Here is a 71,934-nt window from a genome sequence, read left to right on the forward strand (position 1 = left end):
TGCTACATTATCATTATTACTAATAATATTTTTCTCGCCATTTTCTTCATCATCATCATCAAAATCCCAACTCAAATCCTCTTCTTCGCCATGGGAAATCACTCGCTTCACGAGCTTAGCTCTCGCCTCCTCGGCTTGCTTCAGCTTATGTACTCTATAAAAATACCTAATCCAAAAACTCTCCTTGTCAACCCTAGTCGAAACAATGTTCCCATAAATCTCTTCAATCACAGGATTCTCTCTGATCAAATCCTCAATCTCTTTCCCCTTTTCCTCTAACACAAACCCTAATTTCCAATCCTCCAAATCCTCCTCCTTCGGTTCCTCCAAATACGTGTTCAAATCGCACTGAACCGCACGAACCTGCGCGTCGAACCTACTGTACGGTTTCAAATCCGAAACCTGGCTACTGCTACTCAATTGCCTACCGTTATTGGAATCGGAATCGGAATCAGAGCCGGCGGCCGCGGCTACTAAGAGCTTGTCCGCGCCGTGAGTGATGATCTCCGCCGTCGATTTCCAGACGGAAGATCCGATATCGTCGATGGCTTGACCTACCGACTCGAGCGATTCCTGAGCGACGGAAGCTCCGGCGTCGAGCGAAGCCGGGAAATCCATGACGGCTCGCGACGCGACTTCCCGGATCACTGACGTCTCTTTCTTCAACCCGGACCCGAATTCCTCTATATCGCGCCGGTAGGTTTGGATCACCGACTCCGATTTCGACGCGATCGTTTTGATCAATCCGCCGAAACTCCAAATCGCGGTGGAGTCCGAGTCCGAGTCCGGATCCGGGTACGGTTCCGGAGCGTCGACGTTTTGGGGTGGGTCCGGGTCTTCGGAGAAGACGGATTTGAAAAAATCCATTGGAAAATGTGAGAGAGAGAGAGGGGAGAGGGAATAGAGATTTTAAGAGAAAGTGTGGTCTGATATTATGAGAGGGATTTATAGTTAGATAATTCAGGAAGAGTTGTATTCATCCAGTTCATATTTGAAGTTGACTCAATACAATGAATTAATAATTAAATAGATTTATCTCAAAAAAAAAATTAAATAGATAATTTGATAAACTCTTATTCTAATTAATTTTTTTTTTTTAATTCTTTCTATCCTATCGGCATGAAAATTATTTATTTTTTTTAAATTTAAGATGTAAATAAATAATTTTTTAATTTGCTTCCAAATCCTTCTGATAAAATATATATAAAAGTGAAGTAAAAGTATATATTTAGTTATATTTTTAATAAATGTGGGTTATAAAAATTTAATTTAGTTAACCTCAAGTGTTTAAAGTATCAAATTTCAAATTAGGCAATTTTAATTACGGCCAAATCATGTATGGGTAAATCGTAATTTGCCTTAAATAAATATATGTATATATATAATATAATATAATATAATATAATATAATCTTACATTTATCAAAGACCATATCATCAAACCTACCTTCATTGAAGATAGGATAGGATATAACGTTGTGTGGTCAAGTTTATGAATGAAATTGACTCAATTATAGCAAATTTAATTATTGTCTCTTTCCTTCTTTTTTATCTTTTTTTTGAGAAGATGAAGATGATCCATTATTCAATTTTACATCTTTTGTACACACCTTTGATCTAGCGAAGTACACAAAAAAAGTAGACACATATTTGATGATTGATGTTTAAAATTTTTTTAACTGCTCAATTTGTTTCTGGGTTGAAGAAGATAATGTGTGTGCTGGCTTGGGAAGCATCTTATTTTTATTATCAGATATGGAAGAATACACAATTGGAAAGTGTAGTTATTATAAATGGGGATCTTGAATTGCATAATGTTTAATGTCAGACGCAGAGTAGCAGCAAGATCAAAAGTATATAACTCCATCCAAAATTGTGCATTATCTAGCTAATTAATGGAGAATTCCCTTCTCTGATCTTGGTGGTCAATTAATTTTTGATGTCTTTGTTGCTGTATGTATGTTTAAGTTGCCTAGTAGTTTTGTTCTATTATGCGCCCCTTGGCTGCTTGTATCTGTGTCTTGCTTGGCTGGTTTTCTCTTACCCCCAAACTGACCCAAAAAAGGAAGAAGCATTATTTAAGAATTTTTCTATTGAGTCTGAGAATGACAAGGCTTCCACTCGTATGGAATGAGTCTGAGAATGACAAGGCTTCCACTCGTATGGAATCATTCCTCCCTTATGACCCACTGACTCTAATGATTCCATTTATACAACCTTTTAGAGTTGACTCTATGGTCACCTAATAAGAGTGGTATGAATGCAAGCAATTTGTTATTGCATAAAATGTGTTAAGATTTGGCTTTCAGGAGAAGTGCATTTTTATATCATCACTATGATATATTATAACATATCTTGTGACTGCCCCGCATCTTGTAAAGAAGACGAGTTTATATACTTTATTCACTGCCATTATCATTAGTTTTATCTTCCTTGTGTGCCCATGCCTTCAAATTATATATAAAATAAATAAATATATATATATATATATAATATAATATAATCTTACATTTGTCAAAGACCATATAATCCAACCTTACCTTCATTGAAGATAGGATAGGATATAACGTTGTGTGGTCAAGTTTATGAATGAAATTGACTCAATTGTAGCAAATTTAATTATTGTCTCTTTCTTTCTTTTTTATCTTTTTTTTTTTGAGAAGATGAAGATGATTCAATTTTACATCTTTTGTACACACCTTTGATCTAGCGAAGTACACAAAGAAAGTAGACAAATATTTGATGATTGATGATTAAAATTTTTTTAACTGCTCAATTTGTTTCTGGGTGGAAGAAGATAATGTGTGTGCTGGCTTGGGAAGCATCTTTTTTTTATTATAAGATATGGAAGAAGACACAATTGGAAAGTGTAGTTATTTAAATGGGGATCTTGAATTGCATAATGTTTAATGTCAGTCGCAGATTAGTAGCAAGATCAAAAGTATATAACTCCATCCAAAATTGTGCATTATCTAGCTAATTAACGGAGAATTCCCTTCTCTGATCTTGGGGGTCAATTAATTGTTGATGTCTTTGTTGCTGTATGTATGTTTAAGTTGCCTAGTAGTTTTGTTCTATTATGCGCCCCTTGGCTGCTTGTATCTGTGTCTTGCTTGGCTGGTTTTCTCTTACCCCCAAACTGACCCAAGAAAGGAAGAAGCATTATTTAAGAATTTTTCTATTGAGTCTGAGAATGACAAGGCTTCCACTTGTATGGAATCATTCCTCCCTTATGACCCACTGACTCTAATGATTCCATTTATACAACCTTTTAGAGTTGACTCTATGGTCACCTAATAAGAGTGGTATGAATGCAAGCAATTTGTTATTGCATAAAATGTGTTAAGATTTGGCTTTCAGGAGAAGTGCATTTTTATATCATCACTATGATATATTATAACATATCTTGTGACTGCCCCGCATCTTGTAAAGAAGACGAGTTTATATACTTTATTCACTGCCATTATCATTAGTTTTATCTTCCTTGTGTGCCCATGCCTTCAAATTATATATGTTATATTATGTTAGGTATTTGTTTTTAAATTAGAAACAATAGAATTTACTTACTTATAATCAATGGTCTCTCTCTTTTTCACAATAATAGCTCTTTAATATTATTGAATTTATCTATTTATTGGTAGGATTTGAACCAAAATCTCTGATTCAAAAACAAAAAACTTTACTAGTTGAACATCTTTAAATATGCATAAAAAAAAATAATAATAATTCATAGTAATTAAGTTGGTATAATGTAAAGGATTTTATCTGTTCGTTGTCTATTTGATTTGATACTTGTTTTTACAATTTGTTCATCCTCACATTTGTTAGCTTTGGACCATCATGAGAACAGATTGACCTCTGACAAAATCATTAACTTCTGAAAAATTAAACAGACAAACATTCTCCCAATTCACCTTAAAATAAACTCATTTAACTTTTGAAAAATTACACAAAAAATTTCACAAAACATACACTCACAGTTCTCTCTTCCGGCCCCTCACTAGGACCTACCGCAATACAAAAGCAATGAGAGAGCTAGAAGTGACAGATCGAATAATCATAGGATGAACCTCTCAATTTTTCTGAGCTCTTTTGTAACATCAACCATATCTGGCCTGATCTCCGGATCCTTTTTTCTGCATATGAGGGCAAGCCGTAATACAGCTTCTAATTGTTGCCACACAACAGATCCTTCTTCCCCTACAGGGATTGCAGGATCCACAACCTCATTTATGGTAAATCTTTTTCTGTCATATTCAAAATCCTCAACATTAAAAATGTCTGTGGTAGTTAATAGATCATACAATTTCTTTCCAGTTGAAAGCTCTAATAGAAACGATCCGAAGCCGTAGACGTCAACTTTCTCCGTTATGTATTCTGTTGCCAAATAGTGGGGGCATAAAAACCCGGGAGTTCCACAAACAATATCCTTTACGTGAGTTTCACCTTCAGGGATCGATATGGACAATGAAAAATCAGTTAGTTTGGCAACATCGTTTTGGTCTAGGAAGACATTTCCTCGTTTTATGTCCCTGTGGACAATAGGTCTTGAGAACGCAGTGTGGAGATACGAAATTGCATGAGCAATTTCCCTTGCAATCTTTAGCCTGCTCTGCCATGACAAGGGCTCACGTTGATGTTGTTGTGCACCATCATGGTCACTAGTAACATTAAATAATCGACTCGAAAGTGATCCATTTGGAGCAGATTCATACACTAAAATGGGGACTTGAGTCTCGAGACAGCACCCTATGAGCTTTAGAACATTATTGTGAATGCTCATCTTTGCAGAAACAGCTATATCAGTGAAAATAACGTCACCGCGGTGTCGTAAGTACCTCTTAATGGAAATCATTCGGCCTTCAAAGGAACCATTGTACCATTCATATAACTCATCTATATGAAAAATACGGCTAGGATCGTAGTTATTTGTTGCCCGCTGGAGTTCTTCACAAGAGTAGCTACGGATAGGAATTGGCCTACCATTACAAGAGGCAATCAGCTTCTCATGTAGTTTGCTTCCATTTTCATAAAACGCTCTCTCTCTTTCTTTCTCTCGTTTCTTTCCTGCCATTCTTAACAAATTTTCTTTCTCTCACAGTTTAGCTTGAACATATATGGCTCAACCTTTAATCCCCTTCACCTCTGCCGTCCACGAAGCTACAAGGAAAGTTCGTCCAAAATACGTGAAGCTTTCCTCTTGCAATTTTTTAGCTTCTATATTATTGACTTTCTGAAAAATTTTGCTTCGCTGGGTCATCATGATGTTGATATTTTACGCGGAAAGTTTGTCGCTTCTAGAGAATATTGTAATTGTAATTATGTATTAATTTCCAGACATGTTCTCCATAACACTTGTGGCCTGAGAGAAGGCGGCCTCTATCATGAAACATGGCCCAATTTTTCTTCACTCAAAAGTTAAAACACTACTTATGGTTTCAAAATATTTATAAAATAAAATAAACTTTCAGTAATTTGCATACAACACTGTTATGCAAATTAAAAATGCTTTGCAGCGAAAAGGCAGGTTTATTTATCCAGGTGTTAGCTTTCAGACAACCGTGAGATAATGGGGAGAAACTGCAATACATGTCATATGAGCAATATAATTCGAGTTCACTTGGTAACTCCAAATCAACAATAGAGGTTTTTCTTTCGCGCCTTATACAACAAAAAGCAATACATTTTGAACCGACAAGATTACAAATACATACAGTTTTTGTACATAATCCTCTACTGCTGCTTTGTGGAATACAAAGGCATTCAGTTCTTGATACATACTCTTCTACTAGGTGATTTGAAATTCTACAACTCTTCTTTTGATAATTAATATTCTACAACTCAGCGCATGATCTTTTTTGGGTCTTGGCAGAAAGTGTTTGCAGAGAGCAAATACATAGAATCAGAGTTAAACCTCAAAAAGCATATCAGAACAGAATGAAAAGCAACAACTAGGAGAAATGACCTAGCTTTCAAGTATTGGCAAGCGAGATACTCTTTCAATTTCCTTAATGATCAGTTCCTCTTCCTCCTCAAATTGCTCATCTTCAGCACCTGCAAAGATGAATAAATTAGCAGAGATAACTACAAAGGATAGAACAGTTTCATATACAATGTTTTAAAACACAATCTTTAGCCCATTCTAATCTGGAGCCAATGTGCTGCTAGCTAGGAGATACGCTGCCAAAAATATACAACCTTTTCCAGGAGAGAGATTGTGAAGCAATTCCAGCAATTTCTCATTGTTTTTTGCCAGAATAACCTTTACTTCTCGTGGCTTGTTAGGATTAGCAACAAAAACCTATAAAAAAATAAAATAAAATAAAATAAACAAACGAGAAACATGTATGGCAAGCAAAGCATCAAAACCTAATGCTTTAACAAGTTAATAAATGATAATTATGTTGTGAAAGAAATAGATATTTTGCAGGATACACGTGGTACTTTCTAAATGCAACAGAAGGAATGTGAAAATAAGCAAATTTGCAACTACAGACGAACAATGAGAAGAAAGAGCACAGTTTTGATGATAGAGGAGCTTGCACAGAAACAACAAACAAACAAAAAAGTTATTGCACAGAGAAGGAAGAATTGCAAATATGTTGCGGTCAATGTTTTGATGAAAGAGGAGCTTGGAAAGCTAGTCTATTACAGCTTTGGGCTGCCCATTAGTTAATCAAGAATTAACATCAGCAATACACAGTTTGAGCCAACCAACCTAGGAGGCAGAATAAGACAATCTAGTCAGACAGGTAAATTAAATTATTGATTAAAGAAAACCACAAAGCTTTGATGGGTCCAGCAGATGCCATATATCTGAAGTTCACATCTAAGAGATTAATAACAGATTTGGTTTCCTATAAAACAGAAATCCCGCCTAGCACTCAACAGACAATAACCCTTCCACACATAAGTAGTTAAGACCTTAATTTGTATCACAAGTACAAATCTAGGATGACATTGGATCATTTGATCAGATCTTAAAACCTTGCATAAACCGCAGAAAAATGTGTCTACACAATGACCAGAATATCAAATTAACAGCAAGAAAAAAAAAATGTGCACAAGTAAAATAGAAGTACAAGACAAGCCAAGCTGAACAAAAAGAGTGTAAGAAACAAGAAAGTGATTCAAAACATAGAGAAATATCTTCAGTTACACAAGAATAAATTCCATTCTCAGCAAGCCAACTCTTAAGCATCCATGCAAGAACCATAAATGACAATGGAAAACCCAAAAAAAAAAAATCCTATACCTTTAGCAATGTCATCATGACTTTCAAGTACCGAACTTCTAAAATGTAGCGCTTCATTATATGGGAATTTGGAGGCTCCAAAAGAAAATCCGAGAGAAGCTAAAATTCATGAGCATTCTATTGTTAGCATATCCCGTCGGTCAAAAAAACAACAGAGCACTTACTGGAAAATTATAACGAGAACTAACCTTTAAGGATTGCCTTCTTGTTAGCCGAAGTCAAGAGATTCTCATATAAATTAAAGAACTACAAAAAGAAATACCTATCAGATAATTTGAAAGTTAACATGGGATATAATTATACCAAAATAATGTTGAACAAGCTATCTTCACTGCCCGCATATGCAGTGTACAATATCAGGGTACATGCACATGCTGGTTTCCAAAACAACATGAATTAATATAGTTAGTATTATTCTTCAAAAAGCTTCGTGAACAAGAAAATTTCCTAAGCCTAAAATATTTATCAAGCATCCATCAGAGGTTCTAAAGAAACATTAGTTGCTGCCTAGATTTGTTCAGATTTATATAGGAAGAAAGACAAGGGAAGACAAACCTCATCATAATGAGCAGTCAAATATTCAGAGACTATCGTATCGTGTTTAGTAAGCAGATCTTGCCAAACATTTTTTTTAGGGACATATAATGAAATATCACAGAAAGGGGCTTAAATATTAAACAGATAAACACAAAATATTATAGAAACTCATAGATCTGACCTTAAAGGTAGAAAACGCATCGGAAGCAACATCAAAAGTAGGCAACTCCACGAATTTAAAGAACAACTCAAAGTTTGCAGACTCCAAATATGTATCTGAAAAATCACTACAAAATTTAAACATGTGAAAAAATGAAACTTGCTTGCCACAAAGTAAGAGTGCATGACAACCAAAATTCTCCAACAGAAGCAAATACCACAAGAACTACTTTTACTTTTAGCAACACCAAAGCAGTACAATCAGTTTAGAATTTCTAATGTTTAACAACTGTATAACAAGGATTTTAAAGAGAGTGATAAATCCTAAATTTCTGAAGCAATGCTACTTCCATCATCACACTCCATATAAAAACAACCAAATCCTTTTTTCTTTCTTCCACAACGCAATAGAAGCACCTTACCCCCTAAGTCCCATAAATAACAGGGTGAACACCAGACACCCTCCTCAAAATAGAGAAAGGTACCATTGAATACAAAGGTCAGTGATCAGTCTACCAAATAATTGGATGCTGGTCCAATTACGTATTTATGTAGCCCCAGGATCCATGTTTATATTATTCGTTTAATATAAACAATCCACCTTCAAAAGGTAATCAAATTAATATTTGTCTACGAAAGCTTATACACAACCAGGTGAAAATAAGCTAGAGGTTCTACAATAAGTGAGTGCTTAGAAAAAGGGGAAAAATTGATAAGTTACACACGCATAAGACATAAGCCTCATGCTTTGAACCAAAGAAATATTATAAATATACTGTGATGAGTAACACAAATACACATGGTATCAATTCATGCATCAATATATTCCATTATTCCACATGTACAAATTATATGTGAGTAGAATTTTGTCTATCCAAACTATGATGCACAGCTCATAAATCCTAGGTAGAGATAATAGAACTCATCATCACTTACACACAAAGTTAAAAATTCAAACGATCCTAAGTAATCAGAGATCTGTCACAATAACTGGTGATTGAGCCTCATTCTTCTCAAACCTACCTAACAAAAAATTCTCAATATATATGCCTCAAAAGCCTCCAAAGACCATAATCAAAATAGATCATAAAAAGTGATGTGGTGATAGTGATGATGATATGATGGTGATATTGATAATGGAAAGATCACATTTGGAAGTTTTCATGAACTGGAGGCATCACAAATATGCAGAACACACAGTCACACAATTTAATTCTTTCTGTAATTCAATTAAATAACTGCTTTTTCTACAATCCTGTACAATCAAATTGCTAATGAAGGAATAAATATGGAGCTACCTTCACAAATTTGAATCAACTTAACAGGATCATTAAGGGCACAACAGTTTGGGAAAAAAGAAAGAAAAAAGACAGAAATAACAAGGAAAAAGAGGTTGAATGTCTTACTTTGCAAGTGACGGAAATTTGATGCAGTCCCTCAACATATTTCCACAATTCAAAGCAATTTCCTTGCTATCATAGCTGCTCGAAAAAGAACTATCAGTCACATGCAACATTATCCTATCAATTCCACTAATAACACAACACTGAATGGCAAGTACACGGCACTAAATGGTAAGTTTATTGCAATGGATGGTAAGTACATAACACTTTAACAGAAGCTATAACTACCACAAAAAATAGGTACAGACTACAACATTAAACTAGGGTATATAAAAATAATCGTTACACCAGTAGTGTATCACTACTCCTAAAGTATTACAGTATAAAATTTAAAATATCTATAAATTCTGAAAGAGACATGGAAAGGACACTGCCTAGACCAGACATCCAATCATACCAACTTCTCAAAAACCGCTTTATTACACATGCCGGGTGTTCAATACCTTCAAAACATCCTGATTTCCTCTCTCTCCACTATCAAAGAACATTAGTTTACAATTGAGTTTTCTACATATACAATTGTAGTTGACCATAATTTGTAGGACTTCAATAACCAAAATAACATACTGTGAAAACCCTTCTAACATTAATAACAACACAATGCTGAATTTCAATGGCATCAATTTCTCCACACCCTTTAACATTAATAACCAGTTATATATACCCACAAAGATCGATTGACCTTAACTTACCACACGGCAAGAAAATCTAGCAACTCCAAATGATTTTCAATGTATTGCACGCAGCAATACGTCGAGCCAACCTTCTGCTTCAACAATATGGGCCAGCAATGCACCAAATCCTTCCTTGTCTGCGTCAAAAACACTACATCACTGTTAAAAAAATGAGTTTAAAATGCGTGTTTCAACAATGTTGCTTTGAAAATTACTCCCGAAAACAAGAACTTACTTCCCATCCCAATATAGGTAACTTGTGGACTAAGAGAGAAATCACATCCTCTTTACATATCTCTTGAGCCAGCTGCGTGACTTGATCAGCATTCGGCTCTTCTCCCCATCTCCGCTTAGCATACACCTCATTGTCGTAAAATTCTTCCCCACTTCTTCCCGAGTCTTTAACACAAACAATTCAACAATCCATCATGCTAATAAAAATTTGTTCAATTTGTTCAATCTTCCTCCTTAGACAGCGTTTGGTTTTCACATAAACTAAAATTTTTACAATTTGCAAGCTAATCGATTAATTGATGGCAGTATAAGCAAAACCAAAAGTTGTGTGGTCAAGTTTCTTTTTTCTGTTCTTTTTTTGAGAAGATGAAGATGATCCATTATTCAATTTTACATCTTTTGTACACACCTTTGATCTAGCGAAGTACACAAAGAAAGTAGACACATATTTGATGATTGATGTTTAAAATTTTATAACTGCTCAATTTGTTTCTGTGTTGAAGAAGATAATGCGTGTGCTGGCTTGGGAAGCATCTTGTTTTTAGTCAGATATTGAAGAATACACAATTGGAAAGTGGAGGTATTATAAATGGGGATCTTGAATTGCATAATGTTTAATGTCAGACGCAGAGTAGTAGCAAGATCAAAAGTATAGAACTCCATCCAAAACTGTGCTTTATGTAGCTAATTAATGGAGAATTCCCTTCTCTGTTCTTGGTGGTTAATTAATTGTTGATGTCTTTGTTGCTGTATGTATGTTTAAGGAGCTTTAATATAGTAGGATAGCTGCCTTGTAGTTTTGTTCTATTATGTACCCTTCGCTGCTTGTATCTGTGTCTTGCTTGGCTGGTTTTCTCTTACCCCCAAACTGACAAAAAAAGAAGAAAAAAGGAAGCATTATTTCATTGTGCTCCGAGAGTGTTTAAGAATTTTTTCATTGAGTCTGAGAATGACAAGGCTTCCACATTTATGGAATCATTCCTCCCTTATGACCCATTGACTCTAATGATTCCATTTATACAACCTTTTAGAGTTGACTCTATGGTCACCTAATAAGAGTTGTATGAATGCAATCAATTTGTTATTGCATAAAATGTGTTAAGATTTGGCTTTCAGGAGAAGTGCGTTTTTATATCACCACTGTGATATACTATAACATATTTTGTGATTGCCCTGCATCCTGTAAAGAAGATGAGTTTATATACTTTATTCACTGCCACTATCATTAGTTTTATCTTCATTGTGTGCCCATGCCTTCAAATTATATATGTTATGTTACGTATTTGTTTTTAAATTAGAAACAATAGAATTTACTTATAACCAATGGTCTCTCTCTTTTTCACAATAATAACTCTTTAACATTATTGAATTTATAAAAAAAAAAAAAAAAAAAAAAAAAAAAACTTTACTAGTTGAACATCTTTAAATATACATATATAAAAAATGTAATTCATAGTAATTAAGTTGGTATAATGTAAAGGATTTTATCTGTTCGTTGTCTATTTGATTTGATACTTGTTTTTACAATTAGTTCATCCTCACATTTGTTAGCTTTGAACCATCAGAACATATTGACCTCAGACAAAATCATTAACTTCTGAAAAATTAAACAAACAAACGTGCTCATAGTTCACCTGAAAATAAACTCATTTAACTTCTGAAAAATTACACAGAAAATTTCACAAAACAAACACTCATAGTTCTCTCTTCTCCTCACTTGGACCTACCGCAATACAAAAGCAATGAAAGAGCTAGAAGTGGCAGATCGAATAATCATAGGATGAACCTCTCAATTTTTCTGAGCTCTTTTGTAACATCAACCATATTAGGCCTGATCTCCGGATCCTTTTTTCTGCATATGAGGGCTAGCCGTAATACAGCTTGTAATTGTTGCCACGCAACAGATCCTTCTTCCCCTACAAGGATTGCAGGATCCACAACCTCATTTATGGTAAATATTTTTCTGCCAATTTCAAAATACTCAACATCATTTTCAAAATCCTCAACATCATTTTCAGAATCCTCAACATCAGAAGAGTCGGGGGTGTAAAATAGATCCCGCCATTTCGACTGTCTAGATAAAAGGTCTAATAGAAACGATCCGAAGCTGTAGACATCAACTTTCTCTGTTATGTGCCCTGTACTCGCATAGTAGGGGCATAAACGAAATAAAGTTCCAAAAACACCATCCTCTACGTGAGTTTCACCTTCAGGGATCAATATGGACAATGAAAAATCAGTTAGTTTGGCAACATCGTTTTGGTCTAGGAAGACATTTCCTGGTTTTATGTCCCTGTGGACAATAGGTCTTGAGAACGCAGTGTGGAGATACGAAATTGCATGAGCAATTTCCCTTGCAATCTTTAGCCTGCTCTGCCATGACAAGGGCTCACGTTGATGTTGTTGTGCACCATCATGATCACTAGTAACATCATATAATCGACCCCTAAGTGATCCATTTGCAGCAGATTCATACACTGAAATGGGAATTTGAGTCTCGAGACAGCACCCTATGAGCTTTAGAACATTATTGTGAGTGCTCATCTTTGCAGAAACAGCTATATCAGTGAAAAGATTCTCATCGTGGCCGTGTCGAAAGTACTCCTCAATGAACTTCTTAATGGTTATCATTCGGCCTTCGAAAGAACCATTGTACCATTTATATGAGCTATCTATATGAAAAATACGGCTAGGATCGTAGTTATTTGTTGCCCGCTGGAGTTCTTCACAAGAGTAGCTACGGATAGGAATTGGCCTACCATTACAAGAGGCAATCAGCTTCTCATGTAGTTTGCTTCCATTTTCATAAAACGCTCTCTCTCTTTTTTTGTCTCGTTTCTTTCCTGCCATTCTTAACAAATTTTCTTTCTCTCACTGTTTGGCTTGAACATTGCTCAACCTTTAATCCCTTCACCTCTGCCGTCCACGACGAAGCTACAAGGAAAGTTCGACCAAAATACGTGAAGCTTTCCTCTTGCAATTTGTTAGCTTCTATATTATTGACTTTCTGAAGAATTTTGCTTCGCTGGGTCATCATGATGTTGATATTTTACGCAGAAAGTTTGTCGCTTCTAGAGAATATTGTAATTGTAATTATGTTTCTTTCCTGCCATTCTTAACAAATTTTCTTTCTCTCACTGTTTGGCTTGAACATTGGTCAACCTTTAATCCCTTCACCTCTGCCGTCCACAACGAAGCTACAAGGAAAGTTCGACCAAAATACGTGAAGCTTTCCTCTTGCAATTTGTCAGCTTCTATATTATTGACTTTCTGAAGAATTTTGCTTCGCTGGGTCATCATGATGTTGATATTTTACGCAGAAAGTTTGTCGCTTCTAGGGAATATTGTAATTGTAATTATGTTTAACTAGGAAGTTGTTCGTGCAATACACGGATAATATTGTAATGTTTTATGTAAGATAAGTTTAGAGAATATTATACATATATTATACCATATTTGTTATTGAACTTTCTTAACTCATTACAAGAAGTAACAAAAGCAAAACAAAATAATGAAGTAAAGATGAAATTTAGAATTTAAAAAATAAAAATAAAAAAAATAAAAAAAACCTTAATGAACCAAATGCTAAAATCCCCGTTTCATACATTATTGAAATTTATAGAAAAGAAAGCACACACAACATATAGATCATTATACAATCATCATTAAACCAAAACTCAGAAGAAAAAAAAAAAAACCATTAACCCAAAACTCAATTTATTGTAGGAAAAAAGTCAATGGGTCTGTTTAGATAACGCTTATTTTGTTGAAATTGAAAACTGAAAACACTAGCAAAATAATTTTTAAATGTGTGAATAGTACCATGAGACTCATTTTTAATGAAAAAGTTGATAAAAAGTGGAGTTTGTGGAACCCGTAAACAGTGCACAAGTGCATTGTTCACAGAAGACCGGGTCAACAGTTGCGGCTGAAAAAAAAATAAATAAAAAAAAAAAAAAAAAAAAACGCAGACGCAACACGTTTAAGTGCTATCCAAACGCCCTCAATATGTATTTCTTTATATCAAGAGACTTACTCGAGGAAGAAGCTTTGGAGTCTAAAGAATGCGGATTAAATAGTCATGTTGTTTTCCTCTACAAATTCAATTGTCATTGACTAAATCTCATCCACCCTACTATCGCACACTCTTAGTATGATGGTCACTCCACAAGTATAAGTGCTTGTAGGGTATGGGGGAAAGGGCTAGGGTTCAAGTTTTCAAGAGAGAGCTTCACACACATATACACTTAGATTTGGCTAGAGTAGAATTTCTATTTTGTATTAAAAAAAAAAAAAAAAAAAAACCCTCCACCCTAGATGATAACTACTTGATCCCTATAATTCAATTTATGATTTACAGCAGGTTTAGCTTTTGTTTATTTTGAAAAGACCAATCTACTCAAGCCATATGCTAAAATTAAACAATCTTGAAAGGACAATGACAATGAGACTTTTACACTACAATAAACAATTATCGACTTCTCAGTTCTAGACTTCAATCATCTTTTGGAAATCAATATACACAATAACACAACAATAAAAAAAAAATAGCAAAACATAGGATCTCACGATCTTAACTCTACCGATTGTAAGTGAAGAAATGAATTTTTGAAAGTAACAAAAGATAGCTTGAACTCATACATGTCAAGGCCACTTAACGTGCGATGGATAGCCACTGGCTACAACAAAAGATCACAAGAGCAAAAGGTTTCTTCCATTGGCCTGGTGTTTTAAAAAATTGTGAGTATGGAAACAAAATTTGAGAGTAGCAGTAGTTTAGGAAATTTAAGTATTAAAGGTTTTTTTCTTTTTTGAAGAGAGAGAAAGTTTTTTTAAGAGAGAAAGAAAGAGAATGGAGGCATATAGTCAAAGTTGAGAGGGGAAGGCAAAGCGTGAGAGAGAGGTTGGGGAGTCAAAAGATTTAGAAAATCCTACGTCAATCATTATAGAAGAGTATTGATAATGTACATAATGTGAAAACAAAAAGGCAAAAACCAAAACATCATTTTGGAGGCAAGCTGTGATTAATGCATCTACACAATCATAAAGGCAAAACTTTTTATATAACTAACGTAAAAACTTGACGTACCAAAAAAAAAAAAAAAAAAAAAAAAAGACTAACAGAGGAGGGAGACTTTGTTTATGAGATGTTTGTATGCAAATTCATCACCATAAAATAATAAGAATTCTCATAGAATAAAATAAAATAATAATGATTATAGCAAATAAAAGATTTGGATTTGTGTAATTTAGGCAATAGAAATGTTAGAAGATTATCTATCTCAGTCTCATTAGTTATTAGTATCCCTTTTTATCAAAAAAAAAAAAAAAACTGAATCATTTGGTATACTAAAAGACATGAAGAAGAGAGAGAGTTGTGGTGTAAACTCAGTCAATTAATGGAAGAGTTGGATGATTGTAGAGAAACTTCATAGGGGGTGCCACTTGGCAAAAGCTTAGACCCTCCTATAATGAGGTCTCTGCTTTTATATATGAAATTGATGATTGATTTCTAGATATGTTCTCTATAACACTTAGGCCTGAGAGAAGGCGGCCTCTCTCAGGAAACATGGCCCAATTTTTTTTTTCACACAAAAAGTTAAAACACCACTTATGGTTCTAAAATAAAACAAAATAAACTTTCAGTAATGATGCATTTCCCCTCAGAAAAGGCCTTTGAGGCTTAAACCCATACAACACTGGAATGCAAATTAAAAATGTTTTGCAGCAGAAAGCCAGGTTTATTTATCCAGGTGCTAGCCTTCAGACAACATGAGATAATGGGGAGAAACTGCAATGCATGTCATGAGTGATATAATTCGAGTTCACTTGATAACTCCAAATCAACAATGGAGGTTTTTCTTTCGCACCTTATACAACAAAAAGCAATACATTTTGAATCGATGAGATTACAAATACATACAGTTTTTGTACATAATCCTCTACTGCTGCTTTGTGGATTACAAAGGCATTCAGTTCTTGATACATACTCTTCTACTAGGTGATTTGAAATTCTACAACTCTTCTTTTGATAATTAATATTCTACAACTCAGCGCATGATCTTTTTTGGGTCTTGGCAAAAAGTGTTTGCAGAGAGTCATTACATAGAATCAGTGTTAAACCTCAAAAAGCAAATCAGAACAGAATGAAAAGCAACAACTAGGAGAAATGACCTAGCTTTCAAGTATTGGCAAGCGAGATACTCTTTCAATTTCCTTAATGATCAGTTCCTTTTCCTCCTCAAATTGCTCATCTTCAGCACCTGCAGAGATGAATAAGTTAGCAGAGATAACTACAAAGGAAAGAACAGTTTCATATACAATGTTTTAAAACACAATTTTTAGGCCATTTTAATCTAGAGCCAATGTGCTGCTAGCTAGGAGATACACTGCCAAAAATATACAACCTTTTCCAGGAGAGAGATTGTGAAGCAATTGCAGAAATTTCTCATGGTTTTTTGCCAGAATAACCTTTACTTCTCGTGGCTTGTTAGGATTAGCAACAAAAACCTATAAAAAAAAAATAAAAAATAATATAAACAAACAAGAAACATGTACGGCAAGCAAAGCATCAAAACCTAATGCTTTAACAAGTTAACAAATGATAATTATGTTGTGAATGAAATAGATATTTTGCAGGATACATGTGGAACTATCTAAGCGCACCAGAAGGAATGAGAAAATAAGCAAATTTGCAACTACAAACAAACAATGAGAAGAAAGAGCAACATTCAAGTACCTTGAAAATGTGGAAAGCAGACATCTGGATAGTTTTGCTTGAATCCTTCTCAGACAAACAGAAACAACAAACAAACAAAAATGTTATTGCACAGAAAAGGAAAAATTACAAATATGTTGCAGTCAATGTTTTGATGATAGAGGAGCTTGGAAAGCTAGTCTATTACAGCTTTGGGCTGCCCATTAGTTAATCAAGAATTAACATCAGCAGTACACAGGTTGAGCCAACCAACCTAGGAGGCAGAATAAGACAATCTAGTCAGACAGGTAAATTAAATTATTGATTAAAAAAAGCCACAAAGCTTTGATGGGTCCAGCAGATGCCATATATCTGAAGTTCACATCAAAGAGATTAATAACAGATTTGGTTTCCTATAAAACAGAAATCCCGCCTAGCACTCAACAGACAAATAACCCTTCCACACATAAGTAGTTAAGACCTTATTTGCATCACAAGGACAAATCTAGGAAGGCTTTGGATCATTTGATCAGGTCTTGAAACCTTGCATAAACCACAGAAAAATGCGTGTCTACACAATGACCAGAATATCAAATTAACAGCAAGAAAAAAAATGTGCACAGGTAAAATAGAAGTACAAGACAAGCCAAGCTGAACAAAAGAGTGTAAGAAACAAGAAAGTGATTCAAAACATAGAGACATATCTTCAGACAAGCCAACTCTTAAGCATCCATGCAAGAACCATAAATGACAATGGAAAACCCAAAAAAAAAAAAAAAAATTCCTATACCTTTAGCAATGTCATCATGACTTTCAAGTACCGAACTTCTAAAATGTAGCGCTTCATTATATGAGAATTTGGAGGCTCCAAAAGAAAATCCGAGAGAAGCTAAAATTCATGAGCATTCTATTGTTAGCATATCCCATGTGTCAAAAAAACAACAGAGCACTCTACTGGAAAATTATAACGAGAACTAACCTTTAAGGATTGCCTTCTTGTCACATAGTTAGCAGAAGTCAAGAGATTCTCATATAAATTGAAGAACTGCAAAAAGAAATACCTATCAGATAATTTGAAAGTTAACAATAATATAATTATACCAAAATAATTTTGAACAAGATATCTTCACTGCCTGCATATGCAGTGTACAATATCAGTGTACATGAACATGCTGGTTTCCAAAACAACATGAATTAAAATGATTAGTATTATTCTTCAAAAAGCTTCATGACCAAGAAAATTTCCTAAGCCTAAAATATTTATCAAGCATCCATCAGAGGTTATAAAGAAACATTAGTTGCTGCCTAGATTTGTTCAGAATTATATAGGAAGAAAGACAAGGGCAGGCAAACCTCATCATAGTGAGCAGTCAAATATTCAGAGACCATCGTATCGTGTTTAGTAAGCAGATCCTGCCAAACATTTTTTTTAGGGACATATAATGGAATAGCACAGAAAGGGGCTTAAATATTAAACAGATAAACACAAAATATTATAGAAACTCATAGATCTGACCTTAAAGGTAGAAAACGCATCAGAAGCAAGATCAAAAGTAGGCAACTCCACAAATTTAAAGAACAACTCAAAGCTTGCAGACTCCAATATGTATCTGAAAAATCACTACAAAATTTAAACATGTGAAAAAATGAAACTTGCTTGCCACAAAGTAAGAGTGCATGCCAATCAAAATTCCTCAACAGAAGCAAATACCACAAGAACTACTTTTACTTTTAGCAACACCAAAGCATTACAATCAGCTTAGAATTTCTAATGTTTAACAACTGTATAACAAGGATTTTAAAGAGAGTGATAAATCCTAAATTTCTGAAGCAATGCCACTTCCATCATCACACTCCATATGAAAACAACCAAATCCTTTTTTCTTTCTTCCACAACACAATAGAAGCACCTTACCCCCTAAGTCCCATAAATAACAGGGTGAACACCAGACACCCTCCTCAAAATAGAGAAAGGTACCATTGAATACAAAGGTCAGTGATCAGTCTACCAAAAAATTGGATGCTGGTCCAATTACGTATTTATGTAGCCCCAGGATCCATGTTTATATTATTTGTTTAATATAAAAAATCCACCTTCAAAAGGTAATCAAATGAATATTTGTCTACGAAAGCTTATACACAACCAGGTGAAAATAAGCTAGAGGTTCTACAATAAGTGAGTGCTTAGAAAAAGGGGAAAAATTGATAATTTACACACGCATAAGACATAAGCCTCATGCTTTGAACCAAAGAAATATTATAAATATACTGTGATGAGTAACACAAAAACACATGGTATCAATTCATGCATCAATATATTCCATTATTCCACATGTACAAATTATATGTGAGTAGAATTTTGTCTATCCAAACAATGATGCACAGCTCATAAATCCTAGGTAGAGATAATAGAACTCATCATCACTTACACACAAAGTTAAAAATTCAAACGATCATAAGTAATCAGAGATCTGTCACAATAACTGGTGATTGAGCCTCATATTACACACGCATAAGACATAAGCCTCATGCTTTGAACCAAAGAAATATTATAAATATACTGTGATGAGTAACACAAAAACACATGGTATCAATTCATGCATCAATATATTCCATTATTCCACATGTACAAATTATATGTGAGTAGAATTTTGTCTATCCAAACAATGATGCACAGCTCATAAATCCTAGGTAGAGATAATAGAACTCATCATCACTTACACACAAAGTTAAAAATTCAAACGATCATAAGTAATCAGAGATCTGTCACAATAACTGGTGATTGAGCCTCATTCTTCTCAAACCTGTTAGAATTATGGTTAAGTGATTAAATTCACCCTTTTCTAATAGCTTAAGCTTTTGGGACAATCGGTAATTTAACATGGTATCAGAGCAGGAGATCCTAAGTTCGATCCCTGACTTTACTCTACCTCCCATTTAAAATGTTAAATTTCCACTTGTTGGGACCCCACTTGCTAAGGGGAAGTTTAAGCCCACAAGTGAAGGGGAGTGTTAGAATTATGGTTAAGTGATTAAATTCACCCTTTCCTAATAGCTTAAGCTTTTGGGACAATCGGTAATTTAACAAAACCTACCTAACAAAAAATTCTCAATATATATGCCTCAAAAGCCTCCAAAGACCATAATCAAAATAGATCATAAAAAGTGATGTGGTGATAGTGATGATGATATTGATAATGGAAAGATCACATTTGGAAGTTTTCATGAACTGGAGGCATCACAAATATGCAGAACACACAATCACACAATTTAATTCTTTCTGTAATTCAATTAAATAACGGCTTTTTCTACAATCCTGTACAATCAAATTGCTAATGAAGGAATAAATATGGGGCTACCTTCACAAATTTGAATCAACTTAACAGATCATTAAGGGCAAAACAATTAGGGAAAAAAGACAGAAAAAACAAGGAAAAAGAGGTTGAATGTCTTACTTTGCAAGTGACGGAAATTTGATGCAGTCCCTCAACATATTTCCACGATTCAAAGCAATTTCCTTGCTATCATAGCTGCTCGAAAAAGAACTATCAGTCACATGCAACATTATCCTATCAATTCCACTAATAACACAGCACTGAATGGCAAGTACACGGCACTAAATGGTAAGTTTACTGCAATGGATGGTAAGTACATAACACTTTAACAGAAGCTATAGCTACCACAAAAAATAGGTACAGACTACAACATTAAACTAGGGTTCTTGAAAATAGTCGTTACACCAGTAGTGTATCGCTACTCCTAAAGTATTACAATATAAAATTTAAAAAATCTATAAATTCTGAAAGAGACATGGAAAGGACACTGCCTAGACCAGACATCCAATCATACAAACTTCTCAAAAACCGCTTTATTACACATGACGGGTGTTCAATACCTTCAAAACATCCTGATTTCCTCTCTCTCCAGTATAAAAGAACATTGGTTTACAATTGAGTTTTCTACATATACAATTGTAGTTGACCATAATTGGTAGGACTTCAACAACCAAAATAACATACTGTGAAAACCCTTCTAACATTAATAACAACACAATGCTGAATTTCAATGGCATCAATTTCTCCACACCCTTTAACATTAATAACCAGTTATATATACCGACAAAGATCAATTGACCTTAACTTACCACACGACAAGAAAATTTAGTAACTCCAAATGATTTTCAATGTATTGCACGCAGCAATACGTCGAGCCAACCTTCTGCTTCAACAATATGGACCAGCAATGCACCAAATCCTTCCTTGTCTGCGTCAAAAACACTACATCACTGTTAAAAAAATGAGTTTAAAATGCGCGTTTCAACAATGTTGCTTCGAAAATTACTCCCGAAAACAAGAACTTACTTCCCATCCCAATATAGGTAACTTTTGGACTAAGAGAGAAATCACATCCTCTTTACATATCTCTTGAGCCAGCTGCGTGACTTGATCAGCATTCGGCTCATTCTCCCCATCTCCACTTAGCATACACCTCATTGTCGCAAAATTCTTCTCCACTTCTTCCTGAGCCTTTAACACAAACAATTCAACAATCAATCATGCTAATAAAAATTTGTTCAATTTGTTCAATCTTCCTCCTTAGGCAGCGTTTGGTTTTCACATAAACTAAAATTTTTACAATTTGCAAACTAATCGATTAATTGATGAGAGTATAACCAAAACCAAACGTTGTGTGGTCAAGTTTCTTTTTTTTCTTTCTCTTTTTTTTTTTTTTTTTGAGAAGATGAAGGTGATCCATTATTCAATTTTACATCTTTTGTACACACCTTTGATCTAGCGAAGTACACAAAGAAAGTAGACACATATTTGATGATTGATGTTTAAAATTTTTTAACTGCTCAATTTGTTTCTGTGTTGAAGAAGATAATGCGTGTGCTGGCTTGGGAAGCGTCTTTTTTTTAGTCAGATATGGAAGAATACACAATTGGAAAGTGGAGGTACTATAAATGGGGATGTTGAATTGCATAATGTTTAATGTCAGACGCAGAGTAGTAGCAAGATCAAAAGTATAGAACTCCATCCAAAATTGTGCTTTATGTAGCTAATTAATGGAGAATTCCCTTCTCTGTTCTTGGTGGTTAATTAATTTTTGATGTCTTTGTTGCTGTATGTGTGTTTAAGGAGCTTTAATATAGTAGGATAGCTGCCTTGTAGTTTTGTTCTATTATGTAGCCTTCGCTGCTTGTATCTGTGTCTTGCTTGGCTGGTTTTCGCTTACCCCCAAACTGACAAAGAAAGAAGCATTATTTCATTGTGCTCCGAGAGTGTCTAAGAATTTTTTCATTGAGTTTGAGAATGACAAGGCTTCCAAATTTATGGAATCATTCCTCCCTTATGACCCACTGACTCTAATGATTCCATTTATACAACCTTTTAGAGTTGACTCTCTGGTCATCTAATAAGAGTTGTATGAATGCAAGCAATTTGTTATTGCATAAAATGTGTTAAGATTTGGCTTTCAGGAGAAGTGCGTTTTTATATCATCATTGTGATATACTATAACATATTTTGTGACTGCCCTGCATCCTGTGAAGAAGACGAGTTTATATACTTTATTCACTGCCACTATCTTTAGTTTTATCTTCATTGTGTGCCCATGCCTTCAAATTATATATGTTATGCTATGTTACGTATTTGTTTTTAAATTAGAAACAATAGAATTTACTTATAACCAATGGTCTCTCTCTTTTTCACAATAATAGCTCTTTAACATTATTGAATTTCTCTACTTATTGGCATGATTTGAACCAAAATCTCTTATTCAAAAAAAAAAAAAAAAAAATCTTTACTAGTTGAACATCTTTAAATATACATATATAAAAAATGTAATTCATAGTAATTAAGTTGGTATAATGTAAAGGATTTTATCTGTTCGTTGTCTATTTGATTTGATACTTGTTTTTACAATTTGTTCATCCTCACATTTGTTAGCTTTGAACCATCAGAACATATTGACCTCTGACAAAATCATTAACTTCTGAAAAATTAAACAAACAAACATTCTCATAGTTCACCTGAAAATAAACTCATTTAACTTCTGAAAAATTACACAGAAAATTTCACAAAACAAACACTCATATTTCTCTCTTCTCCTCACTTGGACCTACCGCAATACAAAAGCAATGAGAGAGCTAGAAGTGGCAGATCGGATAATCATAGGATGAACCTCTCAATTTTTCTGAGCTCTTTTGTAACATCAACCATATTTGGCCTGATCTCCGGATCCTTTTTTCTGCATATGAGGGCTAGCCGTAATACAGCTTGTAATTGTTGCCACACAACAGATCCTTCTTCCCCTACAAGGATTGCAGGATCCACAACCTCATTTATGGCAAAAAAAAATTTGTCATTTTCAAAATCCTCCACATCAAAAGAGTCGGGGTTGCAAAATAGATCCTTCCATTTCGACTGTCCAGCTAAAAGCTCTAATAGAAACGATCCGAAGCCATAGACATCAACTTTCTCCGTTATGTAGCCTGTAACCATATAGTGGGGGCATACAAAATTGACAGTTCCATAAACAACATCCTCTACGTGAGTTTGACCTTCAGGGATCGATATGGACAATGAAAAATCAGTTAGTTTGGCAACATTGTTTTGGTCTAGGAAGACATTTCCTGATTTTATGTCCCTGTGGATAATAGGTCTTGAGAACGCAGTGTGGAGATACGAAACTGCATGAGCAATTTCCCTTGCAATCTTTAGCCTGCTCTGCCATGACAAGGGCTCACGTTGATGTTGTTGTGCACCATCATGATCACTAGTAACATTAAATAATCGACCCGAAAGTGATCCATTTGCAGCAGATTCATACACTGAAATGGGGACTTGAGCCTCGAGACAGCACCCTATGAGCTTTAGAACATTATTGTGAGTGCTCATCTTTGCAGAAACAGCTATATCAGTGAAAAGAGAGTTCTTGTCGTATCGAGAGTACTTCTTAATGGAAATCATTCGGCCTTCAAAAGAACCATTGTACCATTTATCTCTATGAAAAATATGGCTAGGATCGTAGTTATTTGTTGCCCGCAGGAGTTCTTCACAAGAGTAGCTACGGATAGGAATTGGCCTACCATTACAAGAGGCAATCAGCTTCTCATGTAGTTTGCCTCCATTTTCATAAAACGCTCTCTCTCTTTCTTTCTCTCCTTTCTGTCCTGCCATTCTTATCAAATTTTCTCTCTCACGGTTTGGCCTGAACATGGCTCAACCTTTAATCCCCTTCACCTCTGCTGTCCACGAAGCTACAAGGAAAGTTCGTCCAAAATACCCGAAGCTTTCCTCTTGCAATTCGTTAGCTTCTATGTTATTGATTTTCTGAAGAATTTTGCTTCGCTGGGTCATCATGATATTGATATTTTTCGCGGAAAGTTTGTCATTTTTGGTTGGAAGTTGAAACGCGGAAAGTTGGTCGCTTCTAGAGTATAGTGTAATTGTAATTATGTTTTCTACCCAAAAAAAAAATTGTAATTATGCTTAATGTTTTATGTAAATTTGTTTTTGAAAAATATTATTCATATATTATAGCATATTTATTATAAAAAGTAACAATTATAAATTGCACACATATATCTATTATAATTATTTTGTTCAAGTAACGAGCAATAATGCAAATAAATTAGAGTAATATTGTATAATAAAAGTTAATACAAGCATATTAATTCATTCTATATTATTGATTTTTATGATGTAATGTAATAAAAAACTTCATTACAATTTTTTTTTCTTCAATGCTTTGTTATTGCGGTATGCTAATGCCTGTTGTCATCATCAATTTCTCCTTAGTCCATCCATATTTGTTCAATTTTTGAGTTTTCATCATTTTTTTCCTTTTGTTGCATCATTTGTGTTAATTACTAATGAATTGGCACCGAGAAATTCTTGATTAGATCTTATAAAGTTTGGACTTTGTCGCTAAGATTTTTCATAGGTATTTGCATTTATATTAAATTTTAATGATGTGATAGTTTTTTTGTAAATTTTTTATTTTTGTTTATTTTGGAATAGTGCAGCAAAAAGAATTAATATAGCATGTTGAATTGTGTTTTTTTTTTTTTTCCTTCATACACTAGTATATATAAAAATAGAGATCTCATGTGAGAGTACATGAGGTCTTGTCATGTAGCACTCTAATATTGCATTAAGTTTTTTCATTAAGGTTTTTTTTTTTTTTTTTTTTTTTTAACCCAATAAATCATAGTAACTTATTTTTACTATTAAATAAATTTAGCATTTTTTTATCTCTTTTTATTAATTTTTACTGTTACCCAATAGATAACTTATTGCATTTAACATTTTTTACCTTTTTTCATTAACTTTTTTTTACTGTTACCAATAAATCATAGTAACTTATTTTTACTATATATAAATTACATTTTTTTACCTCTTTTTATTAAGTTTTTTTTACTGTTACATAATAGATCATAGTAACTTATTTTTATTATTATATGATATGAGTTGTTTTTGATAATTAGACCAAAGTTATTCACTATAAAAGGATTACCTTTTAAAAGTAGACCAAACCTTATGAAAAACTCAGGCTCAGTTCTTACCTTACATATTATGACCAAGTTTGACCATTCTCACGTGTAAATCAAAGCAAAAACTCTTACTCTCTTACAAACTCTCTTCTTTCTCTCCCATGTATAGATGATACTTCTAGAAAATCTCATTCTCATGAAATATCTCTTCATTTTTTCCTAGTTTCAATTCAATATGCATTTGTCTATTAATAATATTCTATGCAATTTATGTAGACAAATTCTCTGTCATCAACCAGTGCAACAAAAATATATATAAATCTTAAGATCCTTCAGGTTGCTGAAATAATTGACAAGTGCATATTTCTAAAATTTATAATAACAAAAAAGTCTAATAAATAGCGTATGCTATCTCACAAAATGCCATTAACTTAATATTTTCTTTAAAAAAATTCAATGATAGGAATGGTCAAAAACATGATCCTATATAAGAAATACCAAAAATACATGCAAAACAATTTTCATAGGAGGATTTATTTTTAAATAATATGAAGACAATAGTAAAGATAAAATGCATTGAATGAGATCCTACAAAACAGGTTTGTTAATTATTTCAAACTATACTCATCATTTATGTAAAAAAATAATAATACATCATATTATTTACATTAAAAAAATAATACATATTAATTTCAAAGTTCATTGCAAGATGTGAACTGTTAGGGTATTGCAATAATAAGTAACATTGATACAATAATGGATTGGTATTACATTTTGTGCGTACTTTGTAAAAGGAATGTCAAATTACAAGCAGGATCATTTTGGTGTGCAAAATGTAAAACAAAAATAAATCTTTCTATCCCAAAGTTAGAGGCACTCACATTAACTACATACTCTCCAAATATTTATAATATATTTATCTCACTATAACTACTATATATATATATATATCATTGCAAACTACTTCAGATAATGATTCAAATTGAAGTTTTTAANCTATAACTACTATATATATATATACAATTGCAAACTACTTCAGATACATGATTCAAATTGAAGTTTTTAATGCAACTAACAAAACAAAGTTTGTGATATTTGATCGAGATGCCGAGAAAATCTTAAATAAATCTACAAGATCGAGATCTTGTTGAAAAATAAACTAAGGTACAACTTATTTAAATTATTGTAAAAATATTGATATTGGAGAAGGAATCCCACATGATTTGAAAAAAAAAAATTAGGAAAAAAAAATGGATTTCTCTACTTCATTTGAATGAATTCAATCTAAAAGATGGTTTTGAAAATTACATAGTTTGCTAAGATTTTTGATGCGCCTTCAAATGATAAAAAGGTGTAACCCCGTGCAAATGCACGGGTATATTTAAAAATAATCACAATTATATATATATATATATATTATAGTTCAAATTAAACTGAGTATAAGAGTTACAACTTACACATTTTTTAAGCCATAAATTTCTTAAATATGTAGTAGTTTTTCATTTTATATATATAAGTGTGCATGATATCTCATGAGTGTCTTTGTTGTCCTATTTACCATCATCACTATCTCCACTAACGAAAATTGAATTGCCATTTCCTTCATTAATCATTGCCCTATTTTATTCAACAACACGTCAAATAAGAAACTACCCCATAAGTAAACAAAAAAGCAGTCACATCCAGGAAATGGTCTGAATTGCATACATTTGAAATGTCATTAACTTGACTTAGATATTTAGGAAAGATAAGTGCCATTAATAGGAGTATGAGTTCTAAGAGTGGCTACACGTAATTAGATTTTTTTTTTTTTTTAATTCACTTTACTGAAATTAAATGATAAAACATGCCTATCTAGATTATCTCAATCAAATTTAAAGCTGTAGTTGTTTAGTTATATACATATGTTAATAAAGAAGGTGTAGTTCAAAATACATTCCAATTTAAGAAGACTACTAAATTTTCTAATGTTGCAGCTTGGGTTTTAATGATGGAAAGTTCAAGTGGACAATGTACTAAATTTCCACTTATGTTAATGACATAGTAGGCCTAAATGCACATTAGAAAAAATGCAGTGACCAACGGCAACTAAAACCAAGAGGCACAAACTATGTAGTGGACATAAACTAATGCAAGAGTAAGCAAAACATTTTGTCAAACACATGGTGTGCACAAAATTTCAGCATCAGAATGTACCATAGAGCCAATAATGAACAATCCAAATTGTGGGATAAGCACATCAGATGGTCCATACAATCAAAGCCAAGTCAGAAATCCACACCTCATGTAACAATGTTTAAGAATTAACAATTGTTATTATAAATAAAAGGAATTAAAATAGAAATACATAACTTATTGACACATTGAACAGTTCTTGTAACGCAACAAATAACTCAACAACAATAACATGACGAATAGGTAGAACAAACAAACTAAAAAGTATCAAATACACGGAACTACATAACTAATTAACTTATTCCATTAACAGTGTAAAGCCAAAAACCCAACTCTTCCATGGCTTTTATATTTTATATCATAAGAAAGCACATGATACCTTGCTGCGATTTTGAACCCAACAAAGTAGGCTGTAAGTGTCTGTAACACAATAGTATTTATAATATAAATGTCACTTTTTTTTTCTAGACCCTTAAATGCTACATTCCATTTCAATCACCCATATTATACCAAACACATAAAGAAACATAAAAATTTGTGTCCTGTGACTTCTTTTGCTATTTTTTTTTTTATGGTAAAATGATAAACTTATCTTAATAGAGCCTTAAAAAACACCATGAACTTCTTCTGGCACATGCTTATGCAAATTTGCAATAGTACCTGAAAGAGGAAAAATATCTTGGAATGTCTTATGTGACTGAACGGACCGAATATGGTCCGCTTACGCCCGAATGAACGGATCCATCATTTGCACGGGCCCCCATTGGACGGACTTGAACGGGCCGGATATGGACGGGGTGAAGAATGGTGGGCTAGTTGTCCATGGGCCTGCTGAGCCCCTAATGGGGGATATTTTGACCCATTTTCATAAGGGCCCAAATAGAGTCCTTGCGCTAGTAGGACTCCGGAAATCTTATATACTTGGTAAAAATCTTCCGCATAAGGAGGAGACTTATTCATCACGTTTAGGATTCTACAAGAAGAGTCCTATAAGGAAAAGACTTCCGCGCCAAGGAAGGGATGTCAACCTCAAGCCACTATAAAAGCCCCAATACCCTCACAAGCCAAGGTACAAGGGGGGGGCGGAGGGCATTGCACCCAGTCCAATGATAGCTCCGTCCTTGATTGCACCGCAAGTAACAGTGCACCGCACCGCATAGTGCAGTACAATTTGCGGTTTTATAATAAGAAAACCGCACAAACACACTGCACCACAACCTCTCTATACATTAATATATTTATTTTTTTAATATTAAATAAATTATTAATAGTTTATTAACCCTAGTTTTCAAAAAAGAAAGTTTAATAAAGGTATTAAACTATTATAATATCAAATGCACATTATTAATAGGTTAATACCCTAGCTGCTAGCCGTCTAACTCACTGTATCAACTTCTAAAAAATAAATAAAAAATAAAAAGTGTATCACTCTCTCACTCTCTGTCTCAAAGTCTCAACCCTCAGGGCTACTCATTTAGACCTTGCCGCCACAATTTAAACAATTTCTTGTTGGTTTTACAATTAATTCTTGTTTTGGACTTGCAATTCATTTCATGCTTTGCTTTATACTTGTTTACTTTATGGTTTTAAAAATTGAAACTTGAAATTAGTAGGCATGACTAGCATTGCTTTGAGTTTGGGTAATTCTTTTTTTGCTTTGTACCTGGTGTTTCACATTAATTCTTTACCTCATATTCTTGATCTAAAGTGAAGAGCATTAGATTTTGACAATTAAAACATTTAAGTTGCTTGCCATTGTACCCTATTCAAACTACTTGACTTCATTTAAATGTTTGAGGCATACCTGAGAATCTAAGATAGTGATATTACTAATATATGCTGAATTGTATGGTGATAAATGAAGAATTTTTATATAGCAGGTGTGTTATGGGTTGAGATAGTGATATAAGTTCAAAAAAAAAAATTTAATATACTTGGTGTATTATAGTTCATGAAAACAAAATTTTGGGCTGGCCCAAACCAACTTAGCAAGTGTTGATTAGGAAAGACAACCCAAAATAAAGAAAAACTAACTCAGTAGTTTAAAACTTGGCCCCAAAAAAAATGAAAAAAAAAAAATCAGTTTTGGACTGGGCAGGAAAAGCCCAAAAAAAAAAAAAAACCAGCTTCAAACCATTCAAACCGCATTTTATAGACTACCCTGTACATGTAACCGCAAAAATAAGGAGTGGTGCAGTTATGGTTTTGGCAAAACCGCACCGCAAAGTGTGATACTAATAAATGGCCCAAAATCGCTCAGCATCGCAAACACCCCTAGTATCATCCCTCCCTTCCCCGTTGACTCTAAAATGATTTCATTTATACAACCTTTTAGAGTTGACTCTATGGTCACGTCAAAAGTTTATATACTTTATTCACGGCCACTATCATTAGTTTTATCTTCCTTGTGTGCCCATGCCTTCAAATTATGTTATATTATGTATTTATTGTTAAATTAGAAACAATAGAATTTACTTATAACCAATGGTCTCTCTCTTTCACAATAATAGCTCTTTAACATTATTGAATTTATATATTTGTTAGCAGGATTTAAATCAAAATCCTTTATTCAACAACAATAAACTTCACTAGTTGAACATCTTTAAATATACATATAAAAAATATATTTCATAGTAATTAAGTTGGTATAATGTAAAGGATTTTATATGTTCGTCATCTGTTAGACACCTCACATTTGTTAGCTTTGGACCACTAGAACAGATATGGATGCTACTCTAAGATTTATTTAGGGTTTTGATTTTTAAGAATGTGCTCCTAAAATTTCCTATTAAGAGATCACAGTTGTATATTTCTTTCCATAGTTATACAAATTATTTGCATATGAAATATTTTCTACTGCTCTTGATGTATTATAAGGATGGAAGTTGTGGGCACTATACTCGACCATTGTCTGTTTTATTGACACGGTATCATTTGATACCAAATACCTATTCCATTATACTCCAACAAAATCCATTGAATGAGAAGAAGGCTAATTTTGATATGCAAAAAGAACACTATAAGAAATGTGCTCCGAAAATTTCCTGTTAAGAGATTGCAATTGTATATTTCTTTCCAAAGTCATACAAATTATTTGATACGAGTGGAAGTTATGGTCACTCTATTGGGAAAATTTTAATATAACTGTGAATAAATTTCAAGAAGCACAGTGAAAGCACAACCACACAAGAACACAAAGATTTACATGGAAGCCCTTTCTCCTTGAAAGAAAAAACCATGGGACAAACTCTGAATAATTTTACAACATTAAATAGAGATTACAACACTTGGAGATACAACTTGAGCAAAAAAAACTCTATTTTTCTTTTTTTACTCACTGCTCTCTTCTTCATTATGTATCTCTTGTAATTTTCTCTTACTCACTCTATTTTTTCTTCTCTTTTGCTTGCTCTCTCTCACGCAATTCTTCAAAACCGCACCAATCCTGAGACTTCACTTCTCCATTTCTTCAAATGGCTGAATGGCCTTACTTTATATTTCTTCATCATTTTCTTCTTTACTTCCTTCAACGTGTCTCACAGGTTTAACATCACATCTTCATTAATGTGACTTGACTTTTGTACCTCCCTTCATAAATATTGCCGAACTTTTGTACATAATTATAAAGAGAGATGAACCAAATTCTCCTATTTTGGCAAACCTATTTCACTTTGCTGATTTCTTAGCAATTGTCCAACTCCCTCATTAATGAGGTGTTTTATCAAGTGTGGACTGGACCCACGGTGCTATGATGCACCCAACCCACTCTACATGACCATTGTCCGTAATATGCTTGGAAGATTTCTAAACACTTGTATGAAATAACCGAATAATCTTAGAAACTTTGAATGAGAGGGCAAGAGGCAATTCATGATTGGGTTTCCAATATGCCGGTTCTAACAACAATTTCTCCAAATTTTTGGTTGATGAAAAACAAAATCATTAACTTTTGAAAAATTAAACAAACAAACATTCTCACAGTTCACCTGAAAATGAATTCATTTAACTTTCTGAAAAATTACACAGAAAATTTCACAAAACAAACTCTCACAGTTCTCTCTTCTCCTCACTTGGACCTACCGCAATACAAAAGCAATGAGAGAGCTAAAAGTGGCGGATCAAATAATCATAGGATGAACCTCTCAATTTTTCTGAGCTCTTTTGTAACATCAACCATATCTGGCCTGATCTCCGGATCTTTTTTTCTGCATATGAGGGCAAGCTGTAATACAGCTTCTAATTGTTGCCACACAACAGATCCTTCTTCCTCTACAAGGATTGCAGCATCCACAACCTCATTTATGGTAAATCTTTTTCTGTCATTTTCAAAATCCTCAACATTAAAATAGTCAGTGCTGCTAAATAGCTCATGCAATCTCTGTCCAGTTAAAAGCTGTAATAGAAACGATCCGAAGCTGTAGACGTCAACTTTCTCCGTTATGTAGTTTGTAGCCAAATAGTGGGGGCATAAAAAACAGGCAGTTCCACAAATAACATCCTCTACGTGAGTTTCACCTTCAGGGATCGATATGGACAATGAAAAATCAGTTAGTTTGGCAACATCGTGTTGGTCTAGTAAGACATTTTCTGGTTTTATGTTCCTGTGGACAATAGGTCTTGAGAACGCAGTGTGGAGATACGAAATTGCATGAGCAATTTCCCTTGCAATCTTTAGCCGGCTCTGCCATGACAAGGGCTCACGTTGATGTTGTTGTGCACCATCAAGATCACTAGTAACATTATATAATCGACTCGAAAGTGATCCATTTGCAGCAGATTCATACACTGAAATGGGGACTTGAGTCTCGAGACAACACCCTATGAGCTTTAGAACATTATTGTGAGCGCTCATCTTTGCAGTGACAGCTATATCAGTGAAAATTTTGTCACCGTGGTGTTTTAAGTACTTCTTAATGGAAATCATTCGGCCTTCAAAAGAACCATGGTACCATTTAGATATCCAATTTGTATGAAAAATACGGCTAGGATCGTAGTTATTTGTTGCCCGCTGGAGTTCTTCACAAGAGTAGCTACGGATAGGAATTGGCCTACCATTACAAGAGGCAATCAGCTTCTCATGTAGTTTGCTTCCATTTTCATAAAACGCTCTCTCTCTTTCTTTCTCTCGTTTCTTTCCTGCCATTCTAATTTAATTTTTTCTTTAAAATTTTTGCTGCGAGATAACAACTAAACAAGTTTGTTAAAATAGTCCGAATTATTTTGCATCACTGCTCCGTGCGGTGGGTTGTCAATGTCCCAAATCCCAATACAAGTTAGTTATTGAGGCGACACCTACGTCTACAAAATTTTTAGCAACGCCTGTGAATGTGAAAGTGAAAGTTCCTCGTCAGAAAAAAAAAAAAAAAAAGGGCCGCTGTACATCTTATAACGTCGATTCAAAATCGACGCAATAAAGTCGCTGCGAGTGAACCTCTTCTCTGTTTGCATGATCATTGCGATCCACAACATTATTTCTTCTCAAAATACACAAAAACCAAAAAGCAAAAATTCCAAAGTAGACTTTTGCTTTTGCTTTAGCTTTAGCTCCGATCATCATCATCAATTCTGTCCACAAAATTAGAGATTAGAGAGAAATCGATCCAAATCGAATCAGATCGAATCGACCGATGTCGTTCTCGTTCTTCAAGCCGTCGAGGCCTAAAACCCCAGTCGAGGTCGCCAAGGCCATCAAGGACTCCCTCACCGCCCTCGACACCAAAACCGTCGTCGAAGTCAAAGCCCTCGAAAAGGTCTCACATTTTCCCCTCATTTACCGTTTGGCTTTGCTTATACTCTCTCATCAATTAATCGATTAGTTTGCAAATTTTTATTAGCTTGATTGATTGTTGAATTGTTATATGGAAAAAGGCTCTGGAAGAAGTGGAGAAGAATTTCGCGACAATGAGGTGTATGCTGAGCGGAGACGGCGAGAATGAGCCGAATGCCGATCAAGTCACGCAGCTGGCTCAAGAGATATGTAAAGAGGATGTGATTTCTCTCTTGGTCCACAAGTTACCTATATTGGGATGGGAAGTAAGTAATTTTCGAAGCACATTGTCGTGTTTTTCTTAAAAAAAAAAAAAAAAAAAAACTGGTTTCTCACAATGGTGTAGTGTTTTTGACGCAGACGCGGAAGGATTTGGTGCATTGTTGGTCTATATTGTTGAAGCAGAAGGTTGGCTCGACGTATTGCTGCCTGCAATACATTGAAAATCATTTGGAATTACTGGATTTTCTTGTCGTGTGGTAAGTTAAGGTTAATCGGTCTGGTTATTAATGTTAAAGGGGTGTGGAGAAATTGATGCCATCCGGCAAGATTCGGCATTGTGTTGTTATTGATGTTAATGGGTTTTCAGTGTTTCACATTATGTTATTTTGGTTATTGAAGTCCTATCATTTATGGTCAACTACAATTATATATATATGTAGAAAACTCATTGTAAAGTAGTGTTCTTTTATAGTGGAGAGAGACGAATATTAGGGCATTTGAAAATCATTGTCGGCATTGTGGAATTACTGGATTTTCTTGTCGTGTGGTAAGTTAAGGTTAATCGGTCTGGTTATTAATGTTAAAGGGGTGTGGAGAAATTGATGCCATCCGGCAAGATTCGGCATTGTGTTGTTATTGATGTTAATGGGTTTTCAGTGTTTCACATTATGTTATTTTGGTTATTGAAGTCCTATCATTTATGGTCAACTACAATTATATATATATGTAGAAAACTCATTGTAAAGTAGTGTTCTTTTATAGTGGAGAGAGACGAATATTAGGGCGTTTGAAGGTATTGAACATCCGCAGGTGTAATAAAGCGGTTTTTGAGAAGTTTGTATGGTTGGATGTCTGGTCTAGGCAGTGTACTTTCCATGTCTTTTTTAAGAATTTATAGATATTTGAAATTTTATACTGTAATTCTTTAGGAGTAGCTCGATACACTACTGGTGTATCTACCTATTTTCATGTACCCTAGTTTAATGTTGTAGTCTTGCTTGCAGATTGTACCTATTTTGGGTGGTAGCTATGTCTTGTGTTGAAGTGTTATGTACTTACCATCCATTCCAATAAATTTACCATTTAGTGCCATGTACTTGCCATTCAGTGCTGTGGTGTTAGAGGAATTGATAGGATAATGTTGCATGTGACTGATAGTTCTTTTTTGAGCAGCTATGATAGCAAGGAAATTGCTTTGAATTGTGGAAATATGTTGAGGGACTGCATCAAATTTCCGTCACTTGCAAAGTAAGACACTCAGCCTCTTCTTCCTTGTTTTTCTTTGTCTTTGTTTTTTCCTTTTTCCCTAACTGTTGTGCCCTTAATGATCCTGCTAAGTTGGTTCAAATTTGTGAATGTGCTCCATATTTAGGGGGTGTTTGGTACTGTTGTTTAAACAATAGTTTTCAGTTTTAAACAACATTACACATATTTCCACACACTTTTTCACCAACATGTATTTCCATAAAACAACAACAACGTTACTAGAAATCTCTTACCAAACGGCCCATTATTCATTCATTAGCAATGATTGTATAGGATTGTACAAAAATAAGTTATTTAATTGAATTATAGAAAGAATTAAATTGTGTGGTTGTGTTCAGCATATTTGTGATGCCTCCTGTTCATGAAAACTTCCAGATGTGATCTCTCCATCATCACCATCACTATCACCACCATCACTTTTTATGATCTATTTTGATTATGGTCTTTGGATGCTTTTGAGACATATATATTGAGAATTTTTTGTTAGGTAGGTTTGAGAAGAATGAGGCTCAATCACCAGTTATTGTGACTGATCTCTGATTCCTTATGATTGTTTGAAATTTGAACTTTGTGTGCAAGTGATGATGAGTTCTACTATCTCTACACAGGATTTATGAGCTGTGCATCATTGTTTGGATAGACAAAATTCTACTCACATATGATTTATGCATGTGGAATTATGGAATATATTAGTGCATGAATTGATACCATGTGTTTTTATGTTACTCATCATGGTATATTTACAATATTGTTTAGGTTCAAAGCATGAGGCTTATGTTGTATGCATGTGTAACTTATCATTTTTCTCCCTTTTTTTAAGCATTCACTTGTTGTATAACCTCTAGCTTATTTTCACCTGGTTATGTATAAGCTTTCGTAGACAAATATTAATTTTATCACCATTTGAAGGTGGCTTGTTTTTATTAATGAATAATATAACATGGTCCTGGGGCTACGTAAATACATAATTGGACCAGCATCCAAGTAATTGGTAGCCTGATCACTGACCTTTGTATTCAATGGTACCTTTCTCTATTCTGAGGAGGGTGTCTGGTGTTCACCCTGTTATTTATGGGACTTGGGGGGTAAGGTGCTTCTATTGTGTTGTGGAAGAAAGAAAAAAGGATTTGATTGTTTTTATATGGAGTGTGATGATGGAAGTAGCATTGCTTTAGAAATTTAGGATTTATCACTCACTTTAAAATCCTTGTTATACAGTTGTTAAACATTAGAAATTCTAAACTGATTGTACTGCTTTGATGTTGCTAGAAGTAAAAGTAGTTCTTGTGGTATTTGCTTCTGTTGGAGAATTTTGGTTGTCATGCACTCTTACTTTGTGGCAAGCAAGTTTCATTTTTTCACATGTTTAAATTTTGTAGTGATTTTTCAGATACATATTGGAGTCTGCAAGCTTTGAGTTGTTCTTTAAATTCGTGGAGTTGCCTACTTTTGATGTTGCTTCTGATGCGTTTTCTACCTTTAAGGTCAGATCTATGAGTTTCTATAATATTTTGTATTTATCTGTTTAATATTTAAGCCTCTTTCTGTGCTATTCCATTTTATGTCCCTAAAAAAAATTTGTTTGGCAGGATCTGCTTACTAAACACGATACGATGGTCTCTGAATATTTGACTGCTCATTATGATGAGGTTTGTCTGCCCTTGTCTTTCTTCCTATATAATTCTGAACAAATCTAGGCAGCAACTAAAGTTTCTTTAGAACCTCTGGTGGATGATTGATAAATATTTTANTGTAGTTATCTTGCTAACTTATTCATTTCTGCAGGTGCTGAAGATGAAGCAATTTGAGGAGGAAAAGGAACTGATCATTAAGGAAATTGAAAGAGTATCTCGTTTGCCAATACTTGAAAGCTAGGTCATTTCTCCTAGTTGCTTTTCATTCTGTTCTGATATGCTTTTTGAGTTTTGACACTGATTCTATGTAATGACTCTCTGCAAACACTTTTTGCCAAGACCCAAAAAAGATCATGCGCTGAGTTGTAGAATATTAATTATCAAAAGAAGAGTTGTAGAATTTCAAATCACCTAGTAGAAGAGTATGTATCAAGAACTGAATGCCTTTGTAATCCACAAAGTAGCAGTAGAGGATTATGTACAAAAACTGTATGTATTTGTAATCTTGTCAGTTCAAAATGTATTGCTTTTTGTTGTATAAGGTGCGAAAGAAAAACCTCCATTGTTAATTTGGAGTTATCAAGTGAACTCGAATTATACTGCTCACATGACATGTATTGCAGTTTCTCCCCATTTTCTCATGGTTGTCTGAAAGCTAGCACCTGGATAAATAAACCTGCCTTTCTGCTGCAAAGCATTTTTAATTTGCATACCAGTGCTGTCTGGGTTTAAGCCTTGAAGGCCTTTTCTGAGGGGAAATGCATCATTACTGAAAGTTTATTTCATTTTTATAAATATTTTAAAACCGTAAGTGGTGTTTTAGCTTTTGAGTGAAGAAAAATTGGGCCTTGTTTCCTGAGAGAGGCCGCCTTCTCGCAGGCCTAAGTGTTATGGAGAACATATCTGGAAATTAATACATAATTACAATTTTTTTTTGGGTAGAAAACATAATTACAATAACACTATACTCTAGAAGCGACAAACTTTCCGCGTTTCAACTTTCAACCAAAAAAGATGTACTTTCCGCGAAAAATATCAACATCATGATGACCCAGCGAAGCAAAATTCTTTAGAAAGTCAATAATAGTAATTGCAAGAGGAAAGCTTCACGTATTTTGGACGAACTTTCTTTGTAGCTTCGTGGATGGCAGAGGTGAAGGGGATTAAAGGTTGAGCAATGTTCAAGCCAAACCGTGAGAGAAAGAAAATTAGTTAGTTTTTTATCTATTTTCATATATAGGACAAAGTTTGCACGTCCTATTAGAATTTAGAATGGGTGTTGAACTGTTGATAGTCAAAATTTGAAGACCAAATAATATAAAATAATTTTTTTTATTAACATAAAGATTTTTTATTTTTTTTTTAATTCTAAGATTCCCTCAATAGTTTTAAGAGTAACTCAGTGGAGTTGACATAAGAGTGACCAAAAAATTACAAATTTTATTATATAAGTCTTAAAAATTAATATTGATGAATTGCTAATAATTTAAAAAAAAAAAAAAAAGAGTAATTTAGACGACCAGGAAAAAAATTTAATTAAAATATTCTTTATTTATTATATTGTTTTTAAGTGCCACCAATTACATTGACTGTTTTTTGTAGTAAAATTAATTGTATCTTTAGTGATTTCCTATCAATAATCTAAATGATACCAAAACTGCATGCTTTTGGATGAACTTATTTTCATTAACTTATTTAGTTTATTGTGTAAAAAAAACTACTATTCGTTCAAAATAGAGATGAAAATAAGCTCAACCAAATGAAACATTTTGTCTTGAATTACTAACCCATGCCAAGAGTTTGTAGCTCAATTGATTGATATATTTAGATAATTAAATCCCTCCCTTAACCAATAATATATCCAAAAAAAAGTCTATCCCTTTAATTTTGTGGTTATAGGAAGTCCAAGCAAGTGTATTGGGTTATGAGCTGTGCCTGAGGACAAGCAAAAGCCCAAGGATGGTCAAAGGGATTGTTTAGCTAGGGTCAATGGGCCGACGACAAAGTAAAAGAACAACAGGTCAACTGTGTTCCCCAAGGAATCGGGCCACCTCGGGAGGGTTTTAGGGAGGTAACCATTATGGAATGATAAGTTTCAAGGAAAGTAGCAAAGCTCAGTTAACAATAAAAAATTAAATATCTGGGAAAAAGGCTATCACTACCACATTAAAAGAATTGCACCAAATGAACTAACTGCATTTATGGAGAAATGACACCTGAACAGTGTCATCTTAGCTCACAGCTACCTACAAAACTTTCAAAAGGTCCTGATGGGACAAGCATCCAAGGAATTTTCTACCAAATCAACAGGTGGAACGCTAGGATAAAGGGGTGAAGGACTATATAAGAAAGGACAAGGATTTGCTGCAAACTTCCTGCATATTAGTATATGTGTCAAGATATTATTAGGACACCTGTCTATGACCAATTTAAAGAAAACTTCTGTTAAGTTCTTAACGTTTCTCTCTCTCTCACATGCATGAAAAAAATAAAAATGCAAAATTTTCTCTCTTTCTTCAAAACCCCCCACCAACACTCTCTCTCTCTCTCTCTCCTTCCTTTGTTCTTCTCACTTCTCAGATACCCAACCCTTTCACTACAACTCAAAATCCCAAATCACCACATCTCAAACCCATTTTTGCCAAGACATTAAGACACCATAAAAACCACCACCACTGCCACAAAATCTCTCCAAACCACCACCAAAACTTCCACCAAACTCCACAAATTGCACAAATTGTTCAAACCCATAAACATCAATTTCTCCAACCCACTCAAATTCTTCACACGAATTCAACCCTCATCAAAATCAAATTCCAAAAACCCATTAAACCCCATTCAATGAGAAACCCATAAATTCAACACACACAAAAATAAAAATTAAGAAACCCATAGACCAAAATCAAACCCCAAAAACCCATCAAACCCTCATCAAAATTAGATCTCAAAAACCCATTAAACTCATTCAATGAGAAACCCATAAACCAAAATTAATCCCCAAAAACCCATCTCAGCATTAGAAGAGAAGGGTGAGAGAATGTGAGGAGAGAGGGAGTCCAAAGAGAGATTTCAACAAAGAAACGGCATTGGAGTAGCGGTTTTTGGTGACGAAGTAAGATTGGATGCGAGGGATGAGTTGGATGTGGCGGGGCTATCCTAGGCACAAAGGATGTGGCTGGGTTTTTGAGAAGAGAGAGGAACAGAGGAAGGAGAGAGAGAGAATGATTTGTGATTTTATTTTTTCTCGTGCGTGTGAGAGAGAGTGAGAAAGAGAAAGAGAGAGAGAGAGTAAGAGTGAGAGAAACGTTAAGAATTTAACGGAGTTTTTTTTTTTAACTGGCCATTGACAGGTGTCATTTTAATGTTTTGACACATATACTAATATGCAGGAAGTGTTGCAAACTTGTTTACAGCAAATCCTTGTCCTATAAGGAAAGGGCCACTGTGAAAAATGGGGCATGTAATCTAAAAAGGAAAAACAAAGAGAACAAAGTGTATTTAGAGAAGCTTGAGTTAAATATAAGAACATCTCATCCTCGGACTTGACTGAGGAGCATTATTTCCACCATTTTGTGTTTTCATCCTTATTAATGTATATTCTATCAGTTCTGGCACATACTTAGTTTGTTGAGATGTTTTCTTGTTAAGCCAATTATCTAACAAATATATTGTTTTGAGCTCATTGGACTCTTATTCACTCTATTTAGTGTGCTGAAGTTCCATTTCTAGTCCTTACAAATTTTATAATAATAATACTAATGCTATGAATAAAACAAATTTCCTACATAGAGCATAAAAATTTGTGTTTTTTCACAAAATAATTATTATATTAAATCAAAGATTCATTTATTGTTTTTTTTTTTAATACAAGATTCATTTATTGTTAAAACTCACCGATTGCACTAATTGCCATAAAATGTTCATCCAAATTGGAATTACTACGAGTTTACTTTGTTATGCTAGGAGCTAGATTGAGTCTAATGTTGCAAGAGTAATTTTTTTTTTTTTTTTATATACAAAATAGAAATTTTACTCTAACTTAATATAAATATATATGTATGTGAAACTCCCTCTTGGAAACTTGAAGTCCAGCCCTTGCCCTCATATTTTACAAGCACTTATACTTATAGAGTGACCAATGCACTAAGGATGTGACCAACGCACCAAAAATATGTGGTAATATTACAAGAGTTGATGAGGAGGCAGGAACATCCCTCCAAAAGGTTCGTCCACAAGGCTCGTCCAAGCCATGGGGAGGTCGTCCAGGCCAATGGAGTGGACACTCGTCCTTACCTCCTTCGTGCTGAGGAGCAAGGACGAGGCATTGTGAAAAAGGCCCGTCCATCCGTAAGGATGGACGAGCCTTCATCATAGTGACATCTTGTCTCTGCCAAAGGTAGAGAGGACAAGGTGAAAGGTTGCGTCTACTCTCAATGAGCGCAATATTCCAGCAACCGTTCCGCAGTAAATAATCAGTTATAGCAGAGGAGGCAGGAACATCCCTCCAAAAGGTTCGTCCACAAGGCTCGTCCAAGCCATGGGGAGGTCGTCCAGGCCAATGGAGTGGACACTCGTCCTTACCTCCTTCGTGCTGAGGAGCAAGGACGAGGCATTGTGAAAAAGGCCCGTCCATCCGTAAGGATGGACGAGCCTTCATCATAGTGACATCTTGTCTCTGCCAAAGGTAGAGAGGACAAGGTGAAAGGTTGCGTCTACTCTCAATGAGCGCAATATTTCAGCAACCATTCCGCAGTAAATAATCAGTTATAGCGGTTACGAGCGGTTGCTCTCAAAATCCGCAACAACCGGAGAAGTTGCAAGGTAACCGTTTTTACTGAACACTATATAAAGGGGCAATCGGCAAGGAGGCAAGGTATGAAAAACTCTTAAAAAAAAAAGAAGAAACATTTTTCTGAGTTGTACTTTCTTTAGGCGACGAGTAACAGTATTAACTTTGCCATCGGAGGACCCAGGGCCGGCACCCACCGGTCTCCTCTGATCTGATTTTGTTTTACAGGATTCTCTCCAAGATCAGGATCCAGGAATCTTCAGCCCACTGATTTTCGCAAGCTTATCAAGAGTAATTATAATATAACATAAAATGTCACAATTTTTACAATGACTATTTTACGTGTCAAACTTTGACAAGATACATGTCATTTTCACAAAGATCTATAATTTTATTTTCACCGTTTACCGTTTACTACCTGTCACAACAATTATGCTCTTATAATTTTTTATATTCCATAGCAAAATAATTGAGTCTTAAATGTTCCTTTTGAATTAGACATGGGACAAAGTGTCAAAAACTTGCTGCCATATAACTCAACTGAATCACTGCACAAAATAGTACCTGACCCAGCTCTGCCAGTGATGCTGCTATTTCCTAAAAATTGTCGCTGATACATAATAAAAAAAAAAAAAAAAATGAAGTTAGCTTTATACCTTTGACACATTGACCAACAAAAAGAAAGTTGCTGTTCCGCATTTCCACTCCACGCCACCTCTCTACTGTTCGAAACTCACGTCTTGGAACACACACCACACCACAACACCCAGATACGTTTCCTTCTCTCCTCATCACCTTATAAATATTTAAAATAAAATAAAATAAAAAAAATAACCGCCGACTCCACCGCTTTCCATTTACATTACAAATAGGATACCACTTCTCATTCTCAAGTTCTGAAAACTACACCGTTTCGTAACAACAACAATGCGAGGGCATGATCGGATCAACAGATGTCTTCCCGACGAGCTCCTCATCGAGATTTTCCGGCGGCTTCACGACTCGAAGCCGAGCCGCGACGCCTGCTCTCTCGTCTGCAAGCGGTGGCTCAACCTCGAGTGCCTCAGCCGCTCCACCCTCCACATCGGCGCCTCCGGCTGCCCTGACCACTTCCTCGGCCGCATCACTCGTCGCTTCGTCAACGTCAAGACCGTCCACATTGACGAGCGCTTGTCGCTCCCGATTCAGTTCGTAAGCCCTCTCTCATTTTTAGGTTAGGGATTTAGGGTTCAATAATATTTGAGTTTGGCCATTGAATTTGATTTTTTGGGGGCTTGGGCTTAATAGTTTGATTATGTGATAGACAAGTTTCTATGTGTAGAAAAGAAGATGTGGCAGTGAATCCACGAGTTCATATAAAAAAGCGGCGTTATGTGAAGGAGAAAAGCGGGTCTGAAGACAGTGATTTTGAGACGTCTTGTATATCGGATGCTATGTTGAGTGTCCTTGGTGAAGGCTTTTCAAAACTTGAGAAGTTGAGCTTAATTTGGGAAGAATGACAAGCACGGGTTTAGCTCATTAGCTCAAAGTGTAGTTTGTTGAAGTCTTTGGATTTACAGGTAAATCTTGGTTAATTGAAACTCAACACTGTTCTACTTGCTGATTTTTTGATATTGTATTACGTAATGCCTTGCCTACGTTTGTGATTGATGCAAGTTTTTTTTTTTTTTTAAACCCAGTTTTGTGATCATCATTGCGTACTTAGTTGAGATTTAACTGTTCTGTCCATTCATATGGGAAGGGCTTGGCATTAAGTGTTCATACTCTTCATTTTGTCATTTACTTTCGAATCTATATGTCAGTGCAATATGTTATCATAAGCTTTACTTTTTTACACTTTTTTCCAGGGTTGCTATGTTGGAGATCCAGGTCTAGCTGCTGTTGGACAGTGCTGCAAGTGGCTTGAAGATTTGAATTTGCGTTTTTGTGAAGGTTTGACTGATGCAGGTGTGATTGAATTAGCACTTGGTTGTGGGAAATCATTAAATACTCTTGGAGTTGCAGCTTGTGCAAAAATAACTGATATCTCATTGGAAGCTGTTGGGTTGCACTGTAAATCTCTTGAGACCTTGTCATTGGATTCAGAGTACGTGAGTGACAAAGGGATGCTTGCTGTAGCCAAAGGATGTCCTCTTTTAAAAGTTCTGAAGATACAATGTGTCAATGTTACTGATGAGGCTTTGGCAGTTGTGGGCACTTGTTGTTTGTCACTCGAGTTTCTGGCTCTATACAGTTTGCAGAAATTTACTGATAAGTCAGTTACTGTCCATCTGCCAATTGTTATTTGCTTCTTTCTTTCATTTTTTTTTTCCCTTTATCTGTGTTGCAATAAGAATTTGATGTGTGTTTTCTATTATTCTTAGAGACATTTATCTTTCAAAGTAGTTGGAATTATTGATGAAGTTGAGCCAGTCTTTATTGTGTCACTGGTTTTGCTTAATGTCGTTTTGCTAAGTATTTAGGGTATTTATTTCATTTATTCCCACGTAGATTCTCATTGGTTATTTACTTCCACTTAACATGTTTCAGGGGTCTACGTGCTATCGGCAGTGGTTGTAAGAAGTTAAAAAATCTCACTCTTAGTGATTGCTATTTCCTGAGCGACAAGGGTTTGGAAGCAATTGCAACTGGTTGCAAGGAACTTACACATCTCGAAGTTAATGGGTGCCATAATATCGGAACTTTGGGACTGGAATCTATTGGAAAATATTGCCAGTATGTTTCTCTCCCAGCCTAATCTTAATGAATTGGGTATGTGGTTATTATAACGTGTGCATTGATTGAAAGTCATGTTTGGTTCACAATATCACACAAGCTACTAGCCCCGTTGCTCTGGAGCTCTACAAGTATTCATTTGAGCTACATGCTTTTACTAACCTGTTAAAACTATTTAATATCCTTTCATTGACATTTTGAAAAAGATTTCAATGTTTTGGCACTTTCTTTTTTATCATTACGGTGTAACGTTTTGCCATCATATGGAATGATGGATACTCACCTGTCTTCTGCAGTAGCAGCCTTGGTAAAATGTTTTCCACTCAACTTAGTGAATGAGGAAAATATTAAATTCATCAAATAGATGTTATCCAATCTACATAAAAGTATCATGGCTTCCTCTCAGTTAAGGGTTTGGATGGATTTAGTCACATGTTCCTTGCATAAAATATTAGGTTGTGCTCGCATTCTGCTTAATTTGAAGTATATTTCTTGCATTTTACATTGATCAAAGCTAGTTACATATTATTGGCTTTTGGCTAAATATGTAACATTTGTTTGATACAGTCTGTGGATACTTTTGTGAAGATGCTAATCTTAGCTCTGAATATTTGCAGGCAACTCACTGAGTTAGCACTGTTGTTCTGCCAAAAGATAGGTAATAAAGCCCTTCTTGAAGTTGGAAGGGGCTGTAACAAATTGCAAGCTCTTCACTTGGTAGATTGCTCTAGTATTGGAGATGAAGGCATTTGTGGTATAGCTAGGGGCTGCAGGAATTTAAAGAAACTTCACATTCGGCGGTGTTATGAGGTCCTCACTCTCTCACAATTAGTTCTTGTATTGCATATTTTGCCAAACTAATGTCTTGACTAATTTGCCAAAATTTTCGTTAGTATTCTAAGTATTCCTTTCATTTATTTTATCTTCAAAAATTATATTTTGTTCCTGATTCATTTGGATGGTTGTTCTCACAAAACATGGCGGCATTTAAATGCTTACTGAAGGTATGAGAACAACCATCCAAATAAATCATGAACAAAACTTTTGACTTTAATCAGTCATTCTTCTAGCTTGAACAAGTGGCTGAGATATGTCCTCTTTATTATCTAGAATATTTCTATCAACTGTTGGGGTCAAAATAATACTCTGTACTTTGCTTCTTTCAAGATCAGCTTGAATGTTTACAGTGCCCTGTTTGTAAGAAAGTTATAAAAATGTTGGAAACATGGGAATTTTTAACTATGTTGCTGGTCCTTTTAGCAATTTAAAAAAAGTACAAATTTCACAAGTAAAATATTTTAAATACACCTGAGTTTAGGGTAATTTTGATTTTATCCCCCTAAAGCTTTAAAATTTTGATCCGCTCTCCTTACATTGCATATCATTTGAATTTATTCCCTTCCATCCATGCGCCATGCCCACCTGTCTCTTAAGTGTCAACTAAGCTCAAAATAAGTGTGATTAAATCGACTTCATTTTGTCCATGTCAATAAAAAAAGTTACATTTTATCTTATTTTCTATTCTATTTTCATTTTATCATTGTTTGGATAGGAGATTGTGTTTGTAGTGATGTTCACAAATTGCATTGGGGTTTCTTAGAGTTAGGTTTCTTTTTGGCTGCCTAGAAAATGGTGGAAAAGATTTTTTTTTTATATTTAATTTTAATGTGTATTTTTTTAGATTATAGTGGATAGTTTTTACATTTTTATCATTTTTTTTGTTACTTAATTGACTTGACATCATTTAATTGATGTGGCATAATTTGATTGGTCAAACTAATAGACATGATAGGCTTAGCTGGCACATAAAAGACAGCTAAGCACGGCACATGGACAGAAGGGAACAAATCTAAACGAAATATGACACTAGGGGAGCAGATCAAAAATCTTGAAACTTTAGGAGACAAAATCAAAATTACCTGTAACTTTAAAGGTGTAATTTGCATTTTATTTAATGTTTTAAATAGTACAATAGTTGTATTATTGTTGTTTAAATCTGCATCCTTAGTAGGCATTCACATTTTTTATAGTGTAAACATCTTGCATTATAGTCTCATATATCTTTTGTTTTTGCCATTAATAGATTGGAAATAAGGGAATTTCTGCTATTGGTGAGTATTGTAACTCTCTTACAGATCTTAGCCTTCGATTTTGCGATAGGTAAAATATTCTTCACAGCTGTCTCTTTATATTTTTATTTCTTACCCTTGAGAATTAGATATTTTTCCCCCTATAGTCAACATTTTGCCAGTTGAAATCTTCATCATTACATGGAACATTATATAAATCCTACCGGACCTCTGACTGAAACAACCTCCAAAAAAAACAAATAATAGTGATGAATTGAACATCTCTCTCTCTCTCTCTCTATTCTTCTTTTTCTTTTTCTTTTTTTTTTTAATATAAATTTTAGGACCATCTTCTGTTTCTTTTTAATATTTAATTATTTATTCAGGGAAAAAAAAATGCATGGGTTAGTGAGATCCATATACTCGCAATTCCCACATGTTGTGAGACATACGTTAGATACATAGGACATTTGGAGTTTTGGACACAGTTCTTCATTTTTTATTATGGGAAGCAAACACAGCTGGAGCTTCTCATATGGAAACCTTGTCCAGAATTTGTCATGTATTTTGGATTATCCCAGTATAGATAGTTCAGCTAATGGAAGTGGTGGTCCTCAACATTGGAATTTAAAGAAACATGGTTAAATTCTGATGAGAAGAAGAAAAAATATATACTGCAAAAGATGGTTCAGCGTTCTGTTGCTTATTAATCAAGCAATTTATTGGATTTCAGATTGGTTGCTATCAAAGATCTTGGGTTTTATAACAGTTTCTAAAGAGAAGCCTTTTCAATCCTGGAGTGTCCCATTGGGAAAGTGAGTAATTGGTTAAAAATCTAGGATTTTGTTGCAGGGTGTCCCATTGCCAAGGAAAGATTTCCACTGCAACTTTTTCAGTTGCAGGGGTTAATTCAATTGTTAGATTGGGAGTTATCCCTAATTTCGGTTGCGAAGAACTTGATTCTGTAGGAGGTATCCAAAGCTATTTCAAATCTAAAAGCTCTTTCCTGGTACTAGAGTTGAAATATCGCCAACCAAGCCAGATGTTATCATTAGTCTATTAAAAAAGGAAAAGAAAGAAGAGAAAAGGTACGAATCAGTACACAATTTGGTGAAGGAAAAATGGGGCCCTAGGTTTTGAAAGCAAAACTTCTTTTCCTCAACCAGACTTTTCTANTAGAAAAGAAAGAAGAGAAAAGGTACGAATCAGTACACAATTTGGTGAAGGAAAAATGGGGCCCTAGGTTTTGAAAGCAAAACTTCTTTTCCTCAACCAGACTTTTCTATGCACGAGAGCTGCAGTGAGAACATAATTTATTCATTTACACTGAATCATTTCCTAAACACTATTACATTTGGTACAAATATCACGCACAAACAGTAAATTACAAGATGGCACAACTGACAAATTGAAAGGGGAGCAACAAGGAAAATATATTTTAAAAAAAGAAAAAGAAAAGAAAGGAGAAGGAAACATCAACAGCAAATGCACAAGTAACTGCTTATCTTTCTGAGTGCCAAGATCTGGGCTTCCCACTCGGTTTGTAATCGAACATGTACAAGCTCAGCTTATGTACATAAATTGATGTTGGATCTAAAGCTCCATACAGAGGTAAGTGATGACAGAGCCTGATCTTCGTTTGGTCCGCTCACTAACCTTCCATTTCTCAACCAGAACCTTCTTTATGTTGGTGCAACTGGAAACCACAGTGGCAACTCCAGCTGCAGTTATACCAGGGCAATAAACCATGTGGCAGGATTCAAGCAGGCTGCAATTTCTTACAAGGTGGCCTATTCCAACATCTGTTATTTGGCGGCAGTGTGACAGAAGTATTTCTTTGAGTAATGGACAGCCTTCTCCTAACTCAGCCATTGCCATATCCCCCAAATTCTGCCAAGATGGACAAATATGTTAGATTGAAGAGGAAACTGCACGAAGAGGAGAGGGGGAAATGATAAAAACATTGAATCAAGGAATTGTTTTGACCAAGTTGACTGGTACATAACTCAGGATGTGTGAACTTCACATAACAGCGCATAGATATTAAATGTGCATCAATATAAAGGCTATTACTTATTACCCAGCGTTCGTATAAAAATTACCCAGCGTTGGACCCAACTATATTAGGTTTTGGGAAGGATGGCTTGGATATGGACCAACCTTTTAACAATATTATAATGATGCTGCTCTAAGGATTGAAATTGTGCACTTCACAGCCAAAGACTTTATCATTGCACCAGACAATTGTCCTATTACATACACATTGATATGTAAATAAAATTTTTACTCCACGACCTGATAAAAAAATCAAGTAATTTTATATTTGCACATCTATGCCATCTTATTACAGTATCATATGTTTCCAACCATTCATTCAAAGTTTTAAAATCATCTTTCAACTACATATAGCGCACATCAATATAACAATAGAGCAATTGGGCACTAAATTTCAGTTTCATAAAATTCACATAGAAACAAGTTTTACTAATCAGACTATATATCCAAGGTTAATGCAAATTTATGCACACATACACAGAATCATAAACTGAGGATGGGGAGAGAGAACGCACCTGGAGAACACTTATGTCTAAGGAACGGAGCTGGGGCAGCCTCTTGCAATGGCTATTATTCCAGCATCTCCGATTTGGTGGCAGCCACTGACATTTAGATGATGTAGTGAGCAACCCTGACCAACGGCAACAAGGGCCTCATCTCCAACCCTAGTGATAAAAAGGGGCCCCGGGGGGGGGGGTGGGGTGGGGGGGGGGGGGGAACACAAGAAGGTAGAGAGGCAAAGGAAATGACCCATCATCTAAATTACACTGAGTAGCTCAAAGGACTAAGAGCATGTTTGATATACTAAATAAGAATTACGACAGAAATTGTAATCTTTATTACTGAAAAGAAAATGTGACGTAATAGAATAACTAAATATATTTATAAGTTTGGTTGTGAGTTATAATATTAAAATAAAACTTAAGACTTATTTTAAGAAATATCTTACTCATATAATCATATTTTCTTAAAAGTAATTTTTTTTTTTAATTTAAGAGAGAAATGAGTAATTTTTTATGATTTTTTATTTTTATAATTGTAATGTGTATATGGAAGGTTTGTTTACTTAGAAATATATTAATTATAAAAATTATCATACCTATTAAGGAATAGCTATTACAAATTTACAACTATTTAAAAAGAAGAAGAAGTCATTCCTCATTTTAAGAATAGTTATTCTTAAGGAATAATTATTCTCTATAATAAAAACATTACCAAACTAAAACATAGCTAAATCATAAGAATAATTATTGTATTATAATGTCTATTACAACCTACCAAATATGCCCTGAGTTGTGGGGCAAAAAAAAAATTATATTCCTTTCCTATATAATAAAAAATAAAAAATAAAAAATAAAAAAGAGAAGTTTCCTGCGAGTGAGAAAATTTATGGCAGTCTTCAATTCGAGGAAGGATCAAGGAACCATTGAGGGGAGGAATGTAACTGATGTAAAGCTTGGAGAGCTTATGATTGAGGATTTAACTCAAAATTTGTTTAAGGGCATATTTAGTAAACCGTAATAGGCATTGGAATGTAATAGTTATTAATAGTTTGGTTATATTTCTATTATAGAGAATATTCATTCTTTATAAATAGCTATTATTTAAAATGAGGAATAATTATTCCTCCCTAAAAGAGTTGTAATAACTATTCCTTAGTAAATGTAATAATTTCTAACATTAATATAGTTTCAAATAAACAAATTTTTCATATTCACATAATAATTATGGAAATTTAAAAAAAAATCATCAAAAATAACATATCTCTGTCAAATTTAAAATATATTATTTTCTAGGAAATATAATTGTATAAGTGAGATATTTTCTAAATTAGATCTTTAAGTTTTATTATAATATTACAGTTCATAATTTACCAAACTAATGAATAAGTTTAATTATTCTATTGTAGCTGTTATCCCCTACAAATAGCAACCACCATTGAAACCATTCTCTCACTCTCTTTCTAACCCAAACCAGCACAACATTCTACAAACTCACAATGAAGGCCCAGAAGTATTGCTTTTACCTTCTTTCCCTTCTCATCCTTCCAATTTACGCAGCATCCAGAGGAGGCAAACATGGTGGTCTTGATGCTGCAGATGACTGGCAGCCGATCACAAACATCAATGACGAAAGCGTGCAGAAATAGGACAGTTCGTGGTGTTTGAGTACAACAGGAATTCAAGTTCTAATTTGGTGTTCGACAAAGTGGTGAGCAGTGAGTACCGATTCTCAAACGGGACCTATTACCGGCTCATCTTGGTGGCTAAGAATGGTGGAAACACCAGAAACTACCAAGCTATTGTGTTGGACCAACCTTGGGCGTACGTTGTTGGGAATTCAAACCAAAATTCCAACTTGTGAGAAACAAAAAAAAAAAAAAAAAAAAAAAAAAAAAAAAAAAAAAACAAAAAAAAAGAAAAAAAAAAAAAAAAGAAAACACACGTCAAAGAAAACAATCACTCGCACAAGACAGTATTTACGTAGTTCAGCAATTTGCCTACGTTCACGGAGTTGCAAGGATTTCACTATTATTAGGGAAAAATACAAAGTATGGCTACAGTGTTTTTCTCTCTCTCTAAAAACACAACAACAGTTGTAGTGACAAACCCTAATCACAAAAGCGGCTTTTATATCCTGCTTACAAGGTTACAATGGGATACAAAACGGGCCAAAAATAAACTAGGCTCCACAAAGCCCAACATATGTAAGGAAACTTACCAACTTTAATGCAGTTTAATTCATTTTTGCTTATAATAAAAGGATTTGGATAACAAATTTAATTATAAAGACTTGGAACTATTGTTATTTTTCTTACCCTTTCATATTGGTTTTGCTTATTTCATTCTTGTTTTGGTTTTATTATTATTATTATTATTATTTTATGTCTATTAGAGTTTTAGGCCACAGTTGTCCCAAATGAATCAACTTTTAACCAGACAATTAATTAATTAACTATGCACTTGATTAAATTAATTAACATGTCAAACAAGCACAAATCTCATAGGAATGATGAGATCTATGGTTTCACAGATTTGTGATTTCACAGTACAAAAAATAAAAATAAAAACCTGTAGTTTCACAATAAAAAAAACTTAGGAAATGATGACATAGGAAAACTTGTGAAATTGTGGTTTCACAATTAAAAAGCTTAGGAATGATTTGACCTAAACAATTCTAAAGGCAACTTATCCATAAATAAAATCAAACTTTGTACAATAGACTCAGTATTAAATCTACTTCTACCTCATATGGTACTTTTTATTTGTGACTGCACGTAGCTTTGAATCTGGATTCTTCTATTCAAGATTGTTGCACGCAAACTCGTTTGTTTGTAACTTTGAGATCCTCTCTCAAATATTTTAATCAACAATTGTGATTAATTGACTTCACACAAACTCCCTGTTTGTGACTCTAAGAAATCCACTTGAAGGTTTAGACTAGTAACTATTGTAGACTAGATTTCTCTATGGCTTTATACAAATTTGCACTATGGCAGTAGGAAGTCCATGTTAATTTTATCTATATGCTCCTGAACTCTCATGGGTTGAATAGATAGAGGCTCAAATCTACTTTGAATATCTCCAGTATAATGAGAATGAGAGAAACTTGGTTATACAAACCCTAACTGCATAAATGGTGAACTTGAGTCTTTCTTGACTTGAACTTGAGTCTTTGTCTTAGACTATAAAATACACCTTTAACACAATGAAGACTCACCAAAAACACTATAAATGGATCTCATTTGATCACATCTTGCCAACCTAAAAATTTGGATTGTACAATGTCAATTGGGGAGGGTGTGACTTCAAATAGAATAAAATGAAGGAAAATAATTCATGTGATAACCCAATCTCTAATCAATCGAGAATACATTGTTGATCCAAATTTTGGAATAAGACTTTGTTGTTGTAATTTTTTATATGTGGATAATCAAGTATTTACATTTGCTACAAGGATAAGAAAAGGGAAATTTAAAATTATATATTATTTAAAAAATTTGAGACTTCATAGCAAAATTGGGATTTTGTTCCCATATAGTAGATGAAGGTCTTAGAATATTTTTCAATCCAAAATAAAAATCGAAAATGGACAAGTGACATCTAAGATAGAGGTCGTAACTTTTTTAGTATTTAATTATATGCGTGATGAGATAAAGGAGTCCGTGTAAAGTTTTGCAACCATCCAAATATAAAGAATTTACAATGAAGGAAAATTATGTCATAGGTACAACAAATTTTACTACAAGATCCTTACAAACTAATGTGCCACTGCAACATGTCAGCTATTTTAAAGAAAAACCTATGTCTCATATTTTAAGTTTATCTTATGTGCATAATTAGTCCCTCTAGTTTGAAGCGAACACTATTAGTCCTTCAAGTTTTAAAACTAAATTGTATTAATATTTTTACTAACTACTGATAGTGGTGTTACTTACATGACTAACGAAATAATGATTTGACATTTTTCTAATTAAAAACTTTAGACATAAGAAACAATCTCCCCATCAAAAAAACATAATAAACAATTTGATTCACAACCCAGTATTTATTTGATTCACAACTCGGTACCAAATGAGAGAGGGAGGAGGAGAGAGTGAAGAAACCAAAGCCCTAGCCAAATCATTAAAAAAAATTACAAGTTTTTTTAATTAAAATTTAAACCTACACATTCTGGCTTTCTGTTAACACTAGCTTTGGTTGCATGTGCAAGCACGTGTTGCCCTAGTAGTGAGAAAATTAATATAAATTTTGTGTGTGAAATCGTGAATTTTGGCTCACCCAATTTGAATATATTAAAAAAGAAGTCTAGGAATACAACAAAATATCACAATATTTTCACAATATCTTCATTTTTAGGATCCGAATAGATTTTTTTTTTTTTTTCATTTTATTTGAGAGAAATGCTACATTCATAACATTTTTATAACAAATTCTAAATGACAAGTTACTATTGGTTTTAAGCTGATAATATTATTATTGTTATTCTCAAAACATTTATTTTCTGTTGTGGTTGGTTACAGTCTCATATTTTATTATTTTATTTTGACTTGTAAGAAATTGATACTTCAATGTTTGTAAAAATATTGTGAAATTTGTTGTATTGGTATAACAATATATATGCCAGCTTACATAAATATTTAAAAGAAAAAAAAAACCGATTACTGGGAAAAAAAACTTTAGGCACAATAGAAATTAATGTTAAAATGTTGTGGATTTAGCATTTTTTTATTTGATCTATAAGAAACTGAGATCTCAAAAATTGTGAAAATATTGTGATAATAATAAGTATTGTAACATTTTCTCAAAACATTTATTTTCAGTTGTGATTAGTCACAGTCTCATATTTTATTATTTTATTTCGACTTGTAAGAAATTGGCACGTCAATTGTGAAAATATTGTGAAATTTGTTATGTCAGTATAACAATATATTACTGTCACATGTATTTATAAAGTTTCTTTTTTTTTTCACAAACCGATTGCTGAAAAAAAAAAAAAAAAAAAACCTTTAGGCACTGTAGCCATAGTGCCAATTGAATAAACCAAAAGTATTGTAGCTCCAGTGCTATCCATCAATAATAACTTACCTATGATTTGTTATGAAATTAATGTTAAAATGTTGTGAATTTATCATTTGTTTTTTGATATATAAGAAACTGAGATTTCAACAATTATGAAAATATTGTGATAACAATTAAGTGTTGTAACATTTTTTTTAAACATATATTTTCAGTTGTGGTTGACTACAGTCTCATATTTTATTATTTTATTTCGACTTGTAAGAAATTGACAGGTCAATAATTGTGAAAATATTATGAAAATTGTTATGTCAGTATAACAATATAAATGTCAGCTTACATCAATATTTAAAAGAAAAAGAAAAAAACACAAACCGATTACTGAAAAAAAGAAAAGAAAAAAAAGACTCACGAAACCAAAGCACTGTTGCAGTTACAGTGCTGCATAGTGCAAACACTCTGGATGCACAGTGCCGAAGCACTGTAGCGGCATAGCCGCTTTTATATATATAAAAAGAAAAAAGACAAAGTAGCTCACCAAAATGACACTATAGATGAACAGTGCAAACTATAGCGGCATTGCTGCTTTTCACAAAACATTTATTTTCAGTTGTGGTTTGTCACAATTTCATATTTTATTATTTTATTTTGACTTATAAGAAATTGACACTTCAATAATTGTGAAAATGTTGTGAAATTTGTTATGTCACTACAACAATATATACAAAAGGAAAAAAAATACAAACGGAAGACTAAAAAAAAAAAAAAATTGCCACACCAAAGCACTGTTGTCACTACAGTACTTGCACAGTGCAAACAGGATTCACATTAGATGCAATACCTAATCAATGACTGAGATTGAAAGTTGAAAAAACAACTTTCAATCTCAGCCATTAAATAAAATATATTAAAAAAGAATTAAAAAGTTAAAGTTAAAATGTAAAAGAAGTTAAAAAAAATTGTGAGGAAAGTAGAGGTATTGCACCTAATGTGAATCCATGCAAACACACTGAGTTGACAGTGCCGAAGCACTATAGCGGCATAGCCGCTTTTTATATATAGAGAAGATAGACGTAATAATTATTTTGCAAAAGTTTGGCGATACATCTACAAGCCAGATGGCAAACCAGTTACATTGTTCTTTTAGTACCAAGTTGGTACCAAAATACAGAATTGTGCTTTACACCAAACTCTAGAGCCTTCCGTCAATATATTGTTCTTTTAGATCCTGCAATGCTTGTCAAATTGAATCCTCATCTTGGCTGAAGTACTTCAAACATATAAGCCTTTGAGCAACATGGTAGGCCATCTGGATTGGATGATACTGCTGGTAGTTTACTTCCATCCTCTTCACTTCCTAGACATTGGAAATTTGTTTAAGATGTCATATTGCCGCAGTTCATGAAGAGGGGCCATTCCATACATCAGCTAGAAAAATTCATTAAGGAAATCAAATCAAGTAAAAGGAAGACACAGACGCTACATTATTTGGATTTCAATAAGCATTTTTTTTTTTTTTTTTTTTTTTTTTACTAAACCAGTAAATATGTTTTAAAAGCCACAGGGATGGGACACTTGCTAAAGGCTAAAGCCTCCGTAAATGTCAACCAATATTTTAAAAAACTTATATAAAAAATGTGAGTAGCTTTGCAAGCAGGTTTATTTATTTATTTATTATTATTTTTTAAATCTTTAACTTACTCATAACTCGTAAGGTTTAACAAGTAAGTTGGCACCAACATAATACTAAGACCCAATTAGTGCCAAACAAATTGTAATTTTTTTAATTAAAAAATGCCACATCATTAAAAAAAATAAAAAAAAAGTCAAATCATTGTTTCATTAGCCATGTAAGTAACTGGTGTGCTGTCGCAGGCAACAAAAAATAAAACCTATACTCCTAAAATTATATGTAGTAGTGCGAGCAACGATCGTTCCCACAGAGAGTATCTAACCTAATTTTATGTTACGTGAACAAGGAGAGGGGGGGGGGTTTGTGTATAATGAAAACAATTTTAAGAAAAACAATTAAGGAACAATTCAAATTAAAGTATCAAAATCAATCAAGAGAACAAACCTTGGTCCAAGTCAACATCCACCATCGGAATTTTATAACTAATCATCGATGCAAGTATATATCAATTCACACTTTGAATATTCATCATTAGAACTATTTTCCTATCTCTCCTTAGTTGCAGTTAATTAGAAAACAAGCAATCTAATTAACCCTAATTACTAAACAACCCAAAACAAGCACTAAAAGTTTAATTTAGTAACAGCCTTAAGAATTAGAGAGATCGATGAAACTAAACAACACAAACACAAGCGGTTGCATTTAATTTAATCGAGCGTTCTTCCTAAGATCTAATCATTTCTGACGCAGCAAATTATTAAATCTTGGTTACTTCACAAGTTAGAGAGATCAAACAATTACAAATTTGATATCTAACCTAGCAGTAGATTGAAACAAACAATAAACTAGTAGGCCTCCTAGTAATTAAATGAGACAATCATGAAAATAGGCACAGAAGAACATCCGATATTCAAAGCATAAATTGAACAATAAAAACAAATTAGATCTCACAATTTTATTGATTCCGAGGCTTCAGTTTCCTTCAATCAAGTATAAAAGTTTTAGCCACGCAGAGCCATGACAGAAAACTCAAAGGAGAAAATTAGAGAAGAGGGGAGAGAGAGGCGTGTGTGTGTGTCTTTGTAATTCTGATTTCTCCTCCCCTTTTACACGTTAATTCCCCCTTTCCCAAGCCTACAAAATCTCCTAAAAATATTCTAAATAATAACATCACAATCTGACTAATTAAGGAAAAATATTAAAAATAAAACAAAGTCCTAATACAACTAGGAAAGTGGTATTTTTCAACTGGAAATTTCGTGCATCAGATCTGGAACCTTCCAAAAATAAACCACATCAGATCTGCATATTAGAATTTCAAGCAAAAGAACATTCCAGAACGTCAACAGTGCAGGTGCAGCAACTTCAAGCCCAATTTGACCTTGATGCAGCCCGTACCTCTCAAAACTCAAAACATGAAAGTTGTAGAGCTTTGTCTTGGCATTCCATAGCATCTTGAATCATCTCAATTGGAGCTCTGATGAGAGAGTTATGCTCAGATTACGAAGCAATGTCAAAGCTGTCCAGAATCACCCAATTAACTACGTTTTACATTTTATGCCTCCATTTGTATCCTAAATCAAAATATAAGAATAATGAGTACATTTAGGCACCAAATAAATATAAGGACAAAGTTTAGCTACAAAATCGATTGTAGCCTTAGGCTACAAACTCACTCAATATTTTTTTATTGGAGGTGAATTTTGACAAATCCACCATTGGATTATATCTTCTTCTTATATCCTCCATGTTTGCAAAATTTCAAAAAAATTAAATATCAATAGTTATGTCATCAATAAATTTTTAAATTACATGTTTTTGTAATTTAAAATTATACATAAAATATAAGATTATAGATTATATAGTAAATAATATCCGATTGACACAAAAATTGTCATGTATATTAAGAGTGTAAAGAACATATAATTCAACGGTTAGATTTTCAAAATATGTAGTAATATTTATTTTATTGAGTAAGTTTGTAATCTAAGGTTACAACTAATTTTGTAGCTAAATTTTGTCCTAAATATAAAAGACTAAACATTAAGGGATAAAAATATGACATTTTGCATTCTCATCAGTAACACCACTAACGGCAGTTAGTAATTAATACAACTTAGTTTTAAAACTTAAAAGACCAATTGTGCTCGCTTCAAACTTGAAGGAGCAATTGCGCACACAAGATGAACTTGAGAGACCAACATTGTAGTTTCATGGATTATAAATCTCCAGAGTTTTGTTTTAGCTTTCATCATCTCATCCCTTCCATTTCAAAGTGATTGTGATCCCTTAGTCAAATGTTGTGGGCTAAATTTTGTGAGTCTTTAATTTTCTATTTTTATGGCTTATAGTTGTTATTTTTAACGTATGTTTCTAGAGTTTTTGAACGTTTCACATTTTAAATATAATCCTTTAACTGTTTAACGGTTTAGTTAAACAATTGACACTTGAACATTTTTTTTATCCACTCAAACATTGTGTTAGTATTTTTAGTGTTATTATTTTTGGTTAAAGCATTAATGAATATAAAAATAGTAACCTCTTCGCTAGTACTTGCTTAGAGACTTTTCTACTTTTTATTTTTTATTTTTTTTAATATTACTTTCCACTCATTTCAATTTAGGTTTATGCATTTTTTAAGGAGATTTATGCATTTTTCAATCATCAAAAAACCTAGGGACTAGGGATGAACCCAGGTGGGGGTTGAAGGAGGCCCGAGCCCCCCTGGTCCAAGTTTTTATTATTATTTATTATATATATAATTTTCGTAGTTGCCTACTTCCAAAACTTTAGGCTCCCATTCAACTAACAACTATCTAATCCAAAAACTTAACAAAAATAATAAAAACATTCATAATGGTGATTATATTTTAGCAAAAAAACTATTTTACTTTTACCACAAAAAACCATGTGTTATTGGAGAAGATAAAGCTAATTTTTTTGCAATTAAGTAAACTAGTATAAATACCAGTTGACTGTAGCAAGTTCTTAAAAATAATATTCAATATTTTATTAAGATCGATTATCACTATACCTTCAATTAAAAAACTCAAATTCTCTCTCTTTCTTTGTTATTTTAGTGAGTTGTTTATATTATTTTATATGAAGTGGTAAAAAATAGAATATTTGATGTTTGGTGTATTGTAAAGTGAAGTAGTAAAATAGATAAATTAACTTTTTGAGATGCTAAGAGCTAAATTTTTTAGCACTTTTTTTCTCGTTTTTGTTGGTAGATGATTGTATCTTAATGTATTAATAAAAAATAACGATTTTGTGTATTAATAATTTTTTGAGAGATAATTACGACACACTGTTAACCCCGCAGCTTGAACTCTTTTCCTCCTAGACCCCCAAGCACTTTGTGTATGGAAAGATGCCAATTCAGCCACAAGGCCCTTGGCTTATATATTTATAATTTTTTTTTTTTTTTTTGGGTTAAAGGTCATTCATTTAGAAACTAGCTGGCCAACATAGGCAGAGTATTGGCACATCGCTTTAGGTACAAACCACTCACATCATCGTTTACAAAAGCAACCATATCTAGGGTGGGGGGTACATTAAAACTTTCAAACTGCATTAACATAACGCATCCCCTTTTCGCTAGCCAGTCTGCACACCTATTTACTTCTCTAAAAGCATGGCTGACTATGACTTGCCGAAACTTGCTTAGGAGGTACCTGCATTCATTTAAAAGTGGTGAATATGCTGCAATGTGATTTGAGTTAGAAAGTAAAAGTTGAACAATTTTGGCATCCAACTCTACTTCTAAATAGTTAATTCCCAACTGTAGTGCCATTTGCAGCCCATCTCTCAAGGCCCAAAATTCAACTAATAAGCTGGTAGCATGGCCTATTTTTTGAGCAAATCCTTTGATCCACATCCCTCTGTGATCCCTAATAACTCCTCCACCACCTGCCCTTCCTAGGTTGCCCAAGGACGCATCATCGGTATTTAATTTAGCCCATCCCTCCCTTGGCTTTTTCCACCTAACTTGAGCTACCGTATAGTGCTTATCTTTTGAGGCTTCCCCAACACAGTAAAAATATTCAATAGATTGATTAATACAATAAGTATGAAGGCTCATATTCAGGGTAGTATTTTCGAACACCACCCTATTCTTGTGCTTCCATAAATACCAGACAACAAATGGACATTGGATTCTCCATGGACAGCCATTCACCATAATATTTGGATCACATAAACAATTGCTTTTTAGCCAATCTAGTAGCCCCACTTGAAAGGAAGCTTGAAGAGTCACTGGAGTTTTTATATTCCTCCAAAATTCCAAAGCAAAAGGACATTCTCTCAAGGCATGACTAAGTGATTCTTCTGCATTTTTATAAACTGGGCATATTGTATCACAAACCACACCTCTAGCAGCAATGGTCTCCCTCACTGGCACACTTCTATGATGGCATAACCATAGAAAATGCCGTATTTTAGGTGCAGTACCAAGCTTCCAAATCCATCCACCCAAGAACTCCGGATTTTGGTTTTCATCAGGCTTTGCTAATCTATAGGCTGAAGCAGTACTAAACTCTCCATTGGGGATATATTTCCAGCTGATAAAATCTTTGCTTTCCCCAAATAAAGGGATGGGGATTGCAATAATTTTTTCCTTAATAGTGCTTGGGACCACAAAAGATAACTTTTCCCAATTCCAGCAACCATCTTTAAACATCTCCTCAATGGTGAGTTTGTCCTCATTATATTGCAATAGGCCTTCAATAAATTCCCTTATTGTGTCCCCTTTAATCCAAGGGTCCATCCAGAAATTGAGCTTCGATCTTCGGCCTACATTCCAACAAATTCCCTTTGCAAAGACTAGAAACCCCTGTTTGATGGCTTTCCAAGTGGTAGAGTACGGAAGTTTATCTAGATCCTTAGAATTGCTTCCTGTTTGGGAGCAATATTTGTTAAGGATCACTTTAGCCCAAAGTGCATCTTTCTCCATATAGAGCCTCCAATTCAGTTTCGCTAGCAAAGCTAAATTTCTTCCCCTGGTTGCATGGATTCCTAGCCCTCCTTCCTCCTTGGCTCTAGTGATTTTACTCTATCCCACTAAATGCATTCTTTTTCCGCTTTTGTGTGGTGCCCCAAAGAAGGTCTCTATTTATTTTGTCTAGTTTATCATAGATGCGTGGGGAGGGCCGCTCCTTGCATGACATACGTTGGAGTAGCAGCCAACACTAATTTAACTAGCACTGTTCTTCTAGCAAAGGATAGGAAGTTGGCCTTCCATCCTACCAACTTGCTTATGGCCCTATCTGCCACATAGTTAAATTGATTTAAATCTGAACCTTTGTGCTTCAAGGGGAACCCAAGGTACTTACCTAGGTTACTTGTGGCTTGTATGCTCAGAGTATCACATATGCTCCTCTTTAAACTATCTTCCACATTCTGAGAGAAATATACTCTCGACTTATCAACACTAATTTTCTGGCCCGATTCATTGCAGAAACAGTTCAACACTTCCTTAATAGCTTCACTACCTTTTTCACTAGCTTTAGCAAAAAGTATCAAGTCATCAGCGAAAAAAAGGTGTGAAATCCCAATATTGTTTCTAGATGCCTTGATTGGAACCCAATCTCCCTCTAAACATTCTCTTTCATTAAGGGCACCCAAGTATTCCATATAAAGAATGAACAAATATGGGGATAATGGGTCCCCCTGTTGAATGCCTCTGGAAGGGTAAAAAGACTCCAATGAATTCCCATTCAAGAGAATAGAGATGCTTGTGGTTGATACACAACTCATGATGAGTTTTATTAATTGCTCAAAAAAATGATAAGCAATAAGGACTTTGTGTATAAAATTCCACTCCAGCCTATCGTAGGCTTTTTCCAAGTCCACTTTAATTGCCATATAGCCTTCTTTCCCTTACTTATTGTCTATTGAATACACCAATTCTTAGACAATCAAAATGTTGCCCAATCCTCTCCTGCCTGGGACAAAGGCTGTTTGTATTGGAGAAATCGACTTATCCAAGTAAGGTATGATGCAGCTAATGATGGTTTTGGTGATAACCTTATACATCGTAGTGCATAGACTAATGGGTCTAAAGCTACCAAGCATCTCAGGATTCGGGCATTTTTGGAATTAAGGCTATTAGGGTCTTGTTTAGATACTCAGGTATAACCCAAGATTAGAAGGCCTTTTTTACTTCCATACAGACAGTGTTTCTCACATCATGCCAAAAACGCTGGTAGAACCCAGCATGAAAACCATTAGCCCCAACTGCCTTTAAAGGCCTAAGGGCCCATAGGCTTTCCTTAATCTCCATATCAGTCACCTCTGTACATAGCTTAGTTTTTTCCTCTTCTGATAGGAAAATATGAGAAAAGCTAGAAACCTCAAGTTCAGTTGTGAAGAGTCTACTAAATCCATCCAGGATATGATTCTGCACTTCTTCCATATCAATAATCCACTCTCCTACAGAGTTCTTGATACTCCTAATCTTGTTTCTTTGCCTTCTAATCATGGTAGTGACATGAAAAAATGCCATATTCTTATCTCTATGCGTCGTCCAGTTCAACCGAGATTTTAATGCCCAATATTCTTCCTCTTGTCTTCTAATAAGAGCATATTCTTCAATGATATTTTTTTTCCAATTGCACCAAAAAATCATTAGGATGATTGGCTAATGCTTTTTGGGCACCATTAATCCTTGCAATGACCCTCTTCTTTCTATTGAAAATATTTCCAAAAACATCAACATTCCACTTTTTGGTTTTCCTCGTGAAGTTGGTAGTAGCTTCAGACAAAGCTTGGTCCTAATCCCAATTATCTTTAACGAACTTAGGAAATTTTGGGTGCAAAAGACACATCTTTTGAAATCTAAAGGGTCTGTTTGAGCATGTGGGAGGGGGTTTGTCAAGCTCAAGAAGGACCGGACAATGATCTGTGAATACTCGAGGTAGATGGGTCACCAAAGCCTCAAGAAATGCAATCCTCCAAGATGGAATTCCAAAACAGCGATCAAGTCTTTCCAAAATTAAATTAGTAACTTGCCTGAGATTTGACCATGTGAATTTCAGACTTGAAAAACCCAAGTCCAGGAGATTTCACACGTCTAGGCAATCTTTAAATTCCAGAGCCTTACTAATATTCACCTGCCTTTGCCTATATTTATCTTCTCCACATAAGACTTCATTAAAATCCCCTAGGACTAACCAAGGTAGATTATGTAACTAAGCAACTTTCATTAAATTAGACCACATAATTTTTCTTTCAACTAAGCGAGGCCTGGCATACACAGGTGAAATAATCTAGGTAAGATTAGATGAAAGTACCTTCACAATTGCATGAATTTCTTGTTCAATGGATGAAAGAACTGAGATTTCTGCTTCTTCCTTCTTCCATAAAAGCCAAAGGCCACCAGTATAACGTGTCAGTGGTATAGAAACCATCAAAAGGCAAGTCTGCAATTATCCTTTCTGCCCGATCTCCTCCAACCCTAGTCTCAGTAATCACCATTATTGAAGGTTGATGATTCACCATCATTTCCAGCATTCTTCGCTTGAAATCAACATTCAGAGCTCCTCGGCAATTCCATAATAGAATATTCATGTTGACAAAATTCCCACACGACACTTCCACCTGATTAGGCCTCATTATAGCCTCTTCCATCATGCTCCATCCCACCTTCTTCAGCAACTCCTTGGATGCCATCCAATTCGGCTTTCACATGATCATATATTTCAGAATCCTAACTACTTCCTCCTTGCAGCAGATGAGGAGGTTGCAGTTCTGCACTGGAGTTAGGACTTGAAACAGTTTTCATCATTGGGAAATTGCCCATATGCCCCGAGGCCGTCCCTCTGAAATCTATTACCTTCCTCTCTTGCACCAGCCACCCCACTTGTCCAAGTGTGGTACCACCAATGGCCTTCTTTGCTCGTTCAACATCCTGGCTTCCTCCTTCGTTATTATTGGCATGTCTATGATGAACATCCACCAAGGATTTGGGGTTGAGCTCCAAGCAAGGTGGTTCAGCTCCAAATCTCCATTCCTGATGCTTTCTAGTGTTAAGGGAAACAATGCTTCCATGCTACTTTCAGTTCCTCCTCGCACCCATCCAGCTCGTCCGTCGGGGCTGTTCGAATTTGTGCAATGATTTCCTTCGATATTGCTATTACTCGATTCTTGTATATCATTACCTATCTTTTGCTTGGAAGGCTTGCTGCTACTGGCGCCGAAATTTCCATTCTCAGTTAAAATACTCAAAGCTTTGAGAAGTGGAGAAGTTTTGCTAGTGCTTGAACTAGTTCTTTTAAAAGAAGAAGTGCTTTTAGCACCATCAATTTTCTTTGTATGAGTAATTTTAGATAAGCGGCTATGTGTCCCATCATTTGCAGAGTTCCCATTGCTCGAGAACTCAGGGTGATTACTCACCATAAGAGTAAGTCAATTAGCAGACACATTTTGTGTGTGGGAAACCACTTCCTTTAGCTTATCACCTTCTCCCCTACCATTTGATATGACCACTTCGTTCTCCTTAGAAGCATCCACTACTTTAATACTAATACTAGGCCCCACTTCTCCATTAATTTGCTCTAAATTACCTAAATTGCCCTTTTCTAGTTTGACCCTTTCTAGTTCGCCCCTATAATGGATAGAACCTTTCCCTCGTCCAAGTCCAATCCTAGTAGGATTTCGTTTCCTCGTAACTAACATCCATGCACCATAGTTAGCATCAGGCTTATCTTCCTCTTGGCTAGGCTTGTGATTTAAGTTTGCTATATCTAACTCTTCTGTCTCCGCCTCTCTAGGTTTGATTTTATAATAGCAAAATTCTCACTTATGCCCAATTCTGCCACAGCAGAAACAAAGAGCACCAATCCCTTCATACAAAATCTTTTGTTTCAATCTCCCCACTTTAACTGTATTAATGAGAGGTTTCTCCAAATTTACTTGAACACAACGTCTAGCATAGCTTCCCCTAGAACCTGTGGCAGTATAGGAATCAATTCTTAGAACCGGCCCAATTGCTCCACCAATTTGCCTTAACGCTTTTGGATCATAGAACTCATGGGGAGTTCAGGAAGTCTAACCCACACTGCAACTGAGTTGAAGGTGGCCTTTGATGCTTTGAAAAAGGGTTCTCATGGCTTGATGACTAAATAATGCTCACCAACAAACCATGGTCCTCCCTTTAACACCTTATCATAGTCACTAGGATCACTAAATCTATATATTACTAAAAGCTGAAGCGTAACGTTTAATGCTGCTGCTCTCACATTGCGCCACATCAGCTACCACGTCATTCTTTTTTTCCTTTTTTTAAAAATATAATTTGTCCTACAATTTTAAAATGGTTTTTACAATTTTCAGTCCTATAAATGCAGTCCACTACTTATTTATTTACTTCTACTATCACCCTATAATAAATCAAGCCCACTACTTATTTATTTACTTCCACTATCACCATATAATAAATTTGTATAATTTATCCAGCCTACCTCTTATTTATTTAGTTCTACTATCAAGCCCAATTCAAAGCCTTTTTAGTTTAGCTTTAGGGTTTTGTGTGAGCCTTTTCAGTTTAAAAAAAATAAAAATAAAAAATAAAAAATAAAAAATAAACCAACAACAACGTTGAAGCCTTTCTAGCTTTAGGGTTTTTTTTTTTTTTTTCCAATTTTCTTATAATTGTTTTTAACATTTATTTTTTTAATATTTACCCTTTCTAACCTTACTCTCTCCCTTATCATTTCATCTCCCCACTACTATTTCAATCTCTCTCTCTCTCCTTTACTTTTTCATCTCTTCACTACCCTGTACATTAATATCATTCTTTCTCTTTTCCTTCATCTTCCTTTATTTTTGCCTCTTCTTATTCACACCCTCTTACTATAAATTTGTCACTATCTCTTATATTCTATGCATAGTTTTCCCTCACAAAAAAAAAAAAAAAAAAAGTTTTCTATCTTCCTCCCTCTCTCTCTCTCTCTCTCTCTCTCTCTCTCTCTCTCTCTCTAAATTTTTTGGTGGATTTTTTTTTCTTGCATCTCTACTTTAGGTTGATATTTTTTTATATTCTTTAAAACTCTATTTTGGGTTAATGCAATTTAGTTTTGTTTTTTAAATTGTTGTTGTTGTTGTTTTTATTTTTTATTCTCTTTGATTGTTAAATGTTATCATATTGCGTTCTAAAGAATTAAATATAGTATATAAAAATATAATATTATTCTACTACATAGCATGATTTGAATAATTTGGTATTTATTCTGTTACATGCATGATTTTTTATAGTTCTCAATTTAGATATTAAACTATGAGACTTTACTAATTTTTGGTTATTTTCTAATCCTTTGTGGTTGACAAAGTACTCTTAATAGTTGTATTAGAAGTACTCTATAATGTCATTCATTTAAAGAAAAGCAAAGGTTAGCCAAACGAAAATAATTGGATAGGTGACAAATTTTAACTTTTGCAATTTTATTTTAATCATTATTATTTTATACAATGCCTGTATAGAAATTTAATTCTTGGATTTTCCTAATAATTGTTTATTTGATAATTTTTGGGTGGTTGAAATTATAATTTCTACAAATAAAATAACCTTAGTAGATTATCAAAAACAGAATTTTATCCTAATATTGGTTTAATTAATCATTGTTAAGTTTTATTACTTTTTTTTAGTTTATGTTTTTTTGGTGTTTTGGATTGTTCCTATATTACATTTATGATTGTTCCTATAATAAATAAAAATATAATTATGAAATGCATTACTCATTATTAGATTAGTTTAAATTGTAAAAAAAATAATAATAATAAAGCTACCATAAACATAATTATCAGGCGCAAAGCGCGGGTTCGCGGCTAGTTTGATTAAAAAGAAATCTTTTCCCAGTTTCACACAATCCATCTTGGCCATAGGTTTTCATAGTGCATTGAACTTGAAGGTGAGGTAGTTGAAACCAACAGTCCTACCATACACCTTCACTATCAATGCCTTGGACCATGAAGCCCTGATTCTAGCTTTAGTTTCTTTAGACAGCACCATTTCCACCATACTTTCAACAAGATCCTCCACTTCTATGTCTAAGTCTTCATACTCTGTTATCTCACTGTCAAACTTGAATGCTTAAGCATAAGCACCCGGTATGTCTCCTACGAGACTATCCCTATAACTGACTGAGCGACGTGGCTAAGTGAAGGGTCTTTCTCCACTACTGTCTTTGTATTTCTTAGTGCTACGGCATAGCTCTTCCTCTTCCTCACTTGAACGCTGGTTTTCTTGTGTGTACTCAACTTCCATCTCTCTTACTCTTTCGTTAATTTGTTAATACTATATGGATGCTTACTTAGAGATTTTTTTTTGTTTCCTTATAAAATTAATGCTCCTACAAATGCATAAATCTCATCACACACCTAAGTTTTCGATGATCTAAAAATGTATAAAAATGTATAAACCCCAAATAAATTAGATTTGAAAGTTGAAACAAATACCAAATTACAAAAATAGAGATGCTAGCATGCACAACGTGAGTGTGAGGAGGCTAGTTCTTATACATACATAAACTTATCCCTTAATGAAAATTTCTAATTTCCATTTATAGCAACAGGTAGTTGTACTATCCCCTACAAATACCAACCACCATTGAAACCATTCACTCACGCTCTTTCTAAACCCAAACTAGCACAGCAGTTTACAAACTTACAATGAAGGCCTAGAAGTATTGCTTTTACCTTCTTACCCTTCTCATCCTTCCAATTTACGCAACAGCCAAAGGAGGCAAACAGAGTGGTCTTGATGCAGATGACTAGTAGGAGATAACAAACATCAATGACAACGTGAAGAAGATAGGACAGTTCGCGGTGTTCAAGTTCAATAGGAGGTCAAATTCTAATTTGTTGTTTGAGCGATTCTCAGACGGGTTCTACTACCGGCCTGTCTTGGAAGCTAAGCATGGTGCATACACCAAAAACTACCAAGCTATTGTGTTGGACCAACCTTGGGCATATGTAAGGAAACTAACCAACTTTAATGCAGTTTAATGCATTGACCTTAAACTAAAAAGGGTGGTTGTTAAGTGTTCAAAATGTGACCAAACTTCTTTTGGTTTGATTTGGAGAACAATTAAATTACCTCAAAAAATGATTGAAGGATTTGGATAACTGAATGTTCAAAATTTGTGTAAAACACGTATGAATGTTTAGACCCCCAAATAACAAATTACCAATTCAAGCTTATTATCAAACAATGTATGTGTGGAAAATGAAAATAAGCTAAAACAGAATTGATAGAACAATCCAAACCAAAAAAAATCACAACCAAAGCAGTAATTAAATGGCAAAGATTAAGTGAAGAGAGATGCAAACACAAAGACAACACAACAATGTGTTATCAAAGAGTAAACCGAAGTCCTCGGCATAAAACCTCTCTACCGCCCTCCAAGCGGTCAATAATCTACTAGAGAATGAAGTTGGGATACATAAATAGCAGAAGACCCTCCAAGCCTAATCTTCCCAGTGTACCTAAGCCCTCCAAGTTTCTAGGTCCAACAAGGTTACGCCAAACTTTTGTCTTCTCTAGCTTACCAGATCCCACTATAGCCCATAGCATCAACCAATATCAATTGGTCCCTTCCTAACTGCTTTCCAAACACCAAATAACCTTCTCACGGGTATAAGTATGGTGAGAAACTAACTGTACCTCTCAAGGATGTAACAAAGGAGAGGGTGAAAATAGAGGAATTTGGAGAAACAAGAATGAAGATTGTGGATAAGTCAATCCTATTTTTCTTTAGGGTTTCTCTCTCAAAATTCTCTCTGGAAGCTCTCAACAATACGTAGGTATAAGAGGTATTTATATTGGTGTGTGTTTGGAATGTGAAAGGTCAATTTTTCCCAAATAGAGTGAATTGGTGATTTGGCCTCACGATTTGACTGAATCGCGAATCTAACTCGCAAGATAACGACCTGGCCTATTGGAAGTTTTGTCTTGTAGTGCAACAGTTGGCGTGACTCTTTAGCTCCCCTGCATGCTTTAAATGTGTGCCTCTTTTGGCGACTTGCAAGCCGCGAGCTAGTCGCGAAATCCAGTCGTGAGACCCTGCTAAGTGCACAACTTTGAGCTTTTCTTCACACTCTCTCACACACTACCCTTACATGATTCTCACATAAATACAGAGTTTCTAAATGCTGAATTACAAGCAAATTGATATGAAATAAAGCCAACAAAATGGTTAATTAATTTCAACCTTACAATAACAAATGTTATAAAGACTTGGAATTATTGTTATTTTTCTTACCTATTCATATTGGTTTTGCTTATTTCATTTTTGTTTTTGTTTTATTAATTTTTTTGTCAGTTAGGCCCCAGTTGCCACAAAGTTAATCAACTTTTAATCAAATAAATAAATAATTAATTAATTAATTATGTGCTTGATTAAATTAATTAACATGTCAAAAATGCAAAGATCTCATAGGAATGATGAGATCTGTGGTTTCACAAATCTTTGGGTTAAGATATTTTGCTTCACAGTAAATTAAAAAAAAATAATTAAAAAAAAAAAAAAAAAAACCCCCCCCCCCCCCCGAAACCTAAAAAATGACCAAAATATCCCCCCAAAACCTATAAAATGACCAAAATACTCCAAAACCTAAAAAGATGACCGAAATACTCCCAAAACCTAAAAATTACCAAAATACCCCTTAAACTTAAAAAATGACTAAAATACCCCTGAAACCTAAAAAATTACCAAAATACCTTGAAACCTAGAAAATGATTGAAATACCCCCAAGACCTAAAAAAATTATTAAAATAACCCCAAAACCTTAAAAAATGACCAAAATACCCCCCAAAACCTAAAAGATAACCAAAATACCTCCAAAGCCTGAAAATTACCAAAATACACCCTAAACATAAAAAATTGCCAAAATAATCCCTAAACCTAAAAAATAACTAAAATACCCTCGAAACCTTAAAAAAAAAAAAGACCAAAATTACCTTGCATCAAAATACCCCAAAACCTAAAAAATGACCAAAATAACCCCAAAATCTATTTAAAAAAAAAGGATTGATAAAAACCCCTGAAACCTAAATTATGAGCAAAATACCCTAAACATGTAAGATGACCAAAATACATATAAAACGTCTAAAATTACCGAAATGGAGGTTTAGGGTATTTTGGATGTTTCGAGGATATTTTCAACAAATTAAAGGTTTTAAGAGTATTTCAATCATTTTATATGTTAAGAGGGAATTTAGGTAATTTTTTAGGCTTCGAGATTATTTTGATCATTTTTTAGATTCTAAGGGTATTTTAGTCATTTTTTAGGTTACGAGAGCATTTCTGTCATCTTTTAGGTTTTAGGGTTATTTCAATAATTTTTAGATTTTTTGGTTATTTCGTTAAATTTCTAGGGTTTAGAAGTATTTTGGTAATTTTTAGGTTTTGGGGTATTTCAGTCATTTTTTGAGTTTCGAGGGTATTTTGGTTATTTTTTGGGTTTTAAGGATATTTTGGTCATTTTTAGGTTTCGGGAGTATTTTGGTCATTTTTTGGCTTTCTAGGGTATTTTGGTCATTTTTAGATTTTAGGGGTATTTTGGTCATTTTCTTTTTGTTTTAGGAGTTGTAGGGGCCTTTGCGTTGTGCATTGGGCTGGGCTGCCTCCCGCGGTAGTAGGCCTAAGTATTCTGAGTAAGGAAGTTGAGACCGGTCCAACTGCAACTCAATTTGGTCCAGCTTGTGCGCAAACGTTGAGTCCAAGTCCAAGGGAAGATGTAGCAAAGTAGGCTTATCCTCTGTTTCTGTCACAGAAGACTTTTCTCCAGTTTCTGCCGCAGGATTGACGTTTTTGCCTCAAAATGAACTTTTCTCTAGTTTCTGTTGCAGGATTGACTTTTCTGCTATGCAGCAAAACTTTCTGTCATGTAGTAAAACGGCTTGCCATGCAGTAAAACTTTCTGCTATGCAGTGAAGTTGTCTGCTGTACAATAAAGCTTCTTACTGTAGAGCCTTCTGCTATGCAATAAAGTTGTCTGCTGTGCATTAAAGCTTTCTGTTGTGCTTTGAAGCTCTCTACTGTGCTTTAAGGCTATCTGCTCTGCTTTAAAGCCTTTTGTCGTGTGAATGACTAGTCTTCATATTTTTTACTGCAGAAATATTTTCTGCATATAAACAAATCTAAAACCCAAAGAAAATACTCATCAAACAAATGTTAGTTTAAATGGGTTAGCATATTCTCAAATATGTACAAATGTTTGTAAATAAAGATATATGTATGTATATTTATACTTATGGCAGGATAATGATTAGTTTGTGTTAACAGTAAAACACATAACAAATAAAGAAGAAAACTTTAGCAGAAAAGGTTTAGCTTGTATATAGGTAACATGGTAAATATAATGAAAATGTGCTACGACAGGATAACTAGTACAGCAAGTAAAGACACCACAACAGGACAACTGATGCGGCAGACGTGATAAAAACGTACTACAGCAGGATGACTTAATACAACAAATATAAGTTATAATGAGAGTAATTAAATATATTTGCAATCAAGATCAAGTATTGAATCTTCCCATAGGATAAGTAAACTAAGAAAGAACCCAAACTCCAACTTAAACAACCTTATCATAAGCTTCTACCATAAAAGCTGTGCATTTTGGAGAATAGGCCTAAATGGCTACTAGATATTACTTTTGGGGATTTCAAAGAGTGGGGTTGCTAAGAGGGAGGGAAAAGATGGTCTATTGATGCATGCCACTATTCTTGCCACGTTTTTTTTTTCTTTCTTTCTTTCTCTCCGTTCTTTTTTTTTACTCTTATTTTTTAACTACTATCTTGTCGTAAGTTGTTTTCCTCTCTTGGGTCTTTCTTTTTCCTGGGTCTCTCCTCTTTGGGTGCTTCCCTATTTTGATCCCCCTTTCATCCATGGCTAGCTCCTTCTTTTATAATGAATTGATTCAATGAGATTTCTCTCTTTTGCCCCTAGGGCTTCACCAATTGTTTTTGGTTTGTTGTGAGCATCCATTCAAGACTACCCACCAACCCATTGGTTGCCTCGACCACTGCCATTGCTCAGTACATGTTTGCTGCATGAGAAAATTCCTTTTTGCTTGTTCCGGCTGTATACCTCTACCTCTAGGTTCAAAGATAAAGATTGGGCTACCTCACTACTTAGCTCTATGGCATGCATCAGATGGTTCCAACCATTTATTACTTCTTTTGGGTAAGATACTATCCCAGCAGGATATATTCCCAAAAGAAGTCATGGTAAGAAACCAAATATAGACTCCTTTTTCCCCCCACCACCAAGCCACGCCCTCTGAATCCCTTTAACCGTGGGCCCATCTCCCTTGTATTGGCTGGGTACAGGTTGGTGGGGCTTCAGCCTTTTTGTTTTTGTCTTCTTTCATTCCCACGCCATTCCTATTGCAGCAAATTAGTTTTGTTTCATCCTGCTGCGTGTCTCTGTCTTATTTCTTCACACGTTTCCTACTGTGTTTGTCATTTCCTTTAACTTAGCTTTTCTTTCCTTCATGTGTTTCCTGCTGTTGACACTTCTTACTGCTCCTTGCTTCTTTTCATCGTGCTTCTTCATATAAGTTTTCATGCTTATCTTTTTTATACAAAAGGATTTGGGCCTTTGTGGGCCAAATAATGTTGACTGGATCAAA

At 34.3% G+C, this 71,934-nt stretch overlaps 8 protein-coding genes and 1 long non-coding RNA gene across 10 annotated transcripts in view; 2 read left to right on the forward strand and 7 right to left on the reverse strand.

The window, feature by feature from the left end:
* The window catches only part of LOC112004598 (uncharacterized), a 1,503-nt gene extending 558 nt beyond the window's left edge, over positions 1 to 945 (reverse strand). The window contains exon 1 of the mRNA XM_024036835.2: positions 1 to 945. This exon is cut by the window's left edge and continues 558 nt beyond it. Coding sequence (XP_023892603.2) covers positions 1 to 867 — 867 coding nt within the window. The 5' untranslated portion in view covers positions 868 to 945.
* Positions 946 to 3,840: 2,895 nt separating this feature from the next.
* LOC112019778 (serine/threonine-protein kinase ZRK1) lies at positions 3,841 to 5,113 on the reverse strand. Its single transcript, XM_024052299.2, has one exon. It carries the CDS (start codon positions 5,071 to 5,073, stop codon positions 4,057 to 4,059), a length of 1,017 nt encoding a protein of 338 aa, XP_023908067.2. The 5' UTR covers positions 5,074 to 5,113; the 3' UTR covers positions 3,841 to 4,056.
* A 6,777-nt stretch (positions 5,114 to 11,890) lies between these two features.
* LOC112019777 (serine/threonine-protein kinase ZRK1) lies at positions 11,891 to 13,159 on the reverse strand. The gene has a single exon (XM_024052298.2). It carries the CDS (start codon positions 13,109 to 13,111, stop codon positions 12,035 to 12,037), a length of 1,077 nt encoding a protein of 358 aa, XP_023908066.1. The 5' UTR covers positions 13,112 to 13,159; the 3' UTR covers positions 11,891 to 12,034.
* Positions 13,160 to 16,263: 3,104 nt separating this feature from the next.
* LOC112019759 (uncharacterized) lies at positions 16,264 to 21,451 on the reverse strand. The gene is made up of 10 exons (XM_024052275.2): positions 21,320 to 21,451; positions 21,103 to 21,221; positions 20,414 to 20,488; positions 18,475 to 18,568; positions 18,312 to 18,371; positions 17,938 to 18,003; positions 17,749 to 17,847; positions 17,001 to 17,045; positions 16,669 to 16,771; positions 16,264 to 16,524 (listed from the first exon to the last, which is right to left on the reverse strand). The coding sequence occupies exons 1-10, from the start codon at positions 21,449 to 21,451 to the stop codon at positions 16,436 to 16,438; spliced, it is 882 nt and encodes a 293-aa protein (XP_023908043.2). The 3' UTR covers positions 16,264 to 16,435.
* Positions 21,452 to 23,128: 1,677 nt separating this feature from the next.
* LOC112019749 (serine/threonine-protein kinase ZRK1-like) lies at positions 23,129 to 24,139 on the reverse strand. The gene has a single exon (XM_024052267.2). It carries the CDS (start codon positions 24,137 to 24,139, stop codon positions 23,129 to 23,131), a length of 1,011 nt encoding a protein of 336 aa, XP_023908035.2.
* A 7,472-nt stretch (positions 24,140 to 31,611) lies between these two features.
* Positions 31,612 to 32,781, reverse strand: LOC112033806 (serine/threonine-protein kinase ZRK1-like). Its single transcript, XM_024066578.2, has one exon. It carries the CDS (start codon positions 32,771 to 32,773, stop codon positions 31,757 to 31,759), a length of 1,017 nt encoding a protein of 338 aa, XP_023922346.1. The 5' UTR covers positions 32,774 to 32,781; the 3' UTR covers positions 31,612 to 31,756.
* Positions 32,782 to 32,975: 194 nt separating this feature from the next.
* On the forward strand, positions 32,976 to 36,625 carry LOC112033796 (uncharacterized). Of its 2 annotated transcripts, none has more exons than XM_065760981.1 (6): positions 32,976 to 33,380; positions 33,499 to 33,663; positions 33,758 to 33,876; positions 34,793 to 34,867; positions 36,265 to 36,369; positions 36,475 to 36,606. In XM_065760981.1, the coding sequence occupies exons 1-6, from the start codon at positions 33,258 to 33,260 to the stop codon at positions 36,515 to 36,517; spliced, it is 630 nt and encodes a 209-aa protein (XP_065617053.1). In that variant the 5' UTR covers positions 32,976 to 33,257; the 3' UTR covers positions 36,518 to 36,606. The 2 variants fall into 2 exon arrangements, with proteins under 2 accessions (XP_065617053.1, XP_065617052.1); XM_065760980.1 differs by having other exon boundaries at positions 32,977 to 33,380; positions 36,276 to 36,369; positions 36,475 to 36,625.
* Positions 36,626 to 42,014: 5,389 nt separating this feature from the next.
* Positions 42,015 to 46,336, forward strand: LOC112033809 (F-box/LRR-repeat protein 4). The gene is given in 7 exon segments (XM_024066582.2): positions 42,015 to 42,499; positions 42,630 to 42,674; positions 42,676 to 42,867; positions 43,156 to 43,562; positions 43,838 to 44,023; positions 44,641 to 44,833; positions 46,107 to 46,336. Coding segments are annotated over 7 exon segments (1,368 nt in total). The 5' UTR covers positions 42,015 to 42,235; the 3' UTR covers positions 46,188 to 46,336.
* A 1,052-nt stretch (positions 46,337 to 47,388) lies between these two features.
* On the reverse strand, positions 47,389 to 48,851 carry LOC136062197 (uncharacterized). Its single transcript, XR_010624010.1, has 2 exons — positions 48,663 to 48,851; positions 47,389 to 47,982 (listed from the first exon to the last, which is right to left on the reverse strand). It is a non-coding gene; the product is annotated as an uncharacterized LOC136062197 (long non-coding RNA).
* Positions 48,852 to 71,934: the final 23,083 nt, after the last annotated feature.

The sequence above is a fragment of the Quercus suber genome, unplaced genomic scaffold (assembly GCF_002906115.3).
Source record: "Quercus suber isolate HL8 unplaced genomic scaffold, Cork oak 2.0 scaffold_390, whole genome shotgun sequence".
Taxonomy (NCBI): Eukaryota; Viridiplantae; Streptophyta; class Magnoliopsida; order Fagales; family Fagaceae; genus Quercus; species Quercus suber.

Excerpts from the sequence above, each read along its gene's own strand:
- LOC112019759 (XM_024052275.2), bottom strand. The coding sequence starts at position 21,451 with ATGAGGTGTATGCTAAGTGGAGATGGGGAGAATGAGCCGAATGCTGAT. Across the intron at positions 17,848-17,937 it reads CAAGAAGGCAATCCTTAAAG|CTTCTCTCGGATTTTCTTTT; the intron begins GTTAGTTCTCGT and ends CATGAATTTTAG. Across the intron at positions 17,046-17,748 it reads TCATGATGACATTGCTAAAG|GATTCAAGCAAAACTATCCA; the intron begins GTATAGGAATTT and ends TTGTCTGAGAAG.
- LOC112019777 (XM_024052298.2), bottom strand. The coding sequence starts at position 13,111 with ATGGCAGGAAAGAAACGAGACAAAAAAAGAGAGAGAGCGTTTTATGAA.
- LOC112033806 (XM_024066578.2), bottom strand. The coding sequence starts at position 32,773 with ATGGCAGGAAAGAAACGAGAGAAAGAAAGAGAGAGAGCGTTTTATGAA.
- LOC112033796 (XM_065760980.1), top strand. The coding sequence starts at position 33,258 with ATGTCGTTCTCGTTCTTCAAGCCGTCGAGGCCTAAAACCCCAGTCGAG. Across the intron at positions 33,877-34,792 it reads CTGGATTTTCTTGTCGTGTG|CTATGATAGCAAGGAAATTG; the intron begins GTAAGTTAAGGT and ends TTTTTTGAGCAG. Across the intron at positions 34,868-36,275 it reads AAATTTCCGTCACTTGCAAA|ATACATATTGGAGTCTGCAA; the intron begins GTAAGACACTCA and ends GTGATTTTTCAG.
- LOC112019778 (XM_024052299.2), bottom strand. The coding sequence starts at position 5,073 with ATGGCAGGAAAGAAACGAGAGAAAGAAAGAGAGAGAGCGTTTTATGAA.
- LOC112019749 (XM_024052267.2), bottom strand. The coding sequence starts at position 24,139 with ATGGCAGGACAGAAAGGAGAGAAAGAAAGAGAGAGAGCGTTTTATGAA.